The 72,089-nt window shown below is 40.8% G+C and overlaps 1 protein-coding gene across 1 annotated transcript; it reads left to right on the forward strand.

The window, feature by feature from the left end:
• The first annotated feature begins 2,907 nt into the window (after nt 1–2,907).
• Nucleotides 2,908–51,922, forward strand: igdcc4 (immunoglobulin superfamily, DCC subclass, member 4). The gene is made up of 20 exons (XM_069174330.1): nt 2,908–3,198; nt 21,553–21,867; nt 28,200–28,341; nt 30,416–30,549; nt 35,992–36,126; nt 37,174–37,326; nt 38,454–38,864; nt 38,970–39,134; nt 39,539–39,676; nt 40,383–40,565; nt 41,340–41,552; nt 41,973–42,074; nt 42,233–42,419; nt 43,230–43,357; nt 44,511–44,681; nt 44,870–45,004; nt 46,622–46,724; nt 46,906–47,137; nt 47,273–47,401; nt 48,817–51,922. The coding sequence occupies exons 1-20, from the start codon at nt 2,949–2,951 to the stop codon at nt 49,348–49,350; spliced, it is 3,960 nt and encodes a 1,319-aa protein (XP_069030431.1). The 5' UTR covers nt 2,908–2,948; the 3' UTR covers nt 49,351–51,922.
• The last annotated feature ends 20,167 nt before the right edge of the window (nt 51,923–72,089 follow it).

The following is a 72,089-nucleotide window of genomic DNA, read 5'->3' on the forward strand; positions in this document are numbered from 1 at the left end:
TAAGCTTCATCAAATATGAGGGCTCTAATACCAATTCAGTCTCCTGTAGTGTTGTGTAATTGGTAACAGTAATAAATATACTCTGAGTTGACATACATTAGCACAGCAAAACTAGATAATGTAAGTATATAAAATCGCAAGTGAGTTTTAACAATTGGTACTCACAGAATTTTGTGATTTATTGTTTATTTTTATTCTTTATTCATGTTACTTGCATCAGGAATTATTTTAGTAATAACAACACTGATTTAGTTTCCTCTTCTAACGGAATTTTAATGTGGACTATTACAGTAATTTTGACAATAATAAAGACAAACTCGATGTGCATGACAGTGCTTTGATAACAAGCAGATTTCCGTTCTTGTTCATTTAATCGAAGAATATTTCTGAGGCAGTGTAAGTGCATTGGGAAAAAGTGAATTTAATCTCATCTCACTCAGTTATTTCAAGAAAGAAAAAAATATTTTCTCAATGCGAATACGACAGTTACAAAGATGGACATTTTCTGGAGTGCAGCGTCATTGCTCAGCTCCTCAAAAACCCATTGCAATATTGTCTGTAATGGAAAAATATCATGTGTTTTCAAAGAAAAACAGCAAAGCCAAACTTCCTTTTTCTGCCAAGAGAAACTACTGAAAGCTCTCGCTGTTTGACTCGAGCCAGACAAGTTTACTATCCTAATTGGCCTCAGTGGGCAGAGCATCAAACGTGTAAATAATTTTCTCAGCAATTGTCCTGCTCCGTCTTTGGCTTTCTTTCATAGTGAAAAGAAAGCTGTGCCTGTTGGAACAATGTTCCGTAATAAATCCTGGAGCACAGTTTTCATCTTGTACAAAAACTGATAAAATATGGTAATGAGAGAACAACGTTCAATCACAGAGCAACCAGTCTCATAATGCACGTCAACCTGCGTGCATGGCCAGCCATGTCTTTTGGGGGTGACAATTTGCAGACGGGGCTTCAACTGTTGCTGCCGCATGTTCACTTGGTTTGTGGTTTAAGGGAATCGGGTTTCACATAATTAAGAACAGCTCGGAGCAGGTCGTCCCCTCCATCTGATCAGCTTTTGTGCCTCTGATGTGCCACAAGCCTTTTCATTTGTGGTTGTCTGAACATTTAGCACTGTGACATGCACTTAGTATTGTATAATCATGTTCTGCTATGCACAGGTGCGCTGCTTTCATTTGTTCTGCCTTCCCATAGAGCACATGCAAGCCCACAGTGTGACAGATGGAGGCACATAGCCAAAACTAAAAATTTGCGAGCAGCTGATAGTTTGTGTTCATTATTTTTACGGCAGCTGGGAAGGAAAAAGGAGACGCGGGGAAATTGCAGCTTGACCACAATCACAGAGGACACAGCAGTGCTATTAGTTTTCCAATGCAATCACATAATCTGATGGCCCAGATATTTGCTTTAATCAGACACCTGGGAAATGCATCTATCCCATTTCATTTCATCAGCTCAAATCAATCTCTCATCAGTATTAAATGAATACACTGAGACCAGAAATCTGGAAGGACACGATATTATTACCAAAGGGAACTCCTTCATTACAGCCTTTTTATGATTACTTGTCTTTCCTCTCAGTGTTGTGGGCAATGTGTAATGCATTCACCCCTTGCACGCTGAAGATCCATTAAAAAAACAACAACAAAAACAAATCAGTCCTTAGGAGCATGTTGTGGTGTAAAATGAGCCCATGATAATCTAGAAAAAAAAACTTTCTTTTCATCCCAACAAGCAATTTATGAGTACATGTCACATCAAATGGTGTGTGTACGGCACTGTGTAAGTACAGTACAGTGTAACAAGTAGCAGCTCTGATGTGCATGTGAGCAGCTCTATGTCCATATCGGACAGGTTATAGGAGCCTTTGCTTTGTTTTCGTCTCTCCTGCACATCTCTGTATACCAGTGACTGTGGGGACACTACTGCTGGTGTATCAGTGATGCCGAGAGCGCTGCACGAGGCGAGTCTTTGTCTGTTCTGGGGAGGCTGGGCTCCAGCTGGCTCCTGCTATGTGTTTGCATGCAAAAGTCAGTGGGTCCCTCAGCACTCAGAGCAGGAGGCAAGCTGGTTGATTGATTGGGATGCACACCACCAACGAACCCCCCTCCTTCTCCCCCCACCTCCTTTCTCCTTCCACACCGCCACCTCCTCCTCCTCTTGCCTGTTCTTGCTCAGGGAGCACATGTGCCTCTCCTGCTCTCCATTTTTTTTACTCAGCCCTGCTTTATCACGCACCAGCATTCATGCAGTCATTAACAAAAGGTGCATGCTCACACAGACACGCATACAAGTAATGAGAAAATCAAAAAGACACAAAAGCTATATTGAGTAAAATATGTGAAAAAAAATGGCAGGAAATGCTGCAAATATCATGTTTGCACGGGATGTGTATGTTGGTGTGTGAGCGCACATGCAGCATCATTGACTCCAACATTGGGTTCATTCAGGACAGCGCATTAGCAGGCATTACAAATAACCACTTGGCCAGACCATTCTCCACACTTCGTTTTGCTCTCGCAGATACGGAGGCATTATCCTTACGAATTCATCATTCCAGACAGACAGACAGAGAGAGGGCGCCTGGGGTAACGTGTATTTCCACAAATTTGGTATCGCAAGTGCTTTCTACGGCGCATCCGCTTTGAAGGGATCCTCCAAGTGTTAGTGGAAAGCATGGAGTTGAACAAAAAGGGAGAAGAAGGGGTGTGTTAGAATCAACGACAGCTTTTCAGGACTCCAGCGACGATCAGCCAAGCCAGTGTCTGGTGAACGGGCGCGTGCGTGAAAGTGCGCGCGCACGTGTGCGTCCATGCGTGTGTGTGTGTGTGTGTGTGTGTGTGTGTGTGTGTGTGTGGACCAGGAGCCAACACACACTTAACATTCGTTCGTAACATGGCGTTGAAGCGCCGAGAGACACGACGGCTCTCTCCCGACTAATGCAAGCTTATTGTTCGGGAAGCCAGGGGACTGTTAACCAAAGAGACCTAAACATTCACAGAGACTCCTTTACGCACCGGCGGAGACAAAAGCGGATTCCAACATATGCATGTCGCTATAACGGTATAGCGGGTTGTATAGACGCACGCTGCTACTCCGCTGGTGGAAATCAAAGGCTGTACATGGCGGTGGAGAGTACAATTTGGCTGTTCTGTCTTCTTTCGCTGTTTTGTGGTCCATCCAAGCAAGGTAAAGCGCTCACTTTAATCATCTGCATGTTTTTTTTTTCTTTCGGTGGGGTGCATGTGTGAGGCAGCGGACCACTCACATTACACTGAAGTGCAGTTACTCAGAACATAAGTAGGCTGCGATAACAGATAGGAGAGCCACCGGGTGAATTTGCACCTTGCACGGTCCGTCCAGCGTCTCCTCCGTATTCCGTCTTCACCTCATGTGGCCTATCCGCTGCTTGTGATGTAGGAGTTTATTGTTACTTCATGTGGTGTCTCTCTCGGGACGCGCTGGAAGGCTTTGGCATTGCGAAGTTGCAGCACATTTGCCTTGAGTACAGCAGCCCTGAATGTTGCCACGGGGCGGCCACGGGGTTTTGAACCGACCGGTGGGGAAGTTTGGGATCAAAACCAGGGAATGGGGCACACAATGGAGACATGTGGACTCGGCGTTAGTGTTCAATAAGAGAGCACCCTGACAGCCCGGTCTAAAATGTGTCGATTGCTCGGCTACTGAAAATAAATAACTTTTTGTCTCAGTTTAAAGAATCAACGACTGTGCGCACTGGACGCCAGGTTTTAGCCACCGGCTCATAAAAGTTGAGTGAGTCTTTTTTTTTTTTAGGACAGAGTTGTACTGTCATGAAAATAATCTTTACTAAAGCATGATCTGGATAAAGTTGAAGAACAGTGTGTCGTGGAGTTGAGATGCAAATCAGATTTAGTTGCCGTTGCTCCTGACAGTGGAAAGTCAGCCCACACAGGCGGCGATGAGTCGGCGTAGAATTTACATGACAAAAGACCTGTACAGAATATCAGGGCAGGTTGTACAGTTAAATGCTCTCTCAGGGCCAGGAACCAATGGACCTGAAACAAGGAAACGTGGTATGCTTTCTTTTTTGTAAAACTTTTCATTACATTACATTTCTGCATATGCCTGTAAGAAATCACTGAGTTCAAGGTGAGTAGGTGACAGAAGTAACACTGATGTAGTGAAGCAAAATAGTCAAATAAGCATACAGTCCGTCCATCCATCAATCATGTTTGTACAGACGTGTAGGGATAGCAGTGAAATGTAACCAGTTGTCATCAGTGTATGTAAAGCTGCAGCGCTCCGCTTTCAAGATTTAGCTGTGTGATGGACATTTAGAAAGATGCATAAAGTTTTAAGTGCCTATGAAGTATTTGTCTGTTAAGTGCCTCTCATGAGGACCAGATCAGGGCTGTGTGCAATTGTACTGCTACTACCAAAAACATGATGATTTTTTTTTATCAAAATATTTTATGTTCAGTAAATTGTTTAAGTCATTTCTCCAGCTAATATTGCCAAACTGGTTCCAGCCACTCAGATGTGAGGATGTGCTGCTTCATTGGCTTCTTTGAATTTCCTGATGTTAAGAGGGCACTTCTGCTTTCCTGTGGTTAAAACCTTTGAAGCCCACTGTTTCTTCTGTAATATTTTTTATCATAGTACTTGATCAGCCCATTGCTGTACTACTCAAACTCTTATTTTCCAGAGGAAACTCTGTCTGATTTAAGAAAAAACACATCTCTTCCATCACTTTTATCCTGAGTCAACAGCCAGTATAGTCTTATCCATTTCTTGTGTCTGGCCATAGCTTTTCTTTCTGTTGCAACTTGCTCTGCAGTGATTGCTACCAGCAGTGATGAGAAGTAAAGCAACGCTGTGCACAAAGATTGGTGCGGCCATGAAAAGTGAAGCCTGACAGAGTGAATATTTCAGAAACGTGTGCATTTCCAGGCAGACATCAGCTCTCTGAGATACTGTAATTTTAATACATAACTTCCATTATTCACTGTTCAATTATGCATATAAAGGCCTTAAAAGGGAGGCGACTAGACGTGCGCCTCCTTGACTTTCATCTGATATAGTGGTAGAAGGTCAGAGGATACAATTCATATAGAGTTGGATTGCCATGCCCTGCAGACTCCAGCAATTACTCCCTTTGAGATCCTCTTAAGAGGAGCATGAGTGACACACTGGGGGCGATCACATCCAGATGATGAAATCTCTTGTAAGTAAATGCTGAATGTTATGGAGGTTGTCTGTGATAAGAGTGAGGAGGTGGTTGATTTATTTGCACTGAGATTTATCATCAGAAGTTTTACGTTTTGACATTTGGTTGAATTGATAAAACATCACACATATGTGAAAAAAGCTCTAAATAAGTAAGATTTGTCACCAAAAAGTGTTTTGCTTTAGAGCCAAAGCCACATTTGTATTCATGAGCTCGGATGACAGCAACACTGAGCTTTATGAGCAAATTCAACACATTAGTGTTTATCATGTATTATTACCAAATAATTACTTTCTAGTGTCATCAAGGCTAGTAAACAACACAGGCATGCTTCTCTGCATGTTCATGTTGTTGGGTTCAGAAAGTGGAGCATGCATGAAGGTCGTGAGTGTTGGTGGTTTGTGGGAACGGTGGCTGGTGGTGGTGGTTGGGGCGGTGGAGGGGTGGGGGTTCTGGCCCAGTGATGAATTGGTGGGTGCTGGTGCTGGGGCGAATTTGAGGGCAAGCACAAAGACCTTGTTTTGTCCATTCTAAAGATCAAATGAAAATATGTCAGCTTCACTTAACACATCACAATCAAACGAATGAAGGAAACAAAAGTGCCGGAGTGTCTGTGTTTTCACAGTGATAATGGGCACAATAATAAAACATCTACCGTTCTGAAAGACTTTATGAGCGAATGAATCTGATTATTGTAACGCCTTTGGCCTTTTTATATGCACATGAAAGATGTAAACACAGCAACAGTGCCGTAATGTAGCGTATACTGACTGAGAATGCCATGAGTTAATTTACCCCTGAAGATATTAACTCCTATTAAATGTCTCCTCTCAGTCATCTTTTTGTACCAGCATGTTTTGTGATGTTTTCCTGTTCTGCCCAGCTTAAAACTGTTCAATTCGGTAGTTGGGCAATTCCTAGTGCAACAGCTGCCTGTTGCAATTCAACAGGAGCAGCAGAGTGAGATACGTCTTTATTAAGCAGAAAAGTATTATGATTCGTTAACTTCTTTTCCTGGACCATCTATGCTGAAAACTCCTCCTGCATGTCTATGGGAGTGATCCTGCAGGAGATAAGCCAGCAGACAGACAGAGAAACTGCAAACTGCAGAGAAAGGGACAGCACTGACTGCACCCATGTTAATTGGTATTTTTGATGAAGCGCCTGCAACCAGAAATGAGTTAGTAGCAGTTTGTCTAGAAAAGAGATTAATTCAGAAAAAAATTGGATTGAGCTTAGGGCTTTTATTTTGAAGTACTGATTTGTGCATAGCAAGCAAGGCTCCTGAAAATTCTAAACTAAACCTACAATAATTTGGCCACTCTGGGCTAATCTAAAGAAGTTACGAACTCAATAGACTGATATATTGTCACCTCTTAAATTAATGTGTTGTTTGTACGCAATTGCATATTGACACATCTAGCAGTTACGAAGCAACATTGTAGTTTATTTGAAGGCATGTTTCTTGCATTGAATGAATGTAATTCCAATTCTTTTAGCTTTGTTTTTGGTCTCTACCAACTCCTGAAGGAAGTATCTTGCTCTTTATCTGTTCAATCCTCCACAATGTTCACAATAGGTTGGTTAATGTGTCTTCCTGATGTTTGGTGTTGAGCAAGTTGTTGGTTTTTAGGGTTTTCTTGTTGAATAGAGCTACCAGCTGCTGCAATGCTATGAGCGGGGAAAGGGAATCGAGACAATACAGTTGTGGACTGGACCAACTAAACAATCAATTATAACCTGTAAAGCTGAGAGGAGCTGCAGATTCAGGTGATAATTCCCATTCACTTTAAGCGACTCCTAATACCATCATGTAATACTTTATGACTGTACAAATATGGATTATAGTCACTTTAATGGTAAAAATAGACAAATCTCAGCATGTTTTTTTTGTTGTTGTTGCATTTATTTAAATTGAGCCCAAGGTATGTTTTGCAATTGTTTTTTTTGGCTTGTATTTCATCAAGCTGAAGAAAGTAGAAGAGTGTGTATCATTTTTGACTCAGTGACTAAGAAGAAATATAAACCATGAGGCTAGGGAACCACTGATCGAAAGTTTATAATGAAAACCTGCAGAGCCTTCCCATGGTAGCCTGCTCCTCTGCTCAACTTCTGTCAGAAAACAACACTAATTAAAGTGTCTCTGATTACGTTATGTGTTTATCACAGCTTCTTCATTTCCGTATTAACTTAGTGTTACCTTATACGGACAAATGAATAATGTAGAATATGCAGCAAATACGTTACACTGCTGGAAGCGTCAAATGGCCAGTCAGATTTTGTCATTTTTGAGCACACCGTTGCTCTGCTTCCCAGTTTAACTAAGTGAATCCTTTACAAAACTAAGTTATTCAAATTTACTGACAAGCTTCTGACATACCTTTGAAGGCTGTGAGCTAGCCCATCAACATCACACTGTTGATGTCTTACTCTGACTTTGTTGCATAATCACCGTACACTGTCCAAGGGAGGATCTTTTATTGTGAAATAGATGATGGATGGCTATCTCTACAACTCAGCATCTAAACTCTGAGTCATCAGTTCTAGTCAAGAAGAACCCGTTGTTATTCCTCCAGTATTCTCAGGTCAGACGGGGTCAGCTCAGCAGCTTGTTTCATACGAAGATAATATTTTCATGAAACACCTGAGGAAAATCTGACTGTAAAACTTATAATGCTTCTTAGGCATGGTGGTGGGAGGTAAATGTTTTTTTGAGTCAACCATTTATTCCACACTGCACCGGTGTCCTGTGGGGCAAAGTCCATTCTCCAGCTTAAATATCATGGCGATGTAAAGTTACACAAAGGGGGAAACATTTTCAGCTTGGCATTGTGTCAAAGTAAGATATTCTGAATTGAGTGAAGTTTGTAGAGTACAAATGTTTTCCAGCTAAGTCTCAACAATGTTATTTGTTGAAATGTAAAGTTCAGCTTGTAGCATAAAACTCATACATCCCATATATTCAGTTTGCAGCACAGTGAAGTCATGTATCACTGTTACAAATGTTGCACCACTGAGACAAAGTTGAATGACATTTTGCACGACAGTCTTACTTGTACATTTACTGGGATGAAATATAACTGCAATTTCTTCCCAACTCGGATATAAAAGTAGGCACAATTTAGTTTTTTATATTCTACTGCTTTTGTGATTACTGTCATTGTGTTGCCTTCAAGCTATAGGAGCCAAACAAACAGAGTCATGATAATTAGACCTTGCTTGTTCATACGTGATTGACTGTTGGACAGTTACAACAAGATTCTGACAGAAACCTGAGATGACAAATTCATACATTTGTGTTGTCATAGCAGCTTCAGTTTTCAATAGACAAGAATTGTTGGTACCAATAAGTCTTTGTGTTCTTGTATACCATGGGCATTGGTGTTTGCATTTCACACCAGATTTTTATTGTGATATTGGCCTTTGTTTGCTCTTCTTAATACTCAAAATGTTGGGGTGTCTTTGGCTTGGTATTATGTTCACTTCCCCTGCCACGCGTTTACATCATTTCTTATAGTACAGTGTATTTCATACCAACCTGGAAGCAAACAAACAGCTTGTGTTACTGCAGGTTGGTGTGAAGAGTGGCACATGAAGCCAAGAGCGTTTTTTAAGCTGTTTTACGGTTTCCTTGAAAGTTTCCATTAAAGCTTGTTTTTTCTTTTGCGACTGACTGTTTCTCTCTGATGATCTGATTCTGTCGCATTACTTCGCCTGAGCACACCAGGGGTGTTGTGTCACTTTTGAGGATTATTCCTCCCTCTGCAGTTTCATATTTGGTATCAAACTGTTGTAACAACTGACATTAGAGTAAATATTAGTTGGAGTTGTTGATTTACATAGTTACAACAACAAAAATGTTGAGCTTTTAGTACTTTCTGCTTCCTTCTGCAGGATGTATCAATTCCACTAAGCCCTTTTTTCTGATGGAGTCATTGCTGGTCTCCACCTTTAGGTCCCCAAAGAGTTGTCATCCATGTCTCCTCCTGAACTCTACCATCATCTTTAATGTTCAGAGATCTTCAGTTCCAGTTTGTTGTGTCTACACCAAAGGGACAGCTGTTCAACCTACCGTATAGTGGCTGCTACAGAATATTAAACATTAGATTTATACGGGGATGTATGCTGTCTGTAAACTCGTCGGCCTTTACTGTTACTGCTCATGTGTAACATCATCACAAATATTTCCGTCTATATATCATGTTTTTAGTTTGTTCAGAGGCTAAATTGAAAAATAAAATACTAGTTCTTAATTTTGCTATTAAGTCTGTCCTCAGCTCACCCTCCCTTCTTATCGTCTTGTCTCAGCTCATCACCTTCATGGCATCATGTAATTGCATTTCCTAATTTAATTGTAAATGATATAAATATTCCTCTTTTAATGATTTATATTCTGGTTGTTAGTGTTGAACTTTTGCCTCAAACTTATCACCCTCCTTCAGTATTTCCATGAACATACATACACAGATCTCTTGAGACCAGAACGTGTTGGACAGCACTGCCTGTTGAGACTGGCTAATTACACATTAGCGGTAAATTAGGTATCTGTGTGTGTGTGTGTGTGTGTGTGTGTGTGTGTGTGTGTGTGTGTGTGTGTGTGTGTGTGTGTGTGTGTGTGTGTGTGTGTGTGTGTGTTTGCTGAGGTACATACAGTTCACCCGGTGTGCCGGTTTGCTTGTGTGTAAGCGTGGGTGTGTCAGCTGCAATTTGTGCGTGCATCTTGATCCCCTCCCCAGAGAGCCCATGCTAAATTAGGATGCATATTATTTAAAGATGCCCTGGGCTGAGTTTCAGCTGGGTATATTTGTGCAGTGAATATGTTGATTTTTATGGTGCCCTGTGTGTGCCTATTCACACTGCCAGGGAAGCAATCTTAAGCACAGAAGTGTTTGCATGAAGGGAGAGGAAGCCTTGAGCTTGATTTGGTCTGCTATGAATTCGAATGATTTGCACTCTGGGGTTGTTCAGAGTGATGTGGTGAATTTATTTTGTGCTTGCTTTTTCTCACTTATAAATAGCATAGCCTCTTAAAATATCTAAAAAGAAGATCTTTGAGCTAATGAGAGCTTCATTTCAGTCAGCATGTATGTATTTTTGATTAGTCTGCATCAGATCTCTAGAAAAGACAAAAGACCAATTTCTAGATAAAATAGTTATTTTGTAGATTTTTGGTTTCCTCATCTAAAACCTGCAACAGACAAGATACTATGAAATGATATGATATTGAGAGACCATCATCGGCAAATGTCCACATTTCTTTTTTCATTTCCTGGCTTATTGTATGCCAATAATATAATATAATATAATATAATATAGAACCCACTTTTGAATATGAAACATTTCAAGGTTTTGATCCCACCAGCTGGAGTCATGTAGGAAGTACAGAAAAGGTTCCACGGTGGTACTTTTCAGAATGACTCCCAACATGCAAGATGTACCTTGAAGGGCCAAAACTAATTTTCTCCTACACCCGCTTTTGCACTGAGCTGCATCTCAATTGCATACTGAGATCAAATGGAGGAGAGTTGCTTTTTGGCAGTGCTGCTATCTATTAATACTTTGATCCCAGGAGCACAAAGAGATATTACTACTGCAATGATGCAACTCAGATGGATTGTGTTATTTCATCCTGTTGGCTTACTAGGTCACTGAGGTTTGCCTCATAGTGCAACTGATATACATGATGGGATTTGAGCTGTTGCTCAGCTGCACTGAAGGTGGTATGCAGAATATTAATCTGAGCCTCAGCCATCACTCGCCTCGGTTCAAGGCCAAATTATAACCACATTGTCACTAAGACTGTAGGTCAGCTTATCATGCTGGTAAGCTTTTCTTCATACCTGTGTGTGTGTGTGTGTGTGTGTGTGTGTGTGTGTGTGTGTGTGTGTGTGTGTGTGTGTGTGTGTGTGTGTGTGTGTGTGTGTGTCTTTTGTTAGAGTATCAGCAGCCTGGATGCACTCACTTGGTTAACCAACCTGCATTCACATTCCTTCCATTCCTCCCTGCTCTCTGCTCGGTCACATGATAGAGCAGAAGTTCCACTAAAGGTGGCCGTGTAGGTGGGAAGATGTGGGTTATCTGAAGAGTTATATTGATGAGTATGCGCTGCAGTGGGAAAGGCAGTTCTAGAAATTCAAAGTGGGGCTGCACTTCAGTTCCTACTATGTTCCGCAATCGCACAATAGGAAGCACGCATTTCTGAATCTCTTGAACAACCATTTGTGCATTATACTGAGTACGCACGTCCTCTAGTTCTCATTCAAATGCAGTATATTATTCAAAGATCACAGCACACCTCTCAAATCTGTGATGGAAAATGTCATCGCTGAGAACCCCGGTGTGAGCATAATATGCGAAGCTTGCTCAATGCAGTCTGCCCTTTCCCAGTGCATGCACAGTGTCACATAACAATCTCATTCATCATTCTGACATTGTGTGAGATGCTCAACCCTGATCCTTGCGTACAATCGTTATCACGTAGATGTGCCTCACTTTAAAAGGCATGGTTGAGGAAACAGGAAGTGTTTTTGAGCTGTTCTGCCTGTGTGCTGTCTCCTGTCTTTGCATAGATATAGTCCCTTTTCAAACCATCCACTACCTCACCAGATGCCATCTCCTGCACCAGTTGCACTAGCTGTAAGTTGTTTGTAAACGGATTCCGTTTTGGATCTCCTGTGTTACTCCCAAGTTAGTTTTATTACTAGCTTTGTTGACTCATGCAAGTGGGTCTGGCACTTGACATGGCCATGTGGAGGCCCCATGCTGCTGGGAGGCCCCACATGCAGGAGAGCTGCTCTGTGATTGGAGGAAGCCAGACTAGGATGAATGAGCACTGTACATAGAGCAGGAGGCATGAGGGACTGCACAGCTACGCCTCCTCTCTCGTTCTCTATCCCTTGTTCTCTGTTTGGCCCCCATGTTTGTCCCACTGCAACTCTTGCTTTTCTTTTACTGTACACTTTTAAGTCATTTGTTGTTACACTGGCTGTGAGAAGAGAGTCGGTATGACCTCTTACAGTTTAGGTTAAAATGTCAGTTATAGTTTGTGACTTTGTAAAAAAAAAAAAAAAAACTATGAATTTCATGCTTGACTGCAGAGCTTTTGCGCATCAAAGAACAGCGTTGCAAGTGCAAAGGCAGGTTGGCAAATATGGATAGATGGGAATTTTTGTCAAGTTTGGGAATCTAATAGTGTTGAAATGATTAGGCGATTAATCATTTTGACAATTGATAGAAAAATTTGCAATTAACTATTCTGATAGACTGATAGACCGAAATTCACTGGTTGTAGCTTCTGAAGTGCGATTTTTAATTTTTTTTTTAAATTGTCTTTGATTGTGAATTTAACATCTTTAGGTCTTTTATTGTTATATTGAAAAAACAAGCAATGAGAAAATGTCAGCTTAGGTTTTAGGAAATTGTGATGGGTATTTTTTTTCAATATTACAGAGCAAACAAGTACAAACACATTTATGACAAGATTTATCAATACTGAAAATTACTCCTACTTTCATCTTGAAATTTGGATAATGTGCTTTTGGGAGGTAATGAAATGATACTTGGTTTTGAAGAATTATACAATGCGATTTGATGAGCAACTCAGAGAGTGTCAGAGCAGAAAAATAACGTTAGACTTTCTTAAAAAAAAAATCTTTGATTCGTTATATTAGCTTTCTGACAGTGAAAGTGACTGTGTTTGTGCCCATGACTGGGTGTGAGAAGAACCGTGGTGTATCATCGCGGGAGGAAACACAGCTGGAATGGTTAACACTTGACACAGCAGCTGTTCACATTGTTGAGTGACTCGTAGCCTCACTGTGGGTTCAGTGAAATGTTGAGCCCTCTCTACATAGCATTGCTTAACTAGTAAAACAGTTTTTAATTTGCAATCCACGCTATCTAAGGCGGTGGGTGAATATGTAGTATGCTTCAGACACCTACAGGGCTTCGTATTTTCACAGAAAGGACTCAATACCCAAAGCAATAGTTGAGATGAAACTATACAAAATGAAAGCCAAAATATTTAGACAGTAGTAAGGTGCGTCTGTCAGTGAGAGTCTCTGTTTCTTGTTATTGCACAGGCATTTCCACTCGCATACCGAAACCCGAGAGTCTCCGTGTCCCTGCAGGGTTTATCACTGGCTGCTTCTCTGCTCAGACGATCACAACTGTGGCTTCAAAATATTGATTTATTCAGATGCCTGATAGTTTTTGGCCACAAGCACATGCAAGTGGTGGGGCTTTTTTTTTCTTCTTTTTTTTTTTTACCTTGTTGCTATTAATGTCAGGTTATTAAATCTGAAAAACAAAAAAACACCTCTGAAAAAAAAACAGTAGCAAAAAAAAAGAAAAAGACATTTGAGCAGTGTTAGAGGTTTGGTTTGTGGTGTCCAGATATCCAGACCTACCACACACACACACACACACACACACACACACACACACACACACACACACACACACACACACACACACACACACACACACAGTTTTCCAGCTGTAAACTGCTAATTGTTGTCAATTAAACAGTTTGTCTCTATCCAGTCTGCTTGAAGCCTTTTTATGTTTCAGTGCATCGTAATGTCCTACAACACAGGTGTCCTGAGACAAATGCTACCTACACGCACGATACAATACACCTCTAACATCATTCAGGAACAAATCATAGCAATTATCTACTGCTGCTGTGTCAATTTAACAGATATACAAGGAAGTCTGTGATCACAGCTTTTGTGTGCTTTTTGGTCCCTCTTCACAAAACTATCTTTAATCACATTTCGCTGCTCTATTTCAATTGAGTCTCAAGGCTGCCCTAATCTTATCCGCATTAGTTCAGTTCTCATCTATTCTGAAACTCTGAGTCTATTTCGCCTCAATCTCTGGAAGTTTGTGACCTCTTTCAGCCTACTTAACTTGTCAATACTACCTTATAGCAGGCCTACTTGTTCCAATTCTTAGCAGCGTGGTTTTATGGATGACAATGTTGGTTCATCCAACACTTTGATCCAGACTGAACAACAAAGGAATGGATTGCCAAGAAATTGAATTTTCTACAACCATTCAGGGTCCCCAGAGGATTAACCCTCCTGACTCTGATGAGTCAGCAGGCCAAGGCTAAGAGTTTTCCTTTAGTGCTATCGTGGCATTGACAATTTGGGTTTTCTGTGAAATATCTTAACAACTGTTTGATCCATTGCCATGAAGTTTAGTAAAGAGTCTCTCCAAGTTCTCCTCGGGATTGTTTAATTTGTCACTTTTTTGATTAATGATACAACTAGTTACATTCTTGTCCAAACTGTACTTTTACAGGTGTTTAGTGCCAGTTTGCGTTGGCACGCTAAGATGCTAAAGTCAGGTCGTAAACTTTGTGCTTCCTAAACGTGGTTGGCCTTGTTGTTGTAAAAATGTGTGCTGACATTTTGCTGAGAGGGCCATGGTGCATTTAACAGCACAGGGTTGCTGGCATGACTATCGCTGTGTTCAAATGTAGTCTTATGTAGTCGTGTACAGCAGAAGTGTCCGTATGCGGTATTCATGGTTTCGGAACGAGAAATGTTCTGCAAGCCTCAAGTTTACTGGTCGGGAAGTGTTTGCTGATGTTTACAGACATGGCGGAGGCCAAGGAAGTTCATTTTTCATTAGATGTAGGTAATATATTGTAATTTTACTCAAGTAGAGTTGGTCTTCATAACTTAGATCGTCAGCCTACGTCTGAGGAAAATATTGATCTTCGCAACGGCCGCATCTTTTCCCTCTCCGCCTTTTGCATTTTCTGCATCGCTTGACACCCCGTTAGCTCGCTAACCTGTTCGCCTCCGTGGCTTCCACATTGCTGTCGCCGAGCAACGGTGTTTTCAACGTCTTAGCCAATTGAATGTAAAACATGCGGTTCACACGATTGCCATGTTGTAATCACAAGCTCAGGAGTTCCATTTGAACGCAACATACATCTCGAAAAGGATACCATCGGGGTAAATTGTTGTATTTATTGTAAGTCGCTTTGGATAAAAGCGTCAGCTAAATGAAATGAAATGTAAATGAGAAAATATTACCTAATTTGGATGAGTTGACTCTTTAAACTGTATCCAAATCCATAGTAGTGCACTGACTAAGTTATGGACACCAATTGGTGCCTCCAGGATTTTGCATTGAGTTTGATTTTTTTTTTGTGATCGTTGCAATCAAAAATGCTCGATTTTGCGAGGGAATTTCTCAAAAATTGTGACGTAATTTGCAGAGTTTTAAGTGAGTTGTTTGCGTAAAATTGCATGAATTAGAAAAAGTTGCAAGTGCAGAAAGTCAAATGCGATTTATTTATTTTTTAAGGACTACTTGATAAAGGAATAAATATGTAATCACATGCTGTGATAATAATCGTGCTGCACATCACAGAAATATGTTAGTTCTCTTCTTTAAGTTATTTATTGAACTTAGAGAACTATAGAGCTGAAGGTTACAAAAATAAAGCATAGAAATGATGCAGCTTTACATAAAAGGCAGTCTGTGACTGTAATATAGAATACAAAGACTACATCAGCCATCAAAATAAGAGCTTTAGATGCTGTTTAATTCATGTTAATTTAACACAGGCCTGCGGTATTCACAAAAACAAAGTGCAGTCTCTCACAACTAAAATTTCTGCAGCATACAGCAATATGTAATCACTTCCATTGATAAAAAGCATTTCATTAGAACATTTTATTGTGAAAGCCACATTTTCCGCAAACCCCGCCTCTTCCGTTTTTTTCCCGCTGGTTCCGGTTTGTTTTGTCTGAAAAGACTTATTTTATGCCCAAAAACTTTCAGCACAGATTCTGCTAACAACATTTAAGCGGATAAAATTGCAGGAATTTGAAAAAAAAAAATGGCAAGCTCCCGCAAATATTGTGGAGTTTGCTTGAATTTGTGTTAATTATCACGATCGCAATTTCCTGAAGGACTGACCAAGAGACATAGATACACAAAATTGTTTTGAAGTCATTTTCATGTGTAGGTTGCATTTTTGCTGGATTTATTGCATGAATCTGTTTCTGTTAGCATGCTAGCATTCTAAACTAAGATGGTAAACATGTTACACATTAGTTAACTCAGCAGCTAAGTTTTAAAACCTCTTGTTTTTTTTGTTGTCTTTTTGTTGTACAAGCTTGTTAATTTTCGCTGTATTACGGTCTTAATAATATATAGGGTACAAACATATGTGAAAGCCAAGATGTTGCACATCAGCTCGGGATAATAACAGTGCAAACGGTTGAGTCACAAACAGCCTATGAAAGACGTGGCTGTGATGGAAAGTGGTGTATGAATATAAACTGTTATTGTTGTGAAGTTTATATTGTAGCAATAGAAATGCAGCAAACGTTTCATAAAAACAGCAGCAAATGACAACATGTTGTTCTGGGATGTCAGCATTCTGAATTCATTACATGAAGCACCACTTTTGAACTCTTTTAATCCAGTGTCTTTGTTGGTATATAGCAAAGTTCCTGAAAGGCCTCTGGTATTGTGCAGCTTCGCTTTAGAGACTGTGGAAATCTGAGCTGTGGCCTCAGGGTCATTGGGTGTCCAGTCTCTGTTGACAGTGAGCTGGGCCGGGTGAAATATTCGCCATGTTGGATCGCTCTCCTCCTCCTGCTCCTCCTCTTTCTCCTTCTGTTGCCCCCAACGTTTTGTGAATAGGTGATCCATTAATAGAAATGGACTAGTGGCATAAGTGTTGATGGTATCAAGAGCACTGCCCTCCTAAGGTCTCCATTTCATCTCTTTTACCGCTCACTGAATGACAGAGACAGTCTGCTTCTTTGTCAGTGTATGTTTTGTTTGTCCTCTGTCCTCCGTATTAGATTGTGAATAGCAGCACAAATCAGGCTTTAGTCTATCCATTTCTCTATGTATCCACCTACGACAGGAACTAACAGCTTTATATTCTTAGTTTATCCAAATTACTATTATTGGTGCAATTTGAAACCTATTAGAAATCCAGACAAGATGTGAAAAGTGTCAAAGGGACACTGGATTGTTTTGGGGTGATATGTTTGCTTCTTTTCTAGGTGTTTGATTGTTTCTTGGTGTCTGTAGGTCGGTTACATCCCCTCTCCCTTTTGTAAACCACTGTCCTCTCTCTGCTTAGAGTAAGCGATGAACGTCTTGGCTCAGCGCCATCACAATCCATTCACTACAGCTCAGCGAGACTGCACAGCCGCTACTATATCCCAGAGTGCACCCTGTCCTTTCCAGCAGCTCCCACTTCTACAGTAAAATGGCAAAATGGCCACTTCACAGATCCCCCCTCTTCAGTGCATTGTGTCCTCATGAGACACCGACACTTACCGTGTGGGCGTGCGCGTGCGTGCATGTGTATGTGTCCACCCGCTACACGTGGCCAGAAATCTAGGGCATGTCGAGGTTTCTGACACAAATGTGTGTGTGAATATCAAGTGTTTTAATCCCAGATGAAATATCCACTAATAATGTGATATGTGATATGATTACCTTGCCTACTTCTTTAAATGATAGTAGGTCATCCTAAACTTTGGTTCTTAAAATGTTACAGTAACTTTTCAAGGTGTTCCTCCTCTTTTTTATTCTCCCCATCACCATTCGATTCCAGTTTTGTGAGAGGTAATGGGTTCCATATCCAACGCAGAATCATCCCGACCTCTCACCATTCGAAACCATTGGCAGTGAGCTGGGAAATGGCTGCTAACGTTTTAATGACTTAATGAGACCTAATTAGTTGAAATGGGAGAGGGGAAGTGTACAGCAGTGGAGGTTATCGGTTTCTTTGTGTGTTGACTCACACATATGCGAGTATTTTTGTTCCAACAAGATTATGTTAATGTTTTAGTGCTCACATGTGCTTCCTGTCTGTGCTTTTGTGTGCATGTGCATGCATGCATGTTTATGTCGTCTCCATGACAGGTAGGCGTGTGTGTGTGTGTGTGTGTGTGTGTGTGTGTGTGTGTGTGTGTGTGTGTGTGTGTGTGTGTGTAGTAGGTCTGAATATATGGATACCACAAACCAAATTCTGGGGCTCGCCAGACTGCTTTTCTCAGCATTACCCAGCCACTTCATCAGGATGTGATGGTGGGGGGTCAGGCCTCATTTAATCAAGGAAAAAATTGCATCTCCCATTAACTTAATTAATCCAATGGTGGAGAAAGAGAAGCTGAGGGAAACCTGCCTGTGTGTGTGTGTGTGTGTGTGTGTGTGTGTGTGTGTGTGTGTGTGTGTGTGTGTGTGTGTGTACATGTGTGTGTGTGTGTGTGTGTATGTGTGTGTGTGTGTGTGTGTGTGCGCACACTGTCTTTCTGTGCCTCTTATAATAAATAATAATGGTTTTAAGCTGAATTCACAAAGAAGTCTGTCAAATGAACTATAGACAGGATGTTTGAATTACGTATATTCCTTGCACAGGTACACATGAAATCATGTAATGTCTCCATGAAAAAGACATAGCTTTAATTTATGGTATTTAAATGAGGAGGCTCTAATGCGAGAGAGGTGAAGATCATTTAAATGCCTTTATATGATATAGTTTGCATGATAGGGAAATTTGAAGATAAATGTGAAGAATCTTTGGGAATAAGATCCCATCATGACGTCATTTTTAGGAAGGTGATCATACCATGAGCTGTAAAGGAATATTCCCCCCAGATGGAGCCTTGATATCGATGGTGGTGAGGGAATCGAGCAGTGACTAAAGATCTGGATGGATGGGATGTGAGGCGGGAGTCTAATGAGCACAATAGAAGGACCGATGGATGGAGGTGGAAGTGACTCTGGGGTGGGGGAAGGTTGCATCGATCTGACACTGGAATGACAGCTGACGGCAGCAAAGGAACAGTTTCACTGTTATGACAGCAGCGAAACGATTGGCTCCCAAAATTTGATTGGTTTAACTGCACGAGGAAGAGAATGAAGATAGTCTAGATTGAACTGTCTGAATCTTTATGTCAGACAAATCTGGTTTGTAGTAATCAGCCATTAGTGCAGTGATGCCTCACTTGTAGGCCCACTAATGTACAATATGTAATAATTTCTCCTCTAATGCACTTTTCCAAGACGTTTGTCCAAGAGATCCTGTACAAAGTTTGACAAATTAAACATTAAATATTCATGTTTTGTTCACATGGAAGTGAAGTATGTGCAAGACAGCATGTATCTGTAGACTGAACAATCTGCCAAGAGGCTGATGGTGAACATCCCACATCTATCCTGCTAGCAGGATACTCTCACACAATCCTCTGCCAATACTCTACTCTTATCGTATTGTGTGGCTTTTTTCTTTGTGATTTTTATTAACTGACACATTTCTTGTAATGGCAATTTAATGCTTTTATTAGTTTCTACTGCATGTGTCTAACTAAACAGAAGTGGTGAATTAATGTTTTTTTTCCTGAAGGCTTTGTCCAAACTAATTTTAAACTACTGCTTCTAGATTGAATAACTTTCACAAGCACACACATGTACATTCCTCTGTCAGAGAGGGTGACTGCTGGCAACCCAAACCTTTCGCTGTCACTATAAATGTGTTCAACTGTAATGTCCACCGACCCTGAGCGCGCTATAAATCAGCTGTTGGGCTTGTCAATAGTGGAGGTCAGACAATCTTAGGTCTTTCTAAAAACAAATAAAATGGCATTTGCTCAGCGCTTATGTTACTTCATGCAATTGTGAGCCTCGTGTCAATTTTAAAGTGTGTCTGCCAAGTCAATAAATGTGAAATGTGAAAAATTATTTTAAAGCAGTATGAGCCAACTCACTCCGAGTCATAAAACTAAATCAAAATGATTCATTATCCCAGGGAAAAATCATGGCTATGTCAAACACAGACACTGAAAAGAATAACAATGACCTGGCACAGGTGCGATGCATACAGTATCGGGATCCAGTGTTTGCAGAGGTGATTTATCTTTTTCAAAGAGATGGTGTGTTTTTATCATTTACAAATCTAGAGACAATCAGGACAAACAAAATAACAATAGGGCTTTCGCACCATCGGTGTTCGGGCCCTAAATATGTTGTTAAAATTGGACAATTTTAGATATAGATGTCACTATGGAAGTTTCAGTTCAGTCCTTACTATCCCTAAGCTCCTGGCCTTAGTTCTTTGATTCCCTCACTATAATGCAAGCATTAAAATCTTTGTACACGTTCATTAACTTCTGTTTTACAACATGTTTCTAATAGTCTGCTTTGATATACTGTAGTATATAGTAAACTTTTATTATCCATGTACAAGAATAAGAATGCTCTCTGATCTCATGCATATTATACAACACATGTTAATGCATAATGTATGAAGAAATACCTGCACATTAAAAGCAGGAAAAATAGATCATGCATAAAAATAATATGTGTAGCCTCGTGGAAGCAGTGCAATATGAAACTCTTGCTTTTTCAGTTTTTGTCTGTATGTGACTAACACTTCAGCCTATCCATGCATGATAATTTAATGCTGCCATGTCTCTCAAGACTTGAAGTCTTCAGTTCTTTTTTTTTTAATCTCCAATCACTCTCAATTTCCCTCCTTTACTTTTTTATTAGTTCTCTTTTCTATTAAGATCTCTACTGTTTTTACTCTTTTCTGCTGCCATTTTCTTATCCATAGTACTAAGTTAAAACTATTTTACAGGACAACTTACTGTTATAAAATAGAGGGAGGGACTTAGAAATAATACCTCACTGAGTAGGTGATATACAGTTATACAGTATTAAGATAAACAATAAAGTAAATCAGCTGGATGCCCATTACACTAAGTCTGATACCACTGCATATAAAATCGCAATTATCTGCAACTTTCCTCAATGATAATGAAGCACTTTACATTAAATCATTAAAAACAAACCACGGCTTAATGGTTAAATTACCTTCATGCATTTATGCAGCATTCTGCTGCTCATCTCACACCAGCTCATCAACCTTTCACCTTGCCTCTCTCACTGACTTTAATGTCCTGCTGCTGACATACAAATCCCTTCACGCCGCTCCACCCTTTTCATTTGCAGAGCTCCTCCTCCTCCTCCTCTGAGCTTGGCCTCTTCTCTGTCCCCACAACACCCTGCCTCTGGAATGCACTGCCACTATCCATCTCTGTTGCCAACGCTATTGACTCCATTGAAGTTATGCTGTGAAATGACAAATTGGCAAATGCTGAAACTGATAAAGTAGCCAAAAATAGCAGATATGACAAATGACACGCATGTAAGAAACAATAATCAGATCGAAGGCAGGACAAATATGGACATATATTTTATCATAAAGATGAACTTAGACTCAACCTAGACTGTTGCAGAGCACAGTTAACAAGCCTCTCTTCCTTTGCTCTCCACAGAAAAGCCTGTATCGGTGGAGCTGAGCTGCGGTGCTGGGCCCAGCCATGTAGTGTTGGAGCCAGGTTTGCCCCTCTTGCTGGACTGCAACCTGGGGGCCAGCGACACACCTTTTAATGTCACCTGGCTAAAGGATGGCCAGCCACTGCCTCTGGAGGGTGATGTCTACCTGCAGTATTTAGCGAACGGTTCGCTCCTACTGCTGCCCGCTTCGAAGGACGGTATGCCTCCCCAGGGCGTGGAGGGCGGGTACAGCTGTGTGAGTGCCGGCGCCCTCGGAGCACTGACCAGCCGCACTGTAAACGTGCTTCTCGCAAGTAAGTGTCCAGCCACCCCCAGGACCATCCTTGTTTCTTTTAGGGGCTTTGATTAAGTATAGGTTGGGTGGGACGGAGGTTTACACATTTCTGTCGGTTCAATATGAGTGAATCTGTCTGTCGAAGTCTGTTAGTTCTGTAGAAAGTGGAATGAATAGTTTGAGACTTATTTGATTTTTAGCGCTGCTTTGAAAACAGAATTATTTGAATGGAATAAAATGAGAAGTCAATTAGTTGATTAGCAGAAAAATTTGTTAATCTGAATTAACTGTTAAAGTAATTTTGAAAGGGAAAATGCCGCATATTTCCCCAGTTTCAGCTTCTCAATTTGGATTTTTGTCTTTATAGTCTTGCGTGACAGAAAACTGCATAGCTGTGGGTTTTAGTCAGTCAAGATTTGGAGACTGCTGACTCCCCGAAATTGGATTTTCTTTACTATTTTGTGAGATTTTTCAAATCATTAAAAAAGTAATCTGAAGAAGCAGAAAGTAATCTGCTGTTTTATCAAAAAAATAAATAATAATTAGTTGCAGTTGTGATGTAAAGCTACAAAAATTAAGGCAATTTTCTTTAGGTTTGATTTAACTAAAAACTTTATATTATCCTAAGTTTGACATTTTGGGAAATACTCTAGTGGCTTTCTTCTTGAGCTTTGGGAACTTTTGTAGCAACTTTGAAGAGGGCAAGGCCAACTCTGTGCAAAAATGATGAAGCACATTACAGACATTAAATGGCCTGCGTTTTTTACCTTAGAGGACCAAGTGTGTGTTCGTATGTCCCAATTATTCATTCACAAACACACACATCAGTGGCGACAAAGCCATGCACGGTGCTCATCTGTCATTGGGAGCATGGGGTTCAGTGTGCAGTGTCTGGCCCATTGACTTGCGGCATGTGGACTGGAGGAGGTGGAAATTAAACCAGCAACCCACTCTACTATCTAAGCCTCTGGCTGTAGCTTTTGTATTCATCATAGATTGATGAGAGCACCATCAATCTCAGAGAAGCAAATGACCATATTCTCCAAAATGTCAAACTCTCTCCTTAATCCCTGAAAATGGCAATGTCACAATAATGAATATCCAGCTAATATATTTTCATTACACATGTGCTGGTGTTTGTCTATAAGGGTTTAGGAGGGTCAACATGTTGAATAATGCATCATTGATGTGGGAAGAATATTTATATTCATCCATTCTTCTATTTAAAGCATTTATTTGGGTACAGTACTTGAACACACACACGCAGACTGTAATTTTTCAGTTTTGTCTGGAGACTTTCCTTGCATGGATGGAGATGAACGTGGTTCTCCTCAGCTTCAGATTGGACCTAACAAGTGTCCTGGGATCAGGTACACTCTTAAAGAACACTCGGACACAGAGTGAAGGAGGACGAGGGGGTTAAAATGAAAGTGAACAGGAAGATATGGGTATGAGGAATGAGAGGACAGGCTTTAGTTTTTTAATCGGCCCTCCGAGGAGGCCTCTCTCCCTCACACTCCTAAGTGGTAGTCTTTATTTAGTCATTAGCTTTGTGTAAAATGAGACAGTATCCTCTGTGGATGCCCCTTCTTTTGTCGGCTGTCACATGCCTATTTATGAGGATCTCTTGTTTGAGGGACAATAAGGACAAAAGGAGAGGGAGGGGGGATGTTGAATGAATGGTGGGAAGGCGGAAAAGCTGGAGAGAGTTTGCAGTGATTGTGAAAGGAAAGGCTTCCGAGACCATTAAGAATGACCTTCAGTTTGCGTGTGTGTGTGTGTGTGTGTGTGTGTGTGTGTGTGTGTGTGTGTGTGTGTGTGTGTGTGTGTGTGTGTGTGTGTGTGTGTGTGTGTGTGTGTGTGTGTGTGTGCGCGCGTACAGGTGCATGTATGTGTGTGTGGTTTTTGAATTAAATCAGGAGTGAGAGGCTATGAGATGGATGTGACCGGTGTGAAGGAGGACGACAGCCGAACCGCCTCAACGCTGACATTGAGCGGACATTCTCGTTTCCTACTGTGTCTTCACTAGCAGGAATGAGAGCGAAGCGAGAACGTAGCAGAGATCACATCTGTGAAAACACGTTACGAAAGCCACCTGTTCCAGTTTCCCCGTCACAATATATGTTGCATGTGGCCTCGTCAAAAAGCATCAACACATGTGCATGTGTCAATGAGGCAGAGAGACGGTGATAGAGACGTCTCCCTCGCTTTAAAAACATAAAAAATAGTAAAAACCAACTCACTCTTCTCCTCGAGCAAAATAACAAAGGTGGCATACAGAGAGCACATTACATTTTACAAATACATTCACATGTAAATGATGATGATGGTAAAAAAAAAAAAGAAGAAGCCTAATTAAACCAATTAACCTTTCTCATTAGACTGCTGAGGTGAATGTCAATATTTCCTAATTCCTGCAGGCTTTCCCAAACCATTTCAATCAAACAGCTGATTTCGTAACCAAGAAAAGTGTCTCCTACCAGCAAATACGGCTTTATTTAACATGTTGTAGTGTTTATTTCAAGCTTTACAGTTGTCTATATATATTTGGTATTTGTTGTTTCCTTTTTGTGGTAGCATAATATTAATGCATTTTTTCCCCTCAAACTGTGTTACATTTTGCATAATGCCAAGGAAAATATTAAGAGAGTACGGAGAATAGCATTTCAAAATAAGAAATTCTTGTTTGGTTACAGCTAACATTATCATAAAGTTTCTGTGTTGAAAAATTGTACTTGTGAATTGTACCGGTGAAAGGTGAAAGGTACTGCTTTGCTGTAACGGGCTTCCTTTTGTCAACGTTGAAGGGCATGCATGTCAAAACTGGCAGAATTGCACATATTTTCCAGCAGCTATTACAAAATATCTGTAGAGGCTGGGGGCAAGCCTGATGAGTTTTCACAGTGTTACTCAGCCTGAAAGCTGGGTAGCGAAGAGGTCACGGGTGGAATTATCTGCTTGCACAAGGGGAAGGGAAAAAAAAATGCTGCAATCTGATAGCTGTGGGGCCAAAGACTGGGGCATAGATAGAGGGGACGGACAAAGACAGAGAAAGAGTTGGGGCAGAGTCAAGGGCAGGAGAGAACGAGAGAAGACTGAAATAAAGAGAGGGAGAGCAAAGAAAGACAAGATGGAAACTTTTTATGTAGCACACTGAAGGGTTGAACTTAGCATAGAGAAGTTCCCAAAGAGATGCCTGAAAATGTTCCTTACACAGTAAGACCTTGTTGCTAGGAAACAATTGGACATATTTTTGACCCTGTGGCTTGGTATGTCACCTTCCGGCTGTAAATGTTACCATGAAAAATTGCAGAGGATATCATCACAAGCCCGGGCAGAGCACTGTCAGCTTTTGCAACATTTGAGAGTGTGATCTGCATGGTGCCCGATGGATCTGCCATGGAATTTTCATCACGGGCCTGGGGACACTGATGGAGCCCTGGGAAAAGACTAATATGATTATGTTTTGACAGAGCGGAGGTGGAAGCCCAGCCAGTCGCCATTGTTCCATCACAGCATGGGCAAAGTGTCTTCTCCGAACACCCCCACCCCCCACACCCTTCTTTGCATTAACGTCTGCTAATGCGCGCTCTCGCTTATCAGCTGTTATTCGTCACTCATGCAGATGCAATCCCCCCCCCCCCCCCCCCTACACACACACACACACACACACACACACACACACACACACACACACACACACACACACACACACACACACACCCCATGCACACATACACACTCGGGGGACATACAGTAGATGCACAGTGTGATCCCGTAATGTAATCAAAAGCAGTCCGTGTGCAGGCATCAAGGCACACACTAGAGTAAACACTGAGGTACAAGTAGCTCGGAACACATGCACTCCAATTTACACACATGCAGACACTAACACACACTCAGCGGCCCTGGCAACCCGTCAGGCAGTCTGTCAGTGTTACAGGTCGTGTGTTTACATGAGTGTATCATGCTGTGTAATGGCTGGAAGTGGCAGGGGTTAATCATCAACGCCTCCTGTAAAACTTGCTACGCAACATTCAGTGCAAGTTTGTCTGAAGTGAATCAGATGCTTTCTGCTACGATGACCAAGCATGTGTGTCAGCCTCTGTGTACTCATTGAGAAACTTTGTTCCCTTGGCGCGGCAGGAAAACACAGATGGCCAGTTTGTTGCCATGACAAACATTTGGTGTGATAGGGGTTGTGGTGATTTCGGATAGTCCGCCCAGTGTCTCCCCGAGTTTACAGTGGTTTGGAGAAAGATTCGTATACAAGTTGGGATGGCTTGAGATTGAAAATCTTGAGGCAGCCGTGTGATTGGCTGCAAGTTCTTCCTCCTGCCGGGTCCTCCGGTGAGTTTTTAGTAAAAGCAGGAACACGTTTCGGTGCGAGCTCTTTACTCAGTCCTCCCTTCCTTAGTTTTGTTTAAAGTCTGTTGACATCCCCCTGTGTCGCCACACTTACTCAGCTTTGTAGCCATGGCAGTGGTGTGGATCTATGGATGGCCATGGCTGAGTGGATGGCTGGTCCACCACTTTGATCCTGACTGAAATATCGTATTTACTCTTGAGTTGATTGACATGACATTTAGTTCCGATGTTCATGGTCCCTAGAAGACTAATCTCGAGTGACACCAGCAGATTTACATATTTGTTGATTTTTTTTTTTTTTTTTTTTTTTTTTTTTTTGGTGTGCGTGGGTGAAATGTCTGTATTGTGGACAGGTCACCCCAAAAGTTGGTACAACTGCTGCTGGTGCCCAGTGAATTAACTTTGGTGATTCCTTGACATTTCATTAAGCACCATTAGCAATTTTTCACTTATCACAGTCAACTTTAATCTAGTCAAGTTTATGCAGAGACATTTATTATTCCAACATGATTTAATGACTCCAGTGATGCGATGACTTTTCCTCTCCCATCATGAAGCTGACATTTGTGGTTTTGAGTTTAATTTCTTGAAAATTATTGAATGGGTCGCCTTGTAATTAGGTACAGACATTCATGTCCTTAGGAAAAAAAATGCATAATTATGGTGATCCCCTTACTTTTCAACAGGTCAGATGGAAAGTGACTGAAATTGTTGTGTAAAGAATAAAAAAAATGGGGATGGAGAAAGAGGTTTGAACCTTCTTCCTCACCAGCTAGACACAGCTAGACAATACACAAAGTTGGCGTAAACACTTGATGTCCATTTTCAGAATATTATGGAAACTTTAGAAATTATTAGTATTTATGTACGAGGGTGGATTAATGATTTCTGAGACTCCTCCTGTTGCATGCAAACGATGTACAGCCTTGTTATGCAGCATTGCTGGACAATCTTTACATGTTTTTCAATCTGATTTGAATCAGGTATGTGGTTATTTCCACATGGAGGAAGAGTGTTACAGAAAGCAGTGAAAGACTGACTTATGAGCAACTGCATGCATTTAGTTGTTTAAATGCTTTACCTTTATTTGTTACATTTCACTGAGCACAAAAATTACAAGATATTAGTGGAAGTGTTTTACAGTCTACCACGTGGTTAATGTAACTACATACTCCATTTTTTTTTAACCCAGTTATATCATTTGGGAGTTGGAGTCTCCCTGTTTTCTGTTACCTTCCTGCTTTTTTTTCCCTGCCTCTGGTTGCCTTCTTTCTCTGCTCTCTCCTTTGATCCACCCCCACTCTCTACTTCTCAGTCAGGGCTACAGGCAAAGTGGCTGGGACAGCCAGCCTGTTTTGTTCTCTCTTCCAACAGCCCGTTGGGGTCAGAGGTTAGAGGCCCTCAGACAGTGCTCCCTGCTGCCCCCTGGTGCACAGCAATACCTACAGATTCCCTGGTTTGTGTGAGTGTGGAGGCTGTGAAAATTGGAGCCCTGCCAAGAGTCAACCTGGAGAGAGAAATAATCGAGCCAAGCCTGGTTACATCCCCAAATTTCTTCTAATTAGGACATTCGATGGTATTTAAAGAGTCTGAATAAGTTTTTAATTAAATCACAGAAATTAAAACGGTACCTTTTAAAAGCCCTAAAATGGCTTTGGTACACACTGAATGCAGAAGTTTCATTCACATATGATTCTGGACTTACTCAAACTGGTTTTAAAGTAAACCAAGGGAATCAATTGTTTAAACAGTTGCTGCGAATGGGCTAATTGGTGGTCAGTTCTGTTTGTTTTGTATTTAAGCTTCAGCCGCCAATTAGCCTAGAGGCCCCCCTTGTGACTCGACCAAGTTGGTTTGGCAACCCATGTAATAAATTGTGCTTAATATGTTTTCAAATGCAGTGTATGTGGAGTCTAATGGAAATGTAGCAAAGGACAGATAAGTGATTCTGCTTTGATAACTCGATAATCTCTGTACCTGCAGGTCTGTCTAAATTCCATCAGGAGCCGTCATCCCAAACAGTGCCTAGAGGGGGCGCTGCCCGCTTTGAGTGCCAGATTGAGGGAGTACCCACACCAGGTATTACCTGGGAGAAGGATAAAGTGGCTGTCCCTGAGGAGACAAGGTAACCACACTTTGCATCTTGTTGTGGTCCTTCAGCCTCTTATTGTATTTTAAATATTCTCATAAAGTGCATTCATGAGTGAGCAGTGTACTAGATTTTATATACTGGATTTCTTGCAAATTCACCTTTGTGAGTATGATTAAAGGACTGTAACTCAGCATTTGGAGCATTTGGAGTCAAGCTGAGTGCTGCCCTCCATATGCACACTCGGGTTTCAGATCATGCCGAAGCTGTTTAATTCAACAATGACAGATATTTTGTCACTGTCAGTTTGCAGTTTATTTGGGGAAACTTTCATGCTGAGTTCCACAAACTGCCACAAATTAAAGTGCACGCCACACTGAAATGACCCTGTTTATCAAACTTATTTATATGTGTGCTCCTTTATTTCGTAGTGCTCTCACTGAGACAAACACGTTGCTTTCGATTTTCAAGGTGAAAATACAGCCAAAGTCCTCTTGTATAAATATTACTGCTGATAGAAGTATGAAATGCAATTACTTATAAAGGCTTAATAATAGTCCCCATTTGGAAACTTTAACCATCAAATTATACCAGAATTACATTAAGAACTGACTGGGTGATCACATTCACATTTTTTTTTTTATTTTCAATAAAAATGGAACAAGATCTTTCACATGCCCTGCAAAATAATTGAAAATAATCTTTTGGTCATCTCTTTGTCATTTGAATTATCCTTCTGTGTTCATTAAACATACAAAACATACATGTACATGCAAATTATTACAATGCTGCCTTAACATAACCTTGTCACGTCTCTATCGAGTCCCCTGGTACATACTGTATGCAATTATAAGTCAATTCAATGCAAGTAAGAATTAGTTATAAAATCTTTGATCAAGTGTGTGGCATTCTTTTGTATTGTAATATTAAAGTAATTTTGTAGGTTTGCTGTGAAGTAAACAAGTCTGACAGCTCAACTATTTTCAAATTTGATTTTCAGGGTTTCAACTATAAGAACGACACTGAAGAATCTCCTTTAGCTTGCAACAAACAACACAGCAAAGAGAACATATTTCAGAGTGTAAAGCTGTATAGACATCAGAGGTCTTTCTCTGTCAGTTTTCTTGCAAATATTCTCATTTACTGAGCCACTTAACAATATTGACACTTCACTGTGGCTCTACTGGCCCTAGAATTTGTTTCTAGCTGTATTGTGCAGGGCCGAGCATTAATGGCTGCTGGAGCCTGCATGACCTGCAAACAGCTTGCTGCTTATAAGGTCTTATTGGTGAGATGTGGTTCTGCTACCTCAGGCGCCGTTAATGGCCTCTCACAAAAATCAGCCAAAGGTTTGGCTGATACATCGCTCGCTTTTCTTTCTCTCTCTGTTCTCTCCTGCTTTAATGTGCTTTTTTCCTCTCTATTAAACCCTCTGCCATCTTCGGCTCTTTCTCTTTGTTAATAACCCCTTTCCATCTCTATTTCTGTTATTCTTCTTACGCTCTCATTAGGTCTTTCTTTTCGTATTCTTTGTAATTTTCGCATCCACTGCCTGTCTTTATCCTCACTGTCTCTTTTTTCCTCATGTCCTCTGCACTTCCTTTGCCCTTCCTCCCTCCTGAACTGGCTACCACTGCTCACATTTTGGTTGGATTAATAGGCTATGATAAAGGCAATAAGATGGTATTACATTGCTTGGGCCCCCAGGGGTCTGGCTTGCAGACCACAATTAATATGTCTGGAACATGAAGTAGGGATATGTGGAAAGGCAGATATGGGTAAAATGTTCAATACAAATCCAATTTGTGCACACATATTCATAATATACACAAATCCCATTTATTTTATACCTTGCCTTTTTTCAATTCTGTGATTCTATGAAGTTCAAGATCTTCCTGTCTCTGTCTAGAAAGCAAATTTAACCTATCTTTGTAGTGTCCTCTGCTCAATAAAGAGGGATGGAGCCAGCAGGATCCCAGCAGACTTCATCAGCTGGATGCCTCATGTTGCAGGGCACTAAGCCTTTTATTCAGTTGTTTTTTTCTCTAATTCTCCTTCTTAATATATCTCCCTCTGCTTCCTCCCCTCTGTGTTACCCTGTGTGCAACAGGTTTATTTCCCTTCCTAACGGGGTGCTCCAGATTCTGGAGGTGACCAAGGAGGATGAAGGCGTCTACCGCTGTGTCGCGTCCAATTCTGCGAGGAAGGACATCAGTCATGAGGCCAGGCTCACTGTCACCACAGGTGAGGTCTGCCACAGTGCTTTACAGTGTTTGAATAGGCAGCCAGACACCACGGAGAGCTGCAGGCCCAAACTCTAATGTCGCTTTTAGGACATGCTTGAAAAGCATTAGATACATCTAGTGCTTTTTCACTTGTGTAGTGTTTGAGTTGTGTGTGGGTTTTTAGTGACTATTTCTCATCAAATAAAAAAAACAAAAGTTATTTCTGGCAGATATTTTCCACATGCTACTATCGCAGCAGCAGGTTGTTGTAATACTTGCTTTGAATAATTACTTGTTTTTCCTACAAAAAAATCGACTTAATCTTCTTTACTTAAAAATCCAGAAACTATGAATATGCACAAAGTTTTCAATTCAAAGGTTTAACTACTTGACATCTTTCAAGTGTCCACATTATGTTTGTGTAAGTTGCATATGCATACCGGGCCGTGGAGATCTTGATGGTGCATGTCTCAAGGTGATCGCAGAGAAACTTTTCACATTCAGCAGATGAATTTCAAAACAGCCCTTTAGTGTCGAACTGTGCCAACATCACTGCACAGTGAAGGTCATACATCTAAGGCTAAAGATACATTATAATGGCCAATTGATTTACATATCAGAAAGAACAGTGGATATGCTCTCGTTGAGATTACATCAATAAATTATGTTTTTACTCTAATTATTTCAGCACTATGGTCACTTCAGCTTGAATAGCTGATACTGTACACATATAGTGGCTGCTAGTTTCTGTGTTAATTTCCTTACAATTTAAAAATGCTGTAAAGTAGAAATGAAAATGAGTTTTAAGTGCATCAAACCACAGAAGAATGGGTTGTTTACTACCCATCCGAATTTGAATGAAAAAAAAAACACCTACAAGTGTGTTAAATTAGGCTTTGAAATCGTGAGAAAATCAGCAGTCTTCTCTGCTCTGAGACTGGGGGGGCGTGTCGCCTGAAGGAGCTGAAGTTCTGCCCCCTCACTGGAAGGTGTTCAGTGTTCTGTATGAGAGTCCTGTGGCTGCAGTTCTTTTCCCCACTAAGCGGTCCGTCTGACATCCAACCTCTCGGGTGACTTTATGCATGATGTCACACTGGCACTCTGTCTCTCTGGTGGTTGGAGCAGCCTGCTTTGTGAAAACAGAATAGAATTAAAACTGCATCAGTGATATGCAGGCCCTCGCACGCTGCACGCAAAGGTCAGCATATTCCCGCTTGCAGTTTTAATTTTTTTCTTGATCTTGTTCCTTATTCTTCTTGGAAAAAAAAGAAGCCTTTTTTTGACGGCTTTAACATCTTCAGAAACTCATGAAAGTTGGTGCCTGACGCATGTGCAAAGTTTCATGAGGTTTGGAGCATCGTTTGACCTTAAACATCAACTTCCTGTGTCACGGCAAAACATCAAACTTAGCCGCATCACCCTGGCTATACTATATACTATATACTATATACAATATATTTTTGGAGTATGACCTTTTTCTGAACTGACATGCATGCCTCAAGTTACTCCTCGCTGTGAGGCAACTGCTCTAACCAGTGCACAATGACAAAAAAAAGTCTCTTTTGGACTTTTTTTTGGTTTGAGTTTTGTATTGTTTTTGACTTTTGGTTTGGTATTGGTGCTATTAGTCCTGTGTGGCTTACCCTTAGAGGGACTCACCCTCCATGAACCATGAGTGTTACCTTGGCGAGGCTCGAACCTGTGTCTTCATGAGGTCGTTTCCAGCTCAGAGTCAGTGTCGTAGACTGCTGGATTATCTTCGGTGCCGGAGGTCATGTCGCGGCAGGAGAAAGTGGTTCATGGAGTTCACTCAGAGCTTCCAGTGACTCAACTAACAGTCTGGTTAACTCAACAGGTGAAAGATTCTCCTCCACCAAGGTTGCTATTAATGGTTCAGATTCCACCTCGGCCTGTTGATGGTGATTCAACTTTTTGGAGAAGTTGAAACGTTTGGAGAAATTGAAAAAGTTTTGCATACACTACACATTACAGGAAGATATTTAATATCACTGCAGACCCCTTGAAAACACGTATATCTACCATCCAAAGAATGTCTGCGGCAATTTTGGTCGCATTTGAATAAATATTTGTGGACGGTGGAGTTATAGGTTGAAGTGAGCCAAAAATTTGTCACAATGCTGTCATTCTCCTGGGAAGATTGGTGGCTCAGTGGTTAGCACTGCTGCCTCTCAGTCAGAAGCGTTGGGGTTTGAACCTCCCCTTTGTCATGACTTAAAAAAAAAAGCATAAGTCATTTTTTGAACATGTCGTAGCATGACTTTTGGGTCACTTTTTGGCCGCCACGCAACGGGCACACCAATCAACGAAAACAAATTATTTTGATAACTTTTAATTCCAAACATGTTCAGAGTGCATAGACTAAATTTCAAGTCTGTGTTTTGGCATGTGTGTTACCTTGGCGGGGCTCAAACCTGTGTCTTCATGAGTTTGTTTCTAGCTCAGGGTCAGTGTCGTAGACTGGATAATTTGCCGGTGGGCAAATAGTGGCAGGAGAAAGTGGTTCATAGAGTTCACTCAGAGCTTCCAGCGACTCAACCGACAGTCTGGTTTAACTCAACAGATAAAATATTCTATTTCACCAAGGTATCTATTAATGGTTCAAATTCCACCTTGGCCTGTTGATGATTACATTTTTAGTGAAGTTGAAACATTTGGAGAAATTGAAAAAGTTTTAGGGGTTCGATTCCCCCCTTCTGTAATGACTTTTTTTTTTTTTTTTTTTATAAATCATACTATAGTATGTCATCAAAATTATGAAGAAAAAAAGTCATACTACAGCAAAAAGTGACCTAAAAGTAATTTTTGGGTCACTTTTTGGACGTGCTATATTGTGATTTTTATATCATATTTTGGACAACATGACTTTTCTTTGAATATTTTGGACGACATACTTTGGATATTTTGGATGACTTTTTGGAGTATGACCTTTTTCTGAACTGACATGCATGACTCAAGTTACTTCTCACTGTGAGGTATCTGCTCTAACACCACTGTGTCATACTATATCATGTTGTCCGAAATATGAAAGAAAGAAGTAACTTTTGGACTTTTTTTTTTTTTTAATTGTTGCTGACCTTTGGTTTGGTATTAGTGTGACTGCACGTACAAACCCGAACTTGTCTGGCTTACCCTTAGAGGGATTCGCTCTCCGTGAACCGTGTGGCTTACCAAGGGGACTCGCCCTCAGTAAACCATGAACCTTGTGTGTTACCTCGGCGGGTAAACCATGAACCATGTGTGTTACCTCAGCGGGTAAACCATGAACCATGTGTGTTACCTTGGCTCGAACCCATCTTCATGAGGTCGTTTCCAGCTTGGAGTCAAACTGGAAGGTTAACTCGACCTTATCTAAATTTAAAGAGATAAAAATTACCACTCATTTTGAAACTACAACAAAAAGAAGAAATCAAATTCAAAACTGTTCATGACTTTAGGTATTTCAATAAACAATCATTAAATGTTACCTTATGGTTTATTTATGCTCCAATCATTGAATTTCTAAGCCATAAGTAATGCTGAGTACTTTGAGCACAGTATTTGCCTATTCTTACTCATTGTATTTGCATACACCCACCTGTCTTTGATCACAATCCCAGGTTGACCCTAAAATACTGCCATCAGTGGATTACATGTTGCAGTGAGTCAGTAAAGAACTTTGTGAGGTGTGATTTTTAGCTTTTAGCAGGCCACACTAAAGCTACATGGTATTATCTTCCTCCGACGCCAGCTAGAGATCAATGTTAATTGGCCTCTTTGTGAATATCATTGTGTCCTTTTTGTGTCACAGCTTTTAAAAAGAAAGAGAAAGAGACAGCGAGGTAAGGCCAAAGCAAGTAAATCAGTTACAGCAACATTTTAAGTTGGATATTAAAGGATCATTTTGAAAATTAGTGGCAGAAGTCTTTAAATACATTCAGATACACAAGCCTTTCATACCTGCAATGACACAAAGGCTAATGTTTCCAGGCTATTTTCCGTCAGTGGCCTCGCTGCTGTCACTCCAGGAGGACACTACTTAAGACTCCATCATGTGAGTCGTTACATGAAGCAGACGTCAGATGTAATGCCATCAATTCACTCGCTTTCACTTCTATAAATAGAATATCTTAACACCTGCAGCCACACATTGACAGCTTGAAGTTGAGGTCACCAAGTCACATACCTGACTTGAGAAGATTTAGAAAATGTGAACACTCACTTGCTTTAAAACTCACAGTTTATACTTTCTTCCTTTTCTTTTCTCTTTACTTTCACTTTCTTTATGATTTTTTTTTTTTATCCTTTACGCCGCACCCACACCGATCACATCCACACATTAGTCCCATCAAGGCACACTCTGCAGTGCAGCCCTCGCAAAGGCTGACTGACCCACTTAAAGCCTTGTGCATAACCAAGGTTTGCTGTATCTCAATGATTAATTTATAATGTGTTTACAGAATGCCAGGCCTCTTTCCTGAGATCATTAGCATTATGAGCTGCTGAGGGTTGAGCAGAATCACAGGGAAGTGCAGCCCACTCACACCAGCGGTACCTTGGGGACTGAAATACACTTAAGAAATGGTCGTCCCTCGAACCCATAAACAATACTCTTTGAGCAGCATCCTTTATCACTGAAGAGGAGAGGCAACCTCAGCCCAATAATTGTGGCTGTTCTATAAACTGGCTTTATACTTTTTTTTCTTTCACAAGAGCATTTATTTTTTCTTTTGTGTGTTCTCGTTCTCGCGCCTCAAACCTGTTCTCTTTATTTATGTATTTTCTCTGTTTAACCATCTCCTCACAGCCAGTACTTTGGTTTAAGGTTCAGTTCTCGATTTTCTACTTTATTGCAGTACTACCTGTAAATAATATTTTGTGCTGTATGTGCTTCCATCCAGTTTACCAGCAAAGGCCCTCAAGCTAAAACCTCTCTAATCAAGGCTTCCTATTAGATTCAGGTCATATCCACTTTCACCATCTTATAACAATTGATTAAGACTCAAACAGATGGAAGCTGCGGAGACTGTTTTGATGCTGAAGTAGTATGTCTCTGACTCACTGACAATTCCTTTGAAGACATCATCAAAAGCTCTCTGAATCCTGACCAGTCTTCCAGCAAAACTAAAAATAGGATGCAGTGCGCAGATTTTGCAATACATGACAATTATGATTTTACATTAGCTAGTTGCCAGTCTGCTAGAAAAATGCTGGCACAGGTAGGACATAACATTTGCTGTGACTAGACTGGCAACATGTCCAAAATCAGAGTTTCTTCTTAATAATTGCCACTTTGTTTCACTTCATTAGCAAATAGTAAAGTATTTGAAAAATATGTAAACGTCGGCAGAGAATCTGAAGTGTGGGCTCTGGGTAATAGCATTACTCATTCAGTCAGTTCAGCTCTAATTTGTCTATTTACTGGTCCATAATACCGAAGCATACACTTGTTCTGCCCTTTTAGGCTCCACTGAAGCACTGAACAGAGTTGTGATTGTGGCTCCACCTCAGAATGCTACAGTGGTGCTCGGCCATCCCGCCGTGATGGAGTGTATGGCACAAGGTCAACCCAAACCGCTGGTGTCCTGGAGCAGACAAGGTAATAGTCCCAAATGTTCTTACTGCCTCTTTTTTCTCTCTCTGCTTCGCAGCCGTTATGTTTTTTCTCTCTTATTGCATCTGTCACATTTTCATTATCTGCCTTTTCACCTCTCACACACACTAACATCAGCACGTCAGGATCAGATCTGCTCTACCTGTAGCTGTAAAGTTGTTGTTTCACTGATAATAGCAGTCTCTTCTCAACTACTCTATTGTGCACTGAGTCATGCTTTACATAGGATGATTTATCACATTGATTCATTCACACCTCATCAGATTTAACATGTAAACACATGGACCCACTCCCCTAACACACACACACACACACACACACACACACACACACACACACACACACACACACACACACACACACACACACACACACACACACACACTTGTGCAATCTTCCTGGGAATGATGTCATGTGAACGAATTGGCATTCCTTCACCATGCTGATTCAGCAACATCTCAGCAGTTTTTCTTTGGAGTCTCGTGCTGCATCTGAAATGATCCTCTAATTCACAATAATCATTCAACAAGGAAGTTTTGTATAATGCTAGATACACTTTTTTTCAGTTTTCAACATCTGTGTTTCTCTAGTCAGGTCAGTTAAATTCTAAAATGATAATTGGTGTTTGATAAGTGACCGCATCTTGTTCACTGTTTCATGTAGTTTTTGAGAGATTTGTAGGTGATGACAATTTTCTGTAGGAAACCCTCTCTCTACAAAATGGCCGACAAACTAAATAGGGGTCTATATAGTGAATAGTGAATGACTTCACACAGCTTAGGAGTGTGCCACTGCAGATGTTTCAGTGAACCCAGACTGAGAAGTCACAGAGCCACCTGTTGGTCAGTTTCTGTGATTACAGGTCACATCTCCTGCTTTTTAAAGCACTGTCTCTCTCTTTTGTGCTGTTTCTCAGGCAACTGAAAGCCTGAGAAATTATCTCCACTTTTCTCAAGGCCAATTTCCTTCTTCCCCCCCCCCCCCCCATTTGTATGTCCTTTGTTGTTCTCTGTTACTTTTTCCTTTGATCAGACGGAAAGCCCATTTCCACGGACGTGGTCGTCCTCGCAACGAACTTGGTGATTAGAGATACCAGGCGTCACCATGCCGGCGTCTACGTCTGCCGGGCCAACAAGCCCAGGACCAGAGAGTTTGTTATTGCTGCTGCTGAGCTGCATGTCCCTGGTAAGACCTTTCTGAAAGTAGAGTCTCTATCTCCAGCTTTAAAGTAATTGAAGGTCTAATGTAATGGAAAGTGTTGAATGTCCTAATGGTCAGTCCTGGCAATGCATACAAGTTTGTTTCTTTAATAATCTTGAAAGTCATTTGTTTTCATTAAATCAGAGTTTAATGCCAGCTGGAATTCTGGGAGCTATAACTACCTACAGGGTGCCCCTGTAGCATAGGGGTTAAGAAGCTGACCATAAACTGTAACATTACTTGTTGAGCCCTGCTGTCCTCAGTCTCTCTCTCCTTTTTTTTTTTTCCTATTATCCCTCTGCTATTTTAATGAATAAATCAGACATGAACCACAATCTTAAAATGTTTTACCCAACTAAAATCAAACCATTCACCTCTTCATATGGCACCAGTCTACATGCTGAAATGACCCACAAACTAACACTAGGGTGCTGTTTTATATGTTGGGTAGGTTGTGCTGGTGGAACCAGTCACATCTGACTAGATACAGTCATTTAAAAAATGGCACTAACAGGAACATACAAAAAATAGGGTGGTTGATATTAAAAATGTAAAATTATTTCACTTATCTGTCATAACAAGACATAACAAGAGATCCTTTACAATAGAAAACAAGATTATAGGTTGGAAAATTGACTTAATATTTCACTGTCTCTTTATTTAAATCAGTCACAACCGCTACTCAGTGCAGATCAATGTTCTTGAAATTGATGAGCATCTAAAATACTTTTCCCTTTTTCAAGGAACAATTCTCCATGTCGAAGCCACTTTATTTATTAAAGAAATACTACTCGGAGCAAAAATATTTTTTTTAATATCTTCTGTGCCTTTGGAGGAGCTTCAAGTGACATCACTTGAGTAATGTTAGTTTGGTCTGTAAACACAAAGCCGTTACCGGCTGGTAGGTTTGAACTTTGTAATATATTGCATTTATATGGAAAATAAGATGTAAAGAAAGGCGTGATTTTGTGTCATGAGGTGAAGTGTCCAATTTAAGTGAAAGTCTGATGTCTTTTCCCACAATACATTTATTTTGACCATCACAAAATCTTTCGAGTATCCATAAAATGTTATCGTGGAGAAGTCAACGTTTTGCTTTCTACTCCCAACAGCCCCTCCATTGATTCTTCAGCCCCCAGAGACGGTGTCCCTCTCGCGGGGAAACACAGCCAGGTTTCTGTGCAACAGCTCTGGCGAGCCTCCTTCGGTGTTGCGCTGGCTGAAGAACGGCCAGCCGATCAAGTCCTTGAGACGGGTGAAGACCCAAAGCCCTGGAGTTCTGCTCATCAATCAGCTGGCTCTGGAAGACGCGGGCTACTACCAGTGCATAGCAGACAATGGGCTTGGCACGGCCTGTGCCACTGCCAAGCTGACAGTCATTGTGAGGGAGGGTCTGCCGAGCTCTCCTCGTCATCTGTCTGCCACACCCTACTCCAGCACAACTGCCCTGCTCACCTGGGAGAAACCGGAGTACAACTCGGACCAAATCATCGGCTACTCTGTGCACTGCCAGCGCGCTGTTGGTGTGTCTCTTTCATAAGTCTGTGTGTGTTTGAGTCCGGACATATGGTGAGCATGTCCACATTTTTAGTAAACATATTTGATTTGAATATTTTCATCCTTCCCAGGCTCCGATAATGTGGAGTATCAGTTTGCGATGAACAATGACACCACAGAGTATCTCGTCAAAGAGCTTCTCCCCCATACTGCCTACACTTTCTTTGTGGTGGCTTACTCTCCCATGGGTGCCAGTCGCCCATCCCTGCCTGTTACTGTAGAGATGCTGGAGGACGGTGAGTAATTAAACTAATACACAGGCCAAATAAGGCTCTTAGAGCCAACATTACAAGCCTGCCAGCCTTGTAACTTTCATTAGCTCCTGAATCATCACTATCAGTGGAGTCATTAAAAAGTAATATTAGACTGATTCAGCTGAGCATTTCTTCTTCCATCTGTTCTTTAAAATCTGATTGACATTATATATTATAATTTATTTTGGAGTCACCACATAAATGCTGTCCCCCTGGCTAATTCTGGCTAATAAAACACAGTGCACACTTTTAAAGCTTTACTAAATATGAGTTACCTATAGACGCGTTGTGTTTTACTATTGTACTGTAACTGTGTATAACTATATGATAGGCTTTGAATGTGCATCATCAGACAGCTCAGTATGTTCTTTTACTCCTCCCTTTAGTACCGAGTGCACCTCCTCAGTTGTCTATAGCCAGCACTTCCCCCACAGACATCAGGCTGATGTGGCATCCATTGTCGTCGCAGCACAGTCGTGGAGCAGTTACCCGCTACCGCATTGAGTACAGCACTCTGGATCAGGGTGAGTAACCCCTGCTGGCCATAACTGACAACAAGTGAAAAACATTTTTTGTGACAGACAGAATCAAATTTGGTATCGACAGTCTACCTTACTGTACCCCAATTTTTGCCACTGTTACATTGTTTGCACAGCGCCACTTTGGTTTATGTCGTTATTTTTGTGATAGTTTTTTTTTTTTTTTTACTGTTTACCTTTTATTGTTTTATCTTATTTTTTTTTCTTTCTTAAGTAATACTGTATAATTTTTACACCTGGGGTGGGAGTTTAGGGGGCGCACTGGGAAAACTTTTACTGCCATCGTTCTGTTCATAATTGTATTTCATTTCAGAAAATAATTCATGATGTATTAAGAGTACAGAGGCTTAGAAACTAGTATGACAGGATTTATATAATTCTTAAAATGCAAAAGTCTACTTGCAGAGCAGAATGGTCTATTCTGAAAACCCCTCTCCAGAATGCACAGGAATATCAAGCTCACACTTTAATGGAGCTTATTTTCACAACAGGTTGTCCCTGAGAGATAGTAATATACATGAATTACTGCAGAAACAGCAGTTTGTGATATGAATTATTTGTTGAATCATCAACTCCAAGAAAAAAACATAGCTTTGCATTTTGTTTAAAAAAAAGCCTGCAGAACATCAGGAAAAATGTGATACTCCATTAGTACATATAATGTATATGTGTGTTTTGTGTGTTTCCACAGTAGACACTGTGTTCTCAGTGGAGGTGGGGGGGAATGAGACTCAGTTCACGCTGAGAGAGCTGCAGCCCAACCAGGCATACCGACTGAGGATAGCAGCTGGAACAGTCGTTGGCTTTGGGGTTTCCTCTGAGTGGGCCCAGCACCAAACATTAGCCCACTACAACCACAGCGACCACAGCATGGGTAAAGAACACACCACAGCGGACTCACTTCCTCCCTGATCCTAAAATTCCTGTTTAGTTTTATACAGAGTTCTCATTGGTTGTGTAGTAATGACATGAGAGCTGTAACCCAGACAGGGAAAGGAGCATGTTACTGCAGAGCTTGAAAGCTTTTCACATGATAGGATTCAGGTCATTTACAATTTAAAGTTATGTCATGAGTGTCTGTTGTAAAACAAAGTGCAGGTTCACTTGGTACTAGGCGCAAAAGACACAAGGCTCTCAGCTGCTTTGCACGATGAGCATCACTTACTTTTTCTTTACTTGTGTGTCAATTAAAATTGTTTTGCTTTTGAAATAAATTTTGCTCCCCCGACTTGTGATATGCTTCCTAACACCACAGCGCTCTTATTTCTTCATTCTCAAATATAACAGATTCATAGACCTTTTTTTTTTTACCTATAAAGATTTTGATTCAACGCTCATGTGAAACATTTCACATTAATGATTCCATAAATGATTGCAATGCAATGCTGCAGCAAATGATGCTACTAGATACATGAGTGGTTGCCAGGTCAGTTTCATTCTTTTCACCCATACCATTACTCTTGTACACTTAAATACAGGCATGCTTCGGATAGACATAAAAATTAATGCGAACTTGTTACTAGACGCTGTGTAGCGGCAGTATGGTGGGGACGTAATCAGTGATCTTTTCCATAAGGAACAGGTCAAAATATAGGTGGAGTGAAAGTCTGCTGCTTAGGGTAATTTTTCATTTCACAATCTTTTTCAGTGATCTTTGCTCCGACTGAGCTGAAGGTCGGAGCCAGAGTGAACAGGCTCAATGTGACATGGCATCCATCACCCAATCACACACTGGTCTCTGGGTACAAGCTGTCCTGTCGGGAGGTGGAGGCTGACGAATCGGCCAATGGATTAAGATCCAGACAGACCCACACCATCAGGCTCCGTAAGAAGGCTCGGTATCATCTCCTCACAGGGTTGGGTAAGTTGTTGATAAAGGCAGTGTTTTCTAACCTTGCATCTATCTACATTTGAATAAATATTAACTCTGAAGATCCTTTAAAAAAATTTTTTTCAAAATTTGTGCTTATTTTTTCACTTAAAGATTGACTACTTGTTTGATTCAGAGCAGGGGAAATGCTGTTTTACCTCCGTCTTTGGCAGATAGTGTTGTGTAACCACTAGTTTACAAAATTAGGAGCACAAATGGAAAGAAATGTTTCAGGAACTGAATCATTCAACATTTAAAAAAAGCTGTCAGGTTAAAGAATTTGGTTGCACGTAGCAGCACATCTGCTGTTTGTGGTTTTCAGCATGAAGGTTCACCCTCTAAACAGACACTGACTTTGGTAGGAAAATCATTCTACCTCCCTCTGTCCCTGTATGCTTGTGTTTGTGTCAGACCCTGACCAGCAGTATGAGGTGAGGGTCTGGGCATTCAACAAACAGATAGATGGAGCAGCGGCAGTGTGGAAGGGGAGGACAGACAAGGCCCATGACAAAGGTAAGATTTATTTCTCAATGTGTGCATTTATGAATGAAAAAATAAATTAATCATATGTTTACGTCTGGACCTCCATTACTTGTATAGGGTGATAAATAATAAGAAATGATATACATGTTACAAGATTCAAATAAAGTAACGTGTATTGTGTGTTAAAGCGCTGCCACTGCCCATGCGCCCTCCTCCATTGCCCCCAAGCAGCATCCAAGCCACGGCCAACAGCTCCACCTCCATCTGGCTGCGCTGGGAGAAGCCGCGGTTCAGCAACGTACGCATCATCAACTACACAGTGCGCTGCAGCCCAGCAGGAACCACCAACGCCTCCCTGGTTTCCTATCACACCAGGTCAGAGCAGCAGGCTAAATATCTGAAATGTAATTATGTCGGTGATATAGAAGACATACTGGCCCTGGATGGCACAAAATTCAATAAAGTATATGGTCAACATTTGTAACAGTATTGCATCCTGTACAACTCCTTTTGTATCAGTGTTTTCATCACAAAGCCCTTTTAATAGTTTTCTTCTGTGACGATCCGAGTCTGGACTCTGCTGAAATATACATCTTCAGAAGGAACATATCACTTCTAGAGATGTAATGTTATATAAATAAACATTGTTTTCTTTCCCTGTTTTGTTGTGTCCACTCTCAATCAGTAAACATCCGAACTCATCAAATTGCTCCACTACTTGATGGCTTTTAATACATTTGTTTTTTCTTACTTTCGTCTGTAAGAGTCTCTCAGCCTCATATTTTTACATAAAAACAATGCATTTTTTTTTCCTTATCAGACTTCCATTATATTTTGAATAGCTTGAGCAGCTCCATTATTATCCACCATTTATGCAGCAATCAAAGTGAAGTGTCTAAGAGGCGCTGCATTAATCTTACCCTCTTCACTTACACTGGGACTATGACTTTATTTCAGGAAATACACTCTAATCCATCACCCTCTTGTTGTCACTATTCTTGGCAGAGTATATCATTTTGCTAGCATAATACAGCAAATGATTGTCAAGCAGCATGGTTGTAATAAGAGGGAACAATATGTGATATACATATTGTTGCAGAATGTAATATATATACTAACAAATGTAATAAAGTAAATAATGTTTTCTATCAGCTCAGAAAATGAAACTCTGTTTGTGTGTTTCAGTTCTGCTCAGGAGATACTGCTCGGGGCACTGAAGCCCTTCACCCGCTATGAGCTGGCTGTGCAGTCTAATGGAGTGGATGTGGTTGGACCCTTCAGTGGTACTGTGGAAGAGTCCACTCTGTCTGACCGTGAGTCTCCTCCAAGCCTGGAGAGTCTCCTGCAGCTTTTATTATACTGCTGATTAAAAGTAATCAGCAGCATACCTACAATAGGTGTGAACGTTCTGACACACTTTTAGTTAGTGAATTCATAGTTAGTGAAGTGCTTTTTCAATCACTTGATGTTGATAAATATAAACGCTACTTCACTTCACATCCGTTGCAGTTCCTTTGAGCAAGTCACTGAACCTAAACGGCTTAGGAAGATCTACATTTTGCCAAAGAAGTGGCGTTGTACTGAATGACTATGAGGTGTAGATGTGTGTAAATATGTGGGAATGCGTTTCTTGAAGAGAAGGAGGAGGATTCAGGGTCAGTGAGCATTTTATTTTTCAAGGTTAGAAAATAATATTTCTGGTGCTTTCAAATTCATTCAGCTGAAAATACAGCTAAGAGGCCAAACTTACTACTCTTAAATTAACAGTTGCTCTTAAAATATGCCAAACATTTGTATGGTTCCTGCTAAAATACATTTCCTGATGCCTCTTATAAATAATTAATTTCCTCTTGTTCTTGGAGTGCACATTCATGTTTGTAGAAGGTTTTGGTGGTTTAGCTGCACTTAGAGGCTAATTATGCAAGTTTTATTTAATAATTTCAATCTTGCTCTCCAGCTAGCGAGGTAAAGGTGCTTTCTGAGGTTTACAGATGCTGCAGCATATGCACATGAGGGTGTGCTTGAGTGTGTCTGTTTATTTGAATGAGTGTGTGCTCACTCATGTGAAGATCAGTGTGTTGGCTGGCCAGTGGCCAGTGAACATGGGAATTAGTGGTTGGCAACGGTGGCTGATAACTGGCTGTAATGAAACACCCTGGCGAAGTAGTGGCTTTCGTGTTGGCCAGCGACTGTCTTGTCACTTAGGTGAGGGTATTTGGGTTCTTTTAAGGACATTATTACCACCAGTCATGCTCTTCACTACGAGGTGTCATCACCTGAGCCCTCGCCCGGTCCCCCATTACCAAGCTCGTCTCCTCTCTCCTGTACCCAGGTGGCAGGGACATGAGGACACAGATGGTTGTCACACAACATGTCGAATCCCCACCAAGACAATATACGTTCCCCAGCTGTGAGGCCTCATTTCTGGGCCTCTAATTACTGACCCGCTCCTCCTTTCCCCTTCAGGGCCCTCCACACCTCCGGAGGAGCTGCAGCTGAGTGCCCTGGACTCGTCCTCTGTGTTGGTGAGCTGGCGCCCTCCACTGGAGCCTAACGGTATCATCATCAGCTACAGGATTTTGTACAGTGGCAACCTCAGCCAGTCTGAGAACTTCTGGAAAAACCTTTCTCAAGATGGTGGGTGTTCTCTGGCATGAAACAACATGGAAAACATGCTCAATGACATTTGATTTAAATATTCACTTTTGTCTTGATGATACATTTCAACGCACCCCTTACAAGATCTTGAATTCAACTTGTGGAACTGCTGAAGCTATATAACCAACGATGTATCTTGACACAGTTTCTCTCGCTGTATTTCTCAGGGACCATTACCAGTGTGGAGGTCCAGGGTTTGTCCAGTGGCACTCGTTACTTTTTTAAGTTGGGAGCATCTACTGAAGTCGGGCCAGGACCTTACTCACCTATAAAGGATGTTCACACTCCCCTTCAGCAGTATGGTACGTGTCACGTAGAACTTATATAAGTTATTATAATAATAAAGAGAGAAGTCGTAGTAGTTTTTAGAACACTAATAGCAGTAATATTCAATATTTTCAGTAAACTTCACATTGAAATAATAAAGCACATGTCACAATTTATCAAATCTAACCAACAGAGACTAAACCAGCTTTTAAAGAGCAACAAAACACCATATGTGTCTGGCAATATTGAAAAGCACAACGGTCGAAAAATAGTGAATGAAAATTAGCAACACAAGGAGGGAGGAAGAGGAAAATTGCTGTCTCAAAGTTAGGAGGGTGCAAGGATTCAAAATGCTTGATTCAAAATAGATAGCACTGACCACTTCATTTGGGACAAAGGCATTTCTATTATAGAAATACACTTGGAGAAGAAAATAACTTTATTTCTGTAATTATTGTGTCTATTGATTAACTGAAATGCTTTAATGATGGCAATTTTTTATTTGCATACCTAACGTTTCAGATGTATTTTTTACTTGCAGACAGTAGAAAACAAGAAATTATCAATCGTTTGCTTTCTAATTTTTGTCACAAGCACACATACTGTCCACTCCTAACAGTATCCACACACATAGAGTATAAATACATGGTCTTTCCAATTAATGTGTGTAATTTGTGCCTGTCAGCAGAGAAAGTGTAGCTCTGCAGGACATTGTTATTTCTGTTTTCCTATTCTGCACATTAAAGTGAGGATATCAAAGGGGTGGCCCCATCAGCCACACAGCAATGTGCAGTGTACAAACAGAATTTGCTGCGAAAAGCACTTTCTTTATTTTCATGTCACTTTGTGTTTAACCATTATGCACTCTTTAATTCCATTAGTTAGCATTTTAGTTTTACCTGTAATTATTAAATGCCCATTTTGACTTTAAACACAGGTAGTGTCTTTAAACAGAGAGCCATTAATTGCACAGTGAACTATTACGTATTTAGGCATTTTATTTCCCTCACATGTACAGTACGTGACAGGATTACGGTGTACGTGCAATCCAGCAACCAGTATTACTTTCACACAGGACTTTTCTCAGTGCAAGAAGCAGCAAAATTCAGTGTTTTTTGTTGGTGTTTTTTTCGTTGTTTTTTTTTTAAAGCAAAACTCTTCATAAAAAGGCAGAGTAACAGGTTTATTTTGTTCACATTGAGTGTAATAGTGTTGCCAGTGTGCAGTGTGAATACAACTGAGGTGGCTGGTGGGTGGGTGAGAGCTCCTGCCATCTGTTTCCTCTACTCTCCTAATCCAGATTGCCAAAAATACCCAGCATAAATGAATATCAATGAAGGTCTGCTCTCCCGCATCAAATGTTGTCTTGTGTCTCTTGGCTACTGTAACCTTGTATTACACAAAGAAATCATCACTTTCTATCAGTCACTTTTATGTCAGACAGTTTTCAGATATGTTGTTATAATTCTTGGTTATTGAAAATGGAACTTCTAGGTATGAGTCAAAAATAGCTAGTAATGGATTAAATATGAAAATCAATATGGCATATAAACTTCATGTCTGGGATTAGATATATTTCTGCCATGTGTAATCTCTTTCCTTGGCTGTTGTTTATTTGTTTTGCTCTTTTTCCATGTCTAATATTTTAACAGAGCTGGACATCCATGCAGTGACAGGCATCATTGTCGGTGTGTGTCTGGGACTAATATGCATCCTCCTCTGCATGTGTTTCAGCTTTCGTAACAGCAAATCCAGGTACGGTAACACAACAGCATCAGTACTCAAACAGTACCTATTCACATCTAACTTACTTTACTTTTAGCTCACCAAACTGCTGCTGTTTTACGAACAAAAAAAACAGCTCAAACAACCCAGGCACCTCTATTCGCTTTCAGTCTTTAGTATCAGTCTGCTTTTCTATCTCTGTTCTAAATAGGGAGATATCTGGGGGTCTGGACTCCACAGCTGTGACGCCTCAGTACAGGAGAGGCGGCTGCTCTGTTCCCTCCACTGTGCCAGAGTGCAGTGATAGCCATGAGCTGGAGACACTGATGCCCTCATGCAGCCAAGAGTCTGGTCAGCTGCCAGCAGACACCCCAGAGGAGCAGAGTCTAATGGCAAGTGCTAATCCAGGGGAAGGGGAAGAAGCCCTGGCACCTGAACCCAAGGTCAAAACCTGAAAGGGGAAGCTCATTTTCAGATGGGCCTGGCATATTCTCTTGGTGTTTTTTTGTTTTTTTCAGCATGTTGATTAACAGATAATAGTTCTAATTGATGCTTCCGCTGTGTTGTTCATCTTGCAGGCTGCTTGGAACGGCTCTGTGAGCCATAACTGGGTCAACAGAATCACTAGATACAGAGACACCATAACAGAAGACTCTCCAACACTCATTAATGGAGCTCTCAACATGCTAATTACTGATAACGGCATGGTAAATGAATGAACTAAGTACAGTGACTTACATTATCTGTTTTAGCGATCAACCAGTCTCTGACAGCAGCTTTAGCCTCAGCATTGCTGGCTCAAATTGCATTTCAAATTGACATAAGCTCCACCCCCCACAGTCTCTGTTTCTAACACTTGTGCAGTTTAGAAATAAAAATGGCAGGTATACCAGTGAACTTTATAGTGAGTTTCAAACAATGACCACTTGATTTCAGAGATTTTTTTAAAAAAAAGCAGTGTCTCATTTCTGACTGGTGACCATTGATTAAGCCACCCTAATTGAAAGCTGTCACTAACAGATTTAATCAGCTTTAGATAGATAGTTAATTAAGCTAACATTAGTTCCAACGGTTTACTTTTTAATGTCTTAAGCTGACTGGCTTTTGAGAAGAATCCTATGAATGTGGTCTTAAATATGCACTGGGTGGCAACATAAGTGACATTGTTAGAAAGAATGAGGCTAAAGTTGCATGTCGCAGGCTACAAGTCAACATCCTCATCCATTGATGATCCATGTTTAAGAAAGATTGTTCTGGTACTAAAGGTCAGAGGTAGTTAGGCCTGGTTAAAAACAGTTAGTCTTGATTTTTTGAATTTTGTACCTGCAGTAAATGGGGCTTAGCACGTCCCCAGTTTGGATAGGCAGGCAAATCGGCACAGAAACTAAGCAATCTACTGCTGTGGACAGGATCAGCAACAAAACGTACTTTAACCTCCAAAAAAAGGCCCACCTAAAAAACATCTACAAATGTTGTATTATGAAAATTGTCATCGCTTTAACTTGCTGTCCGATTGTTGTTGCTGGCATTACAGCCACCAGACTCCCCTTTTTTTTTTTTTTTTAAACAGTCATTTTACCTCACAGTTTCTGATCTACTGCAGTCTCAGTTCTCAATAAACATGTTAAAACATCACCAAAGACCCTGTGAGGTAAAACTACAGTTTTTGTCAAGGAGCCTCTGCATCAATGTAAGGCGCTGAAAGTATGAAAATTTGTGTTGTTGCTGACCTCGTCCATGGCAGTAGATTTGTTAGCTTCTGTGCCGTTACAGCTGCCTGCTTATTGCCGACCCTCATCTAATGCAGGTATTGTACCACACTGCAATAAAATCTAATTATCCATTTAATGATTTATATTTTATCGACCTAACATGACGTACTGTAGTTAGTTGATTATGTGCTTCTTGGTCGTGGAAGTAACACTTAATATTGGTGAAGGCTAGTTAGTTTGATATGCAGCTGAAGCTAACTTGAAAGTAGATAAAAACATCCATTCCATGCATCTTCACATTCTCCAGGGATATGTACAAAGGGGCAGCTATCAAAGACTTAAAGTTGCTCAGGTAGATAAACTAATAGAAAAGCCTCAAGTAACAGTGACATTGTTTTGTTTTGTTTCAGGGCTTAGAGGATCGTCTGTGTACATCCCTGTGCAGTAACCAGGTCGAGGCAGAAGTCATTGTTCACTCTGAGCTGTCAGACCCTGGGAAGGAGAAAGAGGAGGAAGGCAGTGAGAGGGAGAGGGATTGTAACACCACCAAGGGACCCTCATTATCAGAGGGCACATATCCCCCTTTGAGTCAGCCAAGTCTGCCAGGAAAGGAACAACCTCTAGAAAAACTATCACTGGCCCAAAGCCCCTCGAGTCTTCCCTCGATAAAGTTGGTGGCTAATCACAACAGGGAGACAGACGGCATGGGACAACAGCCGTCTGCAGACACAGAGCCACAGCTGGACACGGGGCTAACCAATGGCTTCCACTCTCCTAAGACTGTGAGGTCCGTGCTGAGGTCAGAGCATCTGGAAAACGGGGACTCCAGACACTGCCCTTCGGCACCAGGGAAGACCATCTCTGCTGGACTCTCCCCTGCCCCCTTTGTCAGCTCTGGCCTTGTCCACTCTACCTCAGCAGCACACAGTTATCTGTGCCCATAGCCCCAGCATGTAGGGCATCAGCCACGCTTAGAGACATCAGACTGATTTTCTTTTATGTATGCAGGAAGAATCCCTAAGGATTATTTTTATGCACCTCATTATTGGATTTCTTTCTCTTCTTTGCAAAATTTTATAGGTACTTTGAATCCATTGTTTCATACATGTGTATATACAGTGTATACACACAGTATATTTTTAGTGGTAGAGTACTGTACATTCTCTAGCATTGCAACCATACTTTCCTCTGGGTATCTTTCTTATCCATAAGAAGGAAAATAAATATTTAACTCAACCAAGCAGATGGAAGTGGATTGGAGGAGGCTATTCTGACTGTGTCACACATGGCTCTGTTCCACTCAGGAATGAGAAGGAAAAAAAAACAGGAACGGTCCCTGAGTGAGTGAGCGAGCACTTGGACAGGCTATCATCGTCGATGGGAGGATTGGGCTTTGATGTGTGGATGCTGCGTTACTGTGGCACTGAGGAATAAACCTTAAGGAGTATCTGCACACCCTGAGTGTGACGAAAACCTGTGTCTCTCTCTAGCCTCCTGCTGTCTCAGGGTACACACACACACACACACACACACACACACAGACAGAGAAACACACACAGAGAGCTAAAATAATAGCTAATTCCATGATATTTCACACCAATTCAAACAGTCATGCAGACACACATTTGCACACATTTCCTGATTGGAGTGTGGGGGTCTCAGGTGCCTAATTATTCTAGGTGCGTTTATAGCCTCTGTATATTTCTATAGATTATTATATTCCGTAAAAGTACAAAACATATTGACATGAAAGAGAGAAAAAAAAATCTCAAAGTGTAAAAAGTTATCGGGTAAACAGATTCGGTACACATATTCTTTTCCAAAATGCCATATATCCAGGAGATGTGTTTTTTTTTTTTTAAACCAGGGACACTCTGTTTAAAAGTGAAGTGTTTTTTTCTGTTTTAAAGATGGTGGATATCTCATTTTGGAATCAAAGTATTTACATGTTGATTTTGGTTTTGGTTTAATTATGTTGGTGGGAGACCTAGAGGAGATGTTACAACAACCCATCTGTAGACAATTCTGGCTCCCAATTAGGGATGCACCAATGTCCATACTGTATTCAAGATATTGTGCCATTAGTTGGAGCCACAACTCAGTATGATAATTTGTGTTATGTATAATGCTTGCCATTATTTTAACTCAAGGGAAATTCAGTCTTCAAGCCTATCTGATTAGCAGTATGAGAAAATGTCCATAATTCTTTTCTCTGAAACCAGAGCCATGTCAGACAACAAAATCTGACTGAAAATTGTTGCATTTATTCAGATGGAAAAGAAAAAAAAGGAAAATAATTGGCTCCTTTAAAAAAAAATTTGCAAGGACACCAAACTGTTGAACGTGATCCTTACATATTCAATCAGATTGCTTTTCATAATTCAGTTAATATGTAAAGCAGGGCAAGTCAGTATTGGTATGAGCAGTGTAAAAAGTGGACTGGTGCATCCCTACTCCTTGTCAACAGCACTACCTCATTTCTTTTCAGGACGGTTTCCAGTGTGGTTTTATTAGTTTTATGTAACTAGCACCTTTTTGAGATTTTTTTCCTAACTTGTCTGATTTTAAAGCCTTTAGTATTTTCAGAAATAATTGTCCGACACTAACTGTATTTTCTTGCGTTACGTCAAACTGGAAATTATGTCTTGGATCTCTTATAGATTGTGTCTCTCAGTGTAATGTTCCTGTTCTCAAAAACATGAACACACATTGGCTTTGATGTGAAGCACCTGAAACCAGCAACACTCTGTCATCCAGTTGCAGTTCTGAAGTTCCAGTCAAAGTAGCAGCATCTATGGGCAAGGACAGGAATAGCTCCTGAAATGTGACACTTGTGCCACCTGCAGGCAATGAGTTACTACAACAGTTTTTGTTAGTTTTTTTTAACATAAATAGTACACACACATACACTGTGTACTGCATACTATAAAATGAAAAAGAAGTCCTCCGTTGACGATTTCATGCTGTCTTGACAGTAATGACGTTTATAAGGACAGAAAGCTGGAGAGCCTATAATGGAGGTAGCCATTGTAGCTTATTAGCTGTTTTCACCATTTACTCGTATTTTATATCCTGTTAGTGAAAAAAAAAAAAACTCCATAAAAAAATAGTTTTTTTGCAGACACTTGCAAAACAAGTTGAATATGTTGACATCTAAAAAAAAAAAAAAAAAAAAAATCACACAATGAAAAATCATGTAAAGTTTTTGTCCCTGTAGCATCAAAGCTAAACCGCTAACAGTCAGTTTGCATGCTTGTTAGTTTGGAAATAATTATTTTCTCTCTTCAGTAAGTTGCAACAACTTGTTAATGAAACAGTGGGCAACGGTGAACAAAATGCCAGGTTGAAAGTAACTGAGCAGTAGAGAGAAATTAGAGAGACGCTCATGCAGCTTTTGTGACTGACTAGTGCTCATCAATCAGAACAGCTTAAATGTCAATGTGGGAGTACCGTTAAATGGAGTACCTCCTGAGGGCTATGAGGACTGGCTACAAAAAAACCCCTCTCTGGCTCCAATTGGTTCCCATTCAAAGAAAGGCCAGGAAATACTGAGTCAGTGCATTTTTTCCAAAAGTCATGATGGTTACATTGTGTTCTGGGTGTTATTTTGAAAATAATTCCATCATTAAGTGTTCGGCTAGGCCTCAAAGGAATGTATGTTTAGTGGTGTCACTGGTTTGATTGACATGGCTGGTCTGGAGGGATTGACAAGCTATTTGGATAAGGGTGACCAGGAGGGTGAACTCTCGTCACATCCATGTTGTTTTGATTCAGGTGTGATGTAACAACTAAGATTAAGTAGAATGTGTATGAGACACCTAGCCCATTAGCTAATATGGATACTGATGATAGTCTATTGTAGTTTCTAGTGTTACTCACGTGCTCCATCCTGTCTTCTATCATTGCAAGGTCCTGGCTTCAACTGGAAAAGTGGGAATGAAAATTTGACCATGGGGTCAATCTCTGATTCTCAATTCTGCTCCAATGCAGACCACTGGCTGACAGCATCACCTGCTATGGCTTTCTTCATATGTGGTCTAAGCTCAACCAGTTATAGCAGATAGCTTGTCAGCTACAGGAGGTCACTGATTAGCCTGCAAGGAGTCACTATGTCACCAAGCTGACATTCTTGTCACCTATTTAATGTGGACGAGCACACATGACTTTGGGGCAAAACCACAGCTTGATAAACTGCAGGTGGTGCAAGTTTCTTGTTAGTTTTGGTGCTTCACATTAAAAGAACTATTTTAAGGCTGATAACACACTAATTTAAGTAATTTCACTTGTGGTGGACAGAAGGGGTGAGCATTGCTTTGTTGACAATGATATTCATTTCAGAAATCAAGCAAAGCACTGAGTCTAGCCCTTTTGTTCATTATGTCTCATCTTCTCTCAGGTGGGCTTCTTCTAGTCATCCAGCAGTGAAAAGGGAGTGGACAAACCCTCTCTAATCCTGCCCATGTTTGTACCAATGTCCATGCAACTGTAAAAATCTCACCAGCTCAACTCAAATATATCAACAGCAGAAATGGAAATGGTTCCTCGTGACTTGTATGAAACATCCTAAATGTGTTTTTTTACCAACATAATTGTGTTTACTCAAACTTTTATTGTCCCTGACTTTCTTAACAAAAATGCATGGTTGGTACCTCAAAGAGCCTTATTTTTTTAGCCTTGCCATGTATGTACTCAACATGAAAACAATACATGTTTTTTACTGCAGTTGCAGTCATTTATGGACAGAAATGAATGTGTTCTTAGCAAACCTGGGTCAAACTTTAATTGGAAGGTTGTTTTTTTTTTTTTTTTTTTTTTTTTTGGGGGGGGGGGGTTACATCAAGAAAATTGTGATTTTTTTTAAACAGTCAGTTTAAGAAATATTTATAATGTACGTTAATATGGCATTTTTTTAAATGCTATAATATAAAATGTGTGGCACTCACTGCACTGCTATTCAGCGAATCACACTTAAATTGTGCGTAGAGAGCAAATCAACAGTAAGATGACATTGGAAGAAAAATGCTGCTGCATTACTCAACTCATCAATCTAAAATGGCAAGCGTGTTGTATTTGTGGCCACGCTCCAATCAGTGATCTCAGAGCAGGTTACCATCGCTGTTAAAGTAAAACACCTGCTGGGACATCATTGATCCAAATGACAAATTAAATGTTTAGCGAGCCGTGCGGCAGCAGCTTTCTGCCTTGTGGTTTGATGGTCATTTGCCCTTTTATATAAGCTAAAGCGAACCACCAAAACTGTGTGTATATTTTTGACCCAGGTTCTTTACTGTTACTGTTTCTCGTCATCCTGAAAAGTGTGTATGTCCCGAAAAGAAGCATTCTCAAAAGCATTCCAGTTTGATATCTTTAACATACCTCTCAGTCCAGGTCAGCCATGATTAGCCATGCTACCTTAAGAAGAGAAGTGCTAAAACCACAGACTGTGTTCCTGCTGCTCTGATAGGCTTTTTCCAGACCTGGGTTCAGTTCGTCCAGCCACGACAGCATTTGCTGATACTGAAGTCCGAACTGCAGTGTTTACAGAACTGCACGGACCGTGAAGTGGATGGAGGTCAGTGAATCATGCCATTGAATCAAGGTGTTTCAAGCAAGTTGTCAGTCACAATGACAAAAATGAGTCTATTTGAAATCTTTTGAGTTTATGAAGTTGTCTCACCAAACATGGCCATTTTCACAGCTGTTCTCTCAGCCTTTATTGTCATTGCATATGAAGTACATATGATATGCAGATGGAGAAAGTAAAGTCTCTTCACTGCACCAATGTGTTCTCATGGACTTCGTTGGTTTGTGCCTGGGAGTTTTTTTTTTTATTTTTTTTTTATGTTATTCATTCAAACAAAGACACTATCACATCTGTGATGTTAGATTTCAGGATGTTACAGCTGCCAAAATCTGATGGAAAATCTTAGTTGGACATAGTTTCATGTTCTTTTTTTCCACAGATATTTCATTTCAATCAGGTTCTTTTGCCTGTGTTTTAGTCTTGCTGCAGTAGTGGATTATAAAGTTGTGTGAAGCTGACAGAGGGATTAGCATAAAACCTGCCTCCAGCATGAAGGATGTTTGCTCTCCTTATAAGAGCCCATATTAACACTTCTAACCACGATCTCTTAAGTATATGTATGTATCTTTTTTCCTTTGGTTCACCTTTTTCTTGGCTGGAACAATCAGATTGTTTTGGAGGAACATGACTCATGCTCTCATTTTGTAGAGATGATAAATAATTTGATAATTGGGTCTATTTCATCCTCCTTTTATAAGGAGGATGTTTTATTAAAACAGTATACCTCATGTTGGTAACTTGTTGATTTTTTTTCTGATCAGTTCCTTTATACTGCACAATTTGTAACAAGTAGAAGATTTAAAGCATCCTGTTGTTTTGTGAGCAAAGTTTTTGTCACAGAGGATGGGACTGATGTTTCGTTTCCCCTTAGTGTGAGTTTGTACTCATTACAGTGACTTGAATGGTCAGGTCTAACACAAAGGGTAAACCAATGAGGGGAGGAAGAATTAATGGAAGCAATCAAAACTGACTTGCAGTTGTAGCTATTATCCAGCTTTTTATAGAGTGTGAAGCAAAAATCATTAGCTGAAAACAATGTAGGCTTCTGCTGAAAGACAGGGCGTGGGTCAATTTTTTATTTTTTTTAGGGAGAAGGGCTACAGGGACATCCTCCCAAGGCAGGTCATACCTCTCAGTGCAGGCAGCCATTCATAGAAATAGTGGTTTCTTCTCTACTCAGGTTCCCCATCTTTGCATAAAATTGTAGAGGATCATGCCAGCATATCCAGCTCAGATACATGTCATTTGTTGTCAAACAAAGCCTCATTTTGTCCTTTTGGAAAGCAAATCAAGGAAACTCTTATGCACAAATGATATCTTGTTTTGTACAAATCACTGTATTTCTCTCTCTGGCTTCTTTCTGTACATTCTGGTGCTTTGTGGTGAGCTGCTTTGTTCAGTGATGTCACATCGTTGGAGTTTTTTCTTTCTTTTTTGGGTACGTCATCTCAGTTCTGCTTCTCAGAATGTGTAAGCACAGACTCAGACTACGGTCATGTGCCACCTGCGACGCTCTGCAGCTACTCAGACACCTTGGTAACACATTGTGTGCCGAGCAAGACCTCATTCATCACAAACGCTACTGTAGGAGCAAACTGTAGGTGCTCTTAATAGATTAGCACTTCTTCTTGGGCTATGAGCAACTCTGGACTGTCATCTTTACATTTCTAGAAGTGCAATTTTCTTAGTCTGTAAAACGACAGATGGATTACTCAGTGTTAGTCATGGCGACTGTGGTCATGATTTGTGATAGAAACATTGCTTGTTCAGAGGAATCAGTGACAAGATAGGTAGTACTTGTGGTTTGTAGAAATATTTTCACTGTTACCATATGTGAAAAAGTCAAAGTCACAGCAACTGTGAAAAGTTCTCTTCTGTAAATAAACATCAAAGAAAGATAGAAGTAACACTGTGATTCTTTGGATCTCAGCCAAACTGTGCATGTGATGCATCAGCCCAACTTGAATTTTGTTTTCTATCACATTTGCCTCAAAAGATTTATCAGTCAATTTCACCGTGTGATTTATTTTTTTGCCATTTACATTCACCCAGAGTGACTTGTAAGATATCAGAGAGGTGGCTTACACGCTTCATTTCTTGTCATATTGCAGTCAGTTTGACCTTTATATCACATACTATGTTGTAGAGTGCTGTGATTGTCATCCATAGATTACAATTAATGTCATCTTCTTAGCTCTGAGACATGGAAAACAAACTCTGTAGATGACTTGATAATAATAATAATGCAAGAATATCCATATCTAATTAAAAGGTATCTGCTTAAAAAGTTCAAAGCGCGTAATGTTTAATGTGCACATCAGTTAAAGGAGCAGTATGTAAGATTTAGTGGGATCTATGGGTGAGGATGCATCTGAATACCCCATGCCTTACCTTCCCCTTCTAAGCTTGTCAGAGAACTTAAGGTTGCTGTGAAAAACACAAAAGTCCCTCTTCAGTTTCAGTTTTTGGTTTGTCCATTCTGGGCTACTGTAGAAATATGGCACACCATTGGTGAGGACCCGCTCCCTATATAAGAAGGGCTTATTTTAAGGTCACGAGATTACAATGATTCCTAATTTCAGGTTGGTATACACAAATAAAAACATAATTATGAATACTATATTCAATTGCTGCCAATTGAATCCAAAAGATCCTCCTAAATCCTACACACGGCCTTTAAAAAACCAGTCAAGTCAAGCCATCAGACAGAACGGCATCAGAATTTTGCTCGCTCAGTGTTAGTTGTGCTGTTTTCAGAGTTTGTCGATCTATGCCAAGTCCCTTTCTTGCAGAGACAGAAGGCTAATACCACTATACTATGGTAAATGTGAAGTTCCTGCCAGCCAGTTAGCTTAGCTTACAAAAAGCCTAGAAGTTACTGTTACACTTTAAGAAATAGTCTCACCCATAAAACCAATTTATTATGTTCAATATTCTGTATAACATGCCAATTAAGGATCTTTCGAAGGCCCGCTAGGTGGATTTTGTTACTTAGTACAGAGGAAGCCAGCTGCTCCCCCATCTTTCCAGCCTTTGTGCTAAGGTATTAAGCTAACTGGCAACTGCAGCTTCATATTCAATACAGATGTGAGAGTGGTAGATTCTCTTCTAACTCTTGCCAGGCTGAGTAAACAATGCTTTACGTGTCGGTCTTTTTTTGTTATACGCTGCAACTTGCACGGTCTATGAGTGAATCGGAATTATATAACATGCATACTTCTTGTATTCTATACAAATACAGGAAGTGGAGTGCAGGAGTTACTTTCTAGTGGTGAGTGTCCCAGCTCTATTAAAGGATTACTAAATGCATAGTAATACTGCATAGTGATAACCTTATTCCCTTCTGACACACATTTTATCCAGGTAAAAGCAACTCTTAAGTTCCTCTGTGCCCCACCCTTTTCACTCCAGCATAGCCTCAGGACAACAATCAGTCATTCTTAAAGTTGCCATTCTTACATGAAGCACTGGGGGGCAGTGTGGTCATTCCCAGTGGTTCTTGAATAGCAGCACACTAACCTGATGCCACTCCCATTAGGGGAGACAGCTGTGAGTGCTGGCCTTCCTGTGCTGCTCTGACCTCATACCTGGTTTGTCTACGGATGTGTGCTTATGTAGATGACTGTGTTCCTGTAGTTTCCTTTACATGTGAAAAAAGTGACAAATTGAAGAGGAAATTATTGTTTTATTAAATAAAATAAAAAATAAAAATAAAAGGGTAGATCATTCAAATACAAAAGGTGAGAGAACTGTGTGTATGTATCTACATATCTGTCCATCTGTGTATGACAGGTGGATCAGTAATCCTGAGAGTGTATGTGTGTACAGGGGAGAGGGACATTAGAAAAAGAGAGAGAGGGTGGTGATGGAGATAATGGGGTGAGATGAGGGCATGAGAGTTAAGACAGGAGCACTGAGGCGACATCACATGGCCGAATCCCCTGAAGAGATAGATAAAAGCTTTCGTTGAGCGACAGAGGGGTCGGGCTCACTATCATCAGCCACTCCTCACTGTTAATCAGAGGGCGAGGCTCCTCTGCAGAGGTCTGGGAGGATACACGGGAGCACAAACCCACACATGAACACACAAGGACACACACACACACACACACACACACCTATGCACAAGCATACAGATAAATACAAACATGCATTCTCATTCTGTGTCTGCGCCTGTCTGAATACGTAATGTATATTGTTAGTGTGTATATTGTGTTTCTGTCCTGCAGCAGCAGCGTGGTCCCTGGGCTAGTTCAGCATGCCTCATATTTCATCAGAGGCAGGCGAGTGGAGCGCAGAGAGTCAGGTGAGGGCTGTACTAATGAGGTAGAGCTCACCGCCTGTGGGGAAATAACTGTGTGAAGTTCTTGAATCAGCCCATTCATTCTACCTCTTCCCTCTCCGGCTACTACACTACTACGATTTTCCACCTTCAGCGCCAGCACCGCTGAACTGTATGTCCTATCTGACAGTTCAGAGCATACAATAGAAGACCCCCTGGGCTGATGAGTATTTGCAAATTGATATTTATGTTTGTATAAACCACGGCTTCTAGTAACGGCTAACCAGAGAAAATAAAATAAACAAAAAAATGTTCTGATACCAGAACCGGAATATAAACCACAAAATACCTTTTTATGTGGACAAAATGCATGAATGTGTATTCATTAATGAGATGCTGTTTCAGCCAGGAACCTGGTCATTTTAGTGTTTTTTTTTTTTATCTAATTATTTATCTAAACATGAAAGCCATACAGTTTGTACATCTTAAAAAAAAAAGCTTTGAAATGTTTATGCATATATTGAATTATATCACTTTAACCTCTAACACTTAAAGCATTACATTGTCCCTTTTCTTCTCTGCTTTATAACCCCATGTAAAAAGACCCTGGTGCCTTGGTGGGGTGTATGACATGTGGTGATGACATTATGGGAACAGGTCTGGCACATGACCTTAGCTGAAAGTCGTTCCATGTCTGCTGTCTTTGTTACTGTTTACCATCAAATAAAGCAGAGGAAAAAAAGGGGAAAATTCTTTAAATATATTCATTAATAGTGTGTCCTGTGTAGAATTTACATGGAGATGCATGTTCTGCTGTGTGTATATTAGATCATTAACATATTACCTTCTCTAAAATGAAGGTTGCCTACATGCTTGTTCCAGTTTCTGTGTCCGACCTCATCTGCATTTGTCTTCGCTCTCTTTCCCTGCATACATTTCTCTGAAATTAATGTAAAAATTAACACTACTTACAGATAAGACATTTTCTCAATGTCAGCCCTACCGAGGGTTATAACCTGCCAATCAAATATTCCCCAAACCAAACAGAGACAGCCCAAGGAGAGGGAGAATGAAGGAGGATGAGGCGGAAGATAAATGAATGAAGTCAGGGCGAGGGGGATTTGAGAGGAGGATGAATGTGGGGGAAGTAATTTCCTTTATTTGCACTACACACAGTATATCTGGAATTATATTCAATCCTGTGTGCTTTGCAATAAGCTTTAATATAACTTATAAAGTAGCTGTAAAAGGTGGGCTCACAGGGGCATGGCTGGCAGAGGAAACCAGGGAGTTGTCAGTAATGGCTGTGGACTGTTCGCCCCAGCTCCTTCTCTCCCCTGGGACATATATGCAGCTCTCCATTCACTGTTGGCTGGCCACAATTGGACCCCAGAGGGGGAACAGCTTTAAAGCGCACTGTATACCAATTTTCTATACTACAACCAGGGGCAAGACGTGATACTCCTACTTGAAGGGAAGAAATGGTGCATCCTCGACTCCTTTAAAGGCAAGTAATAAGATCAGATGGAAGAGTTTCATATTTTATGACTGAAGTGCCACTACTGGTTTATTTAGATTGGTATAAACCTTTATTTTTCAACCTACTTACAGGCAAAACTATGCAGGTACACGTCGGGTAAGATGCCTAAGCAGGGGAATGCCTAATGGACTGACAGCAAGCATGTCTCACTTTCTTTACATTGGGGCCAACAGCAAATTGATCCAACTACAGTTGTGAGCCAACCATGGCAATGAAAACGTCCTGCTTTGGGCCGTGCATGTGGATTAAAGCCTGCATGTTGCCTGCCAGTGAGGGTTGGCTGAGAGTAAAGTGCTGGCTCCTGGCCATCAGTCATCCGACAATGGTTTTACTTGCCCTTACATTATATCCAACCCTGACCTGATGTCAAAGCTGCAGGAGCTCAATCTCTGCATGCATTACACCAGGTCAGACAGAGTTATATAAACACACGGGTTCCCTAAAACTGAGGGATTCATTCTTCCACTGTTTATGCCTGCTGGCACTACAAACTTGGGCATTTCTACTGTCTTGCAGACTGTCAGCAGCAGTGACAGCCAAGTGTATGTGGCGAACTCTGAAGTATGTAACTTGTATGAGAGTCTGCAAGGAGGTTATCTCTTTCTGCATAACTGTCGTGAAGGTGCAGGAAATACGGCGGAAATCAAGAGCTGAAACAGCAAAGACAAAAAGTCAGACAGCCATTCCTTGGACAAAGAATATCAATAATGAGCCTGTGGTGCATCTTGCAATAAAAATGCATGAATGCTAAATAATCACACTGGTGCGCAAATTTCGCCTGTCATCAGGCACAATGTCTCCAGAGTATGTAAACTACATCACATTTTACAGGCTAGTGCTCTAAATAGCGATACTAATGTGTTGGATGGAGTCACTTTTGAGTCAACATTAAAGAGAACCTAAAACAGACCATTTTAACTCAATCATCCACACAGTATGGAGCAGCATGCATTTCTGTCACCTCCCACCACATTGTCCTCTTTGCATGTGATGGATGTTAGCATCACAATGATTCCAGTCCTGCCTTAAAAACAAAGTTGTGGGGAAAATGAGTCGGCCTTTACGGACCTTCGTGTCGTACAAAGCTGGGTGCTGACTGTGGCAGTGTTTGGTAGTGCAGCCTTGCTAGCTGGGCACAATGCAGGAGACTTATTTCCACATCAGTGAATAGTACAGGCTGAATCTCAGTAGGCTGGGTGACCCACTTTTACAGCTCTCCAAGTATGTGCAAGCGTCGTGCGCTGCACATCACATAGCATTCGGCCGTTATCTAGATTCACTCACAAGTCGCTGCCAGCTTTTTGTGGCAAACGACGACAGCGAGGGCAGCCCGCCATTAATGTCACATCCCAAAGAGCATCAAGAGCGTCATAAAAAATAATTTGCTGTACAGTTTACATAGACTGTCACTGTAGTTCAACCGTCACAGCCCTGGTGAGGAGGCTTTGTTAGTAGCAGATAAGGCGGAATTAAAGTTTTCAACTCTAAAAGTTGGCTTATTTGGCTCTTCAAGTTTTCCTGCTATAGTTGTTCCATATACTGTATATCATCAGGTATATCTCCAGTGCAGTAAACCTTTCTTAGATTATGCAAACTGGTAACTGTTTAGACGGATCACTGATGACATGCTAAAACTGGGCTATATCTTATCTGACATGTTATAATTATATAATTATATTATGTAATATAACATGATATTATACACAGTAAAAAAAAAACAAATAAAACCAAATGTGACTCAAATAGAACAAACTGATCCAAACTGTAACATCACAACATTCTACAGGAGCTGAGAGACTCAAGTGAAACTGAGTTCAAATCACACAGTCTACAGGGAGGAGTACTTTCTAAGAGACTGAAAAATGAATCCACACAGTTTATGTCCCTATGGACTGAAGAGGGTTGTGGAGTATATTTCCAAAGCGGCATTCCTTTCACAACCTGAGGATGAGCCCACGATTGTCTCTTTCACATACCATAAGCTGTGAGGTAAGTTTCTGGTCAAATATATCAAATATCGTCATTTAAAGTAATAAATAATGAGCAAATCCAATCAAGGTCAGTGAATCAATAGATCAGTGAAGTAATGCTAGTTTCAGGTTTTTCTGACTGAAACAGGCAACCAAACAACTATTCCATTGACAGCAGCAGAGTAACTCTTGAAATAGTGAATTCAGAGTCTTATATATATATATATTGAATAATTATTCATGAATAAGATGCTCATTAAGTGTTTTTTAACTGATGTAGGTACCACTTCTGAAAAACTAAAAAACTTGCATATAATATTTCAGACCGTGGCAGCACAGCGGTGCAGTAATAACAATTGTTAGCATTGTCGCCTCACAGTGAAAACGCTCTGGGTTCAAATCCGAGCCTGGGCCTTTCTGTGCGGAGTTTGCATGTTCTCCCTGTGCCTGCGTGGGTTCTCTCCGGGTACTCTGGCTTCCTCCCACCATCCAAAAAAAGCATGCAACTCAGGTTAATTGGTGGTTCTACAAATTGCCTTTAGGTGTGAATAAGAGCGTGAATGGTGTTTGTCTCTGTGTTGGCCCTGTGATAGGCTGGCAACCTGTCCAGGGTGTACCCTGCCTTTGCCCAAAGTGAGCTGGGATAGGCTCCAGCCCCCCGTGACCCTGTTCAGGATAAAGCGGGTATTGATAATGGATGGATTTCAGATTGTTTGTAGGTCTCAAAATAATTGAAATTCAACGACTTAAGGCAACCCAACACAATTATAAAATATAATGGAAATCATATATCACTTTTAATCCAGAACTATTTTAAGATACATTTTGGTACAAATCCAAGGGATTTTAGTCAGGATTAAAGGTTTTTGGGAAATGTAGTGTGTATGTGATGTTTTCCTAAATCATCTTTTCCAGAGATTTCGTACTTGAGGAAAATCAAGGCTATGACAAAGACTCCAATCTCCACAACAGCTGCAGCATCAGCTCCATTTGAAGCTGAGCTACAGGAGGCTTTGAAGAGGATGTTCTTGAATTTGGCGTCTTCCACTGAAGAAAAAGCAGTAACACAAAGCAAAAAGGAATGAACGAAAACAAAGAAACCATCCAAGAAAAACAAGAAGCCTCCTGCAACTCCCATGTACCCAACATCACCTTCACATGTTGAAAGACATGGGAGGAATGTGCCGTCCCCTTTCCTCGTTGTTGAAGGAAGGAGGCCTGCGCCACCTACCTGTGATCTAAACATAAAGACACGCAGAGTGTCCTCAGTGAGAGTTCCTCAGCATCAGAGTAATGCAGCTCCCAATGAGGTCAAGAAAATACCAAAAAGTCACCGGCTCATACTGACACCACTTCCAAAAGAAAAACCTGCAGCACCAAAATCCTGTGTTGCCAGTAAACCCGCTAAACATCCCAGTATCCCAATACTCATAGTTATACACAAACTTGTTCTCCCTCCTGTTCAGAAAACCAGAGGAGATCAGAGTATGTCACCAAACAACAGGGTGGTGATGCGAGAACAGAGCAACAGCAACAAGATTCGGGCTGACAGGTCACCAGACAGAACCAGCGGACGAAGAGTTCTGTGGACAGAGACAGAAAGAGTAAAACCTGTGGTAGGAAGGACAGTTGGGGTCACTCATGGGACGGCCTTGCCAAGCACATACGATTTCATTGTGACAAATGGTAGTTCTGCTCAAACTTAACCTCATTTTACACATCCTGCTCATATCATAAGGTACAAATATTCACAGGTAAGATCAACTTTAGGCCCCAGTTCTTACATAAGTTCTTATCGTCATTATAGGATATAATAAGGGCTCCTGGTTATAACAGTCACATTGGTTTCCTCGTAGTGACTCTGAGATAAAGTCAGCCCCGCTGTAGAGTTTGTCAAACTGCCCACGAGGTACTCATCAGCTCTGGAAGGGAGTCCCCTCTTGTGTGGTCCCTCTCAAGGTTTCGTCCTTCTTCAAGTGTTAAAAGTGGGGAGTTTGTCCTTGCCCCCTTGAGGAGGTCTGCCTTATCATGTGGGTTTAGTGTCGCTTTTGTTCTTTGGGCTGCATACAATTGATTAAAATTACCACAAACAATATATTAATAACTTAATTATAGTAGTTTGAGAAATTGTAAACAAAAAAGTTTAAGCAAATAGCATAATCATTCAGGTTGGAAATTAAATTTCGCAAATCTGTCACAGATCACTTGACAAACAAGGACCCAAGTGCAGGACTCTAATTGCTAGGTTAACAGAAAGCTTTCTCTACAAAAGAAAGCTGTGATAAAAAAAAAACAAAAAAAAACAGAGTAGCTCAACATGATTCCAGGGAATCAAAGTCCAAAGTTCCAACAAACTGACAAAAAAGGGAGATTGAACTTGACATGAAGGTTTTGACTTTTATAATCCACAACTAGTAGTGACTGAAGGGGAGTGTGTCCATGTGCATACGTAAACAAATTCAAATCCAGAAAACAAATCAAACAAACAGACACAGGAAATACAAAGGAACTTAAAAAAAAGCGAAATGGCTGACGGAACTTTCCAACACTTGGGGCTGACAGGAATGACGGACTGGACCTGAGACTGACGGACTGACACAGACATGGAGAGGCAGAACTAAATACACAGAGTGCAGATGAGATGACAGACACAGTTGAGTACAAGAACGGATGGGAAAAATACCAAAAAACTGAAATAAAGACTTCTAAACAGAATTTTTGTTGTTGTTGTGAAATGATTGTGATTAGACGGCCACAAAATGTCCCATCCACATTAATGAAGATGGCAACTTTCCATCCATCCATCCATTATCAATACCCGCTTTATCCTGAACAGGGGGGGGGGGAGGGGGGGGCTGGAGCCTATCCCAGCTCTCTTTGGGTGAAGGCAGGGTACACCCTGGACAGGTTGCCAGTCCATCACAGGGCCATCACAGACACAGACAGAAACAACTACTCATGTAGGTTATGCTGATGTTAGAAGACAACATAAGCAAGGGGAGGATTGGGTCAATGGTGCTGACATCAGCCAGTATATGGACCAAGCCAGCAATATGCTAAGTATACTTGGCAATAAAGTACAAACTGCAAATGCATTTTTTCAATTGCTGATGGGACAAACAATGCTCATGGCTCGAGAATTCAATGACCATGGACCGTGCCTTTTGTTTTTCCTGCTGACATTCTGCTTATGAGCCCTGTCATAAAGAAACCACATTCACCTCTGAGGGGTTTAGCACCAAGTATAAAGCTACGCCGTCTTTCCATACGTATGATGTGAGCGCTGGGCATGCAGATGCCATAGATGCCTGGTCCTAATTCAAGTTATGGACAGCGCATGAACCCATCACATATAGTTTTGCCATGTGCCACAACAAAAGACGCATTGTCCTGCTCTGACAGATGTGACATCCATCGGTGCAAAGGCTCTGCCCCCCTCTCTCTTGTGTGTGTGGGTTAGTTTGCGGTGGGTTCAGGAGGTTAATTCAAAGATTAGCCCCTTCTCCTCCATCTGAGGAATGTCCAATTCCCTCTGCACTGCACTCATTTTCTCTGACTCTGCCTATGGAGAGGCAGCCTCCAATGAAACAGTCGATACAGTAGTTAGTACATGGCCAGTGCAGTGACAAGGACAAGGCCCCTCAGTCGCTTCCCAAAACACAGCCAGATGTTTGCTTTAGACCATATAACCCTGGATCCCTGCAGAGGTGCACATACTATACATCTTACTAGTGCATTACCCATGTGCATCCAGTTTATACATTCACAGTAAACTTTGCATTTACATTTGAGTTTGCTCAAGCTGCACTGAAGTAACCCAGTGACCCAACGGTTTTGCACAAAGCAGCCAAGGAAATTGCCAAAGGCCTGAGCAATTTATGCACCGCTTGTTTATTGCTGGGCGTATTTACAGTAGACGTCCGTGAGGTGCTTTTAGGGCCATGTGTCTGTAAAATGTGTTATGAAATCGCAGTGTTATGTGCCCCATTATTACTATAGGCATATCATTCACACATGGGGCTCAAGTGTGGAGATAGTGATAGGAATAATGGAGGTGGTGAGTCTCTTTACTTGGCAACCTCTGTGTGTCATTGCATCAGTCATTATAGGTAATGGCGGACATGACTGGTATAGTAAAATAGAGCATGCTTTCCTGTTTTGATGAATGGGATGCAAAGTGCTGCTTTGAAAACAGCTCCTCAGTGTGATCTACAGGCTGAATATCTAATCTGGGTTTCACTGCTAATACAAAATACTGTCAGGGTGGAGGATGATGAATCCTTGCTGACTAAAGGCTTATCGCTCATTGACAGGGTCCATGTGTAACCACCACCTCAGGAGGTTCAGAGGCTCTCAACATGAAATGCTTTTCGTTGTTTTACCCTCTCATTCCTCTTGATGCCTCATACATGTTTTACTTACTTCACCAGTGGACCTTGGACCTTTATACTATTACGGTATGCTCAAGAGACAGAGGGATGTACCGTATGGGAGCAGTTCTGAGCAAAAATAAATAAAACACATCCATGCTTCAAAATACAGAAATTCATTACACCCATTAAACATAATGAGAAGATGATTTGCACCTTCTCCCTGCCGCCTGCCTGACGTGACAGCTGGTACTTTGTGTGGAAGGAACAAGAAGCCAAGAGGCAGAGGTTAATGACGTATTTCAGATGCATTGCCTGTTCTGCATCATTCTGCAACTCTCCGATGGAGTTTAGATTCAAAAGATCTCAGAGAACCTCCAGAGGAGTCTGCATTTATTAGCATTCAGAGGTTATTTCAGTTTCATCGTTTCATTCTAGTTCAGAGGGAGGTTCGCAATTGGGTCAGCTTGACAGCATCGGCAGAGTAAGACAATTAAAACAACAGAGAAAAACACAGAGGCGGAGGTGATTTGAATCGGGGTTCCTGGCAGTGGTTTTCTATTCATCGGCTTTCATCTACCTGCAATCTTATTGAGGCTTGATGCAGGAGTGGCCTGGGCTTGACCCTTATTTTCTGTTTACATATTGTAAAGCCAAGGTTTGGCTCCTGCCCAGTGCCCTGGAGAAAAACCTTGCACCTTGTTTTCAACAAATCTTCCAGGGAGGCGGTGTCGGACTTCATCTAGGTATCCATTCCAGGTTACAGTGGAGAAAGACACAGGTATTCAGCGTGCACTGAATCAAACATATTCACATCAGGGGGTTTCAAAATATGCTGCTTTTGTTTTTTTTTTCTTATATTAGCGTTGGTGCATTAAGCATTCTGTTTGGAAGCATTAACACTACTTGCTACAGCAGACTGAGTCTATGTGTCTATTTTAAGTTTAAATGTACAGTCTGAAGGCACAAAAAGTGCTCTGTTTTATGACGATAGTTATTTGGAACACTGTTGTATGTACATAATCTCTGCCTTAACTGTTTTTTTCTGCAAATGTATTGGTTTCACCTTTGACATACCCACCAAACAAGAGCAAGCATATCTCAAAAAGGCTGCTTTTGAGAAACATCATTCAACCACAGAGTGTTGCAAACTGCTGAAAGCATCACGAGTAATATGTCAGATGTAGGGACTTGAAGTTGCCAGTCATAGAATAGTTTATTAAATGGACTCTGATAATATAATGACTGAAATTTTACAATGTCATGTGCAGCAAATCCTACTCAACTAGTTGGGTAAACAGTCAAATTAAGACTTTTTTTTTTTTTTTTTTTTTTTGGGACTCGGTCGACACAATAAGGACACAATAATATTGAAAGGCTCTATTTATTTTGGTAGTATCTCATCCTAGACAGATTTTTCAGGCAGGGACATTAACAGAGTATCATTGTCCAAAGGAGAAGGCTTCGAGACACTCCCAGCCAAACAAATGACTTGTGCCACGAGGACACTAGCCCAGCTTGAGCGTGCTCAGCTGATTTATGATTTCAGCGCTCTGCCTGAGCTGAGATGATCATGCAGGCAGCTCTCTGGGCCCCAAACAGCACCATAAAGGTTATAGGAGGTGCTCCACCACTCTACATCCAGCCATATGGAGACACCGTGAACAGATGAGTTTTTAACTGCTGCATTGTGGATCCAATCCCTCAAAGGGGGTTGGGATCACTTCTACAAATGGACAGCTGGATTCAATACGGCAAAATCACTTTCACTTTCTCTTGTCCAAGTTTCTAATCTCAGGTTGAGGTTGGCCTTTTCACAGCACAGCTGCTATCAGCCAATCTACGCGGTTCCCACCACGAACCTGACTAGCTGTTGCCAAAGGACTGTTTTCAAGGACCTATGGGGAGAGAGGAAAATCGATATGGGATTGACTCCTCCTCCTTTGTGCTGATCCTCCGAGGCTCTGACATGTAAAGTAATTTTCTTTGCCATGTACACTATGTGTTTATTGGGTCCACAGCCTTTTCCTAGGCAGCTTTAACCAGTAGTCCGTAGCTTTAGATATCACCGAAGTAATCCTCAATGGCTTCTAAAAGTAACATTACATTAAGAGACAAATTAACGTCTGTTTCCTGTACTGAGGTATTTGGTCAACCTAACATACAGTCACATTTGTGCACAAATTAAACTAACACTCAGAAGAACAAGTTTTTTTTTGTTTTGTTGTGAGAGGTTTCCTTCTCTTTTTAAAATATCAATTATCATTAGAACCACAATTGTGTAACAAGGCTTTGTAGTCTTTGTTGGAAGGGTCGATTTGATCACACAGTGAAAAGTGAACTGAACAATTGTATCTTTGTAAAGGACATCTCTAAAGCACCTTTCGGTATGGATGTCAGTGTGTTCATGTTTCCGTCTTAGCCTTGAATCAGTCATTTTTTCCGGACTTTGACTCCACACCTCTCATTCAGTTATTCACATGGTCTCCGGCCCTTGTGACCCCATACAGGAATATACAGTATGTGTGGAGGGAAACTAAAATGAATAAATCTCTGTAGACATGTTCTTTTAGGCATAGAATACATCATATTGTTGGATCAATTCATTACCAATAACAGCGGTGGATAATCAATAGCTAGATGGTCATCAGTGAGATTTATTTTTACAGTTGCTCTTCTGAAAACACAGCAACAGACGCATGAGTGTAACATACTTTTTTGTCGTTAGTTAAGTGTCTGACAGTGTTGTGGAAAGGATTCCAACAATATTCGACCTCTCTATTTGATCAGAAAACAGATGTAATATTACTCTGCTCAAAGCCACTAGACTCCATCAATAAAAACGACGATTTTAAAGTGTAGAACACTGGAGTTGAGTCTGGTGGCTTTTAACAGAGAAATATGGATCTCTGGGTATATAGCCTAACATCAATAATACAGATATATTGCTATAGTGATATTTAGTATAAAGTTTTCATGACTTGTTTGAAAATACTATACTGACATTTTTTTGACATTTCGGACCACATGCTACACCAAGATGTTTTCATGACATTTTAGGAGACATAGTATAGTATGACGTTTGCATGACTTTTTGAGAATATTGACGGCATTTTATTGATATTTCGGGTGGTCCGAATAAAAATACGTACATTTTCATCAACATACTACCGTATAACTTTTTTATGACTCTTTGGACGACATACTCTAGTATGACATATTAATGACGTTTTGTCAACATACTATATTATGATATTTTTTTTGACACTTTCGACGACATACTATAGTATGACATTTTTATGTCATTTTGACGACACAATATAGTATGACATTGCTATGATATTTTGGACATCATGTCAGGATTGCTGTCATGGAATTTCCCTTTGTTTCTTCCAATCTCCTTTCCTCTCGGTACCGTCATTCCCCGTCATTGTTTCCATGTACCCTGTGTGTTTTGTTTTGGTCTGTGTCTGATGGGTGTGGGCTCTCCGCTTCTCTCTTTCAGGCATCTCCCTCTTCCAGTCCTCCGGCCGGCTGGCACGGCTGCACCTAATTCCACTAATCAGCGCCTGACAATATTTCAATCCCGGTCCTGCACTTTATCTTCATCAGTTTGCTCTGTGAACTCTCCTGGTACGACGCTGCCGCAGCTCGCTGCAAGTTTTGACTCTTGTTGTTCCTTGTCTGGTTCTGATTCCCGTCTGTTCTCTGCCTGACTCAGTTTACCTGCTAGCGTTCCAGCTGTCCGCCTGTCCTGTCTCCCTGCCAAGACAAACTCACCTGAAGTCCTGCGTCGGTCCTCGGACATCAACAGAGGACAGTCACCTGGAAGTCCTAGGTGGATCCACGGAGACCACCAGTCGACACTTACCTGAGATCCTGCCTCGGTAGACCGTCAGAACCTCCTGCCGGTCCAGTGTCGGGATTCGGAGACATCCTCCAGACACATCCCCTCTTGATGAAGACACACCTGCAGCCTCTCTCTCCCCATTACCTGGACTCTAGTTTCTCGCCCCCTGCCGACACACATTCCCTCTCACCTTCTCTTCAATAAAACTCTGGACTCCACCTGTATTTCTTTGGGACATTTTGAACCACATGCTATACAAAGACATTTTTATGACATTTTGGACGACAAACGAAATTTGAGACAACATACTATAGTATGTCATTTTTATGACATTTTGGATGAAATACTGTAGAATGAATTTTTATGACATTTTAGACGACATACTAAAGTGTGAGGTTTTATTACATTTTTTACGAAATACTATAGCATGGAAATTTTATAAAATTTTATAGGACATACTATATTATAACTTTTTTATGACATTTTGGGCGACATACTAAGGTATTAGGCTTTTATTACAGTTTGGACAACATACGATTGTATGGCATTGTAGTGACATTTTGGAAGATATACTATAGCATGGCATTTTCATGACTTTGTTGACATACTATATTATGACAATTTTATGACAATCTGAACCACATGCCATGGTATGACATTTTTATGACTTTTTGGACAACATACGAAAGTAGGACATTTTTATGACCTTTTCGATACATTTTTTTGTATCTTTTATACATGTATATATATATATATATATATATATATATATATATATATATACATGTATGCATAATCACAGCAGGGTAACAGTGGGGGACCCCCCATTTGCGATATCATGGTTACGCCCTTGAACAAAAGTGTGAGATATTATAGCTGCCTCACTCAGGCCAACCTTTTCCAACTCATCATGGCCGAAATCCAAAGCATTTTATTAAAATGCATCAGTAGCAGCCCCGGCTGAATATAACCAATATCTTTAATGACATTGTAATGTGCCAACACTTCCCCTGCTGAAACAAACAAACCATCAGCTATGCCGTCATTAACAATTCACCATAACCATGGCCCTTGTCTGAAATGAGCTCTGCTCTACTTCACCTGGGTTCATTTTTACGGTGAATCATGAAAAATGTCTTTACATGACTTCAAGCCAAAATGTCTTACGGACCCTGATGAGTGCATTTTCTCAGATGTTTTTTTTTTTTATTTCTGTTAGACACTATAACACTGATGGTGAGGGGGATTTACTTCCTTTATGGCCCCAGCTGTTTAGATTTTTTCACAGTAAGCACCACTGGGTATGGTAACAAATTAGAAAGTACTGACCTACTAGAACTGGACCTACAAGCTCCCTGGTTGCCTTTTAATTGAGCAAGAAACAGTTACATTTATATTAGGTTATATTAGCCACAAGGACCTTATTTAGTGGAGGAATATATCAGAGGCCCTTTAACAAGTTTGAATGTATGATAATTGCTCCCACCAATTTGGACTGAAAATGCACACTTGTGTGTGCCACGTCTTAGCTGCTATTATCAGTGTCACTAACCACAATTTTGCTCAATCCCTGTATTCCAAGATCAAACATTCCTGATTCTCTATCACTTGCAAAGACCAAGCAATTTCACTGAACCAAAGCATTCAGACTAGTATTTGTTTGGATGATATAACTTAACTCCTTTTAACTGTCTTGCTCCAATAGACCGTTTTCATCCATAAGACCTTAAGGACTTTCTATGCCTCTGTAGCCATAGCCAGAAAGCGTTATGTTTTCAGGTTGTCCGTCCCGCTCTCATGAACGGAATATCTCAAGAATACCTTGAGGATAATTTCTTTAAAGTTCGAAACAAAATTCACTTGGTACCAGGACTGGTGTGATTTTGGGGGGGTCAAAGGTCAAAGTTCAGGGTGACTGTGACTCCAATTAAACTCCTTCTAATGAACATGATTCCTCAGGAACAGCTGGAGGGAATTTCTTTAATTGCCATGTGAATGCACAATCATTCACATGGCCTCAAGGATGATCTGTTTAGAGTTTGGTGGTCAAAGGTCAAAGTTCAATGGTAACTGTGACTTCACATTCT

This window comes from Embiotoca jacksoni, unplaced genomic scaffold, assembly GCF_022577435.1.
Source record: "Embiotoca jacksoni isolate LCO1_2020_lvr unplaced genomic scaffold, fEmbJac1.0.p SCAF_6, whole genome shotgun sequence".
In the NCBI taxonomy this organism is placed as follows: Eukaryota; Metazoa; Chordata; class Actinopteri; family Embiotocidae; genus Embiotoca; species Embiotoca jacksoni.

Bases quoted from the DNA above. Each gene is read 5' to 3' on its own strand.
- igdcc4 (XM_069174330.1), top strand. From the start codon at position 2,949: ATGCAAGCTTATTGTTCGGGAAGCCAGGGGACTGTTAACCAAAGAGAC. The intron at 3,199-21,552 runs GTAAAGCGCTCA...TGCTCTCCACAG, and splicing joins TTGTGGTCCATCCAAGCAAG to AAAAGCCTGTATCGGTGGAG. The intron at 40,566-41,339 runs GTAAAGAACACA...AATCTTTTTCAG, and splicing joins CCACAGCGACCACAGCATGG to TGATCTTTGCTCCGACTGAG.